This window comes from Lepidothrix coronata, unplaced genomic scaffold, assembly GCF_001604755.1.
Source record: "Lepidothrix coronata isolate B3197 unplaced genomic scaffold, Lepidothrix_coronata-1.0 Scaffold70, whole genome shotgun sequence".
NCBI classification, from domain to species: domain Eukaryota; kingdom Metazoa; phylum Chordata; class Aves; order Passeriformes; family Pipridae; genus Lepidothrix; species Lepidothrix coronata.
The window spans coordinates 1,504,784-1,576,872 of NW_016690250.1; the positions used below are offsets into that span (position 1 = coordinate 1,504,784).

Sequence of the window (72,089 nt, forward strand, 5' to 3'; positions counted from 1 at the left end):
GTGTTGCAGAGGTCATCTGTCCAGTGATGACTGACACAACAGGGAACCAAGTTCCAGGTTCCATCTGGAACCATGGAGTGGTGCTTATAGATGGGCAAGCTTTCAGCCACTACTGAAACTGGGAATGTGAGGGAGCCCCACTCTTGGTCCTGGTCTTACCACAGAATTACAGAACTCAGTTCTTGTAAAGGGAACAAACTGTGTCTTAATCTGTGCCCTGTGCCACAGATGGCAAGCCAGGGGAAACAAGCCAGGTAGCTTAAGTATTCAAGGATACGGACTCATCTCTAGGGAGCTCTTCCATGGGCAGTGACGTTGTCATACAAGATGAAAGGAAAAAATATGTGAACTCAGTTGTACAACAAACAGCTTATAAACAATGTAATTTTCCAAATGGCTGGATGTTTTATTCACGTTTGTCAAATACTATATAACAGAAGAAAAGACAAAATTAATAGATGACAAATGGCAGCTTTACTCTGAGAAACTTGTTAAAGCACCTCGGATAGACTGGAAAACTGATCAGACTTGTGTTTGTTTTTTAAATACAGTCTGTAAGACCCTGTTTACTTAGTAATATTTGGAATTAGAAATCTACATATAAAATGCATCATGTATCAGTACTGTAGTAGAATTCTAAAAATACTATTTGTTACTTAAATACCTGCAGAGAAGAGACAGACTATTGGTTCAAACATATGAGAAAAAGGAAATGAATGAAAACAAAATGAAACTTTTTATTGCTCACAAGTATTTTGGACTTAGCAACAGGGTTTTTGATTAATTGGATTGTCTTTTGTATAAGTACAGCCACACATGAACATATCAGGGATTATCCCTATGCATAAATGACAGTAGAATCAGAACTCAACTTTGTGGAATGGCTAAATAGGGAATGGCAGCCATTGACATGGTGGTTTCATTACAGTTCACTGCAATGATCCCTAGGTTACACAGCTGAAAACCAAAAAACCCCCTAAGCTAGCAAAGAAATGAGGCAATTGTTAAGAACTCATAAGCCTACTCAAAACAAGTGCTTTTCTGTTTTCTTTTAAAAGCAGCACTAGAAAAATACTGGAAACTGCCATAGATTTAAGAAACATTCTTGACACTTAAAAAGTTAGTTTTTCTACTGCTATCCATGAAGACAAAAGTATTTATAACTTTATATAAGTGAAATGTATATCAAGTAGCCTTGAAGTAATTGCAATGCATTGCAAATGTTGTAACATAAAAATTCACTTAGACTTTTTATATAATCTTGTGCAAGGGAAGTGCTTTGACTTGCACTAACAAACATCCAGCTGAAAATACATTTTATAATCTCCCTTTACAAAAAAATAGATTATGAATCACTTTGAATAATCAGTTTACCTCCATTTCTGCTGTTTGTTTATACACCAACGGGAAAGGTACAAACAGGTAGAACAGCTGGCAAAATGACAGCCTAAGACATGATAAATAGATACAGAAGAAACAATAATCCATTCTAAAATAATTAGAATGAAATAGTTCTACAGAAAATCGGTGGCATTTCTTTCACATGGATATGTAAATCCTTGTACAGATGCAAAAGAGTGTCCAGCTGTTGAAAACTGAGGAATATCAGATCTTTGTTTAATCAAGGCTGCTGTAAAGCTCTTTTCTCAGGTGTGCTATTTTCATTAAAATTGGATTTGTTAATTTTTCCTAACAGAAGAGTTGTATTCAAATGCTTTGTTCCTATTTTAATACATCTTAGTTTCTCCTCAAGAAAATATTCCTTTCCAAATCTTAGTTTGTTACCAGTATGTTCAAATAAGATTTTTATAGTGGGTTGAGAATGTAGATGCATTAATTTCATGTCCCCTTCTGATTCAGTTTCTGTTGGTATAAAAAAGAAGTCCAAAGAGAAGCAAATGGTGAAGCTAAGACATTTCAGCCTTTTAATGAATTTATAAACCACTCTCACCTGCTACCACTCGAAATCCGTAAGCAAGAGCACTTCACTGATACACACAGAGGGTGCAGATGGGGAAGGGGAGGAAGGTTTGGCAGACTGCGTGGATTTCATTTTCTAAACCAAGGCAATTACAGTGTGTACATTTTGGGCAGGAAAGTTCAGGGTTTGTTTTGTTTTTCCTTCACCACTATTTGTAGCCCTCTCTTAGGAGAATAGACTTATGCAAACGTGATGTCTGTACATGTACTGGTGTAGGTGGGTTACTATAATTAAATTTCCCATCACGTTTTGCCACATTTGGCATAAATTATGTATAAATCCAAAGATAATAAAGTTCTTTCTGAGGAAAAAGGATTTATAATCTGTACTAACTCCTTAGTTGATGCAGCAGACTTTGTTGATGCCTCTGTTTTGGATAAACTTTTGTAGGGGGTTTCAATTGTCCATATGCAAATCAAGTACTTCCCATAAATGAGGTTTACTTAGTGAGGAGTGAGGAAATACTTAATTTGCATTCTTCTTCATTGTTTTAAAGGTGCTGTCTTGTGACTGGTCAGCAGAGAGTTGCTCAGGTCTCACAGCTTTTCTCAATTACCTGTATTGCAGTCTGTAGGCAGAGCCAGTGTGGTGGTAGGGACAGGCCAGATTTCAGCTACAGTAGCTCTTCCTGTAAGAGCTTTGTGAGTTCACAGAAAACAAGAGATGGGACTGGGAACCACTATATAATGGCTGAGGATCAATGAAAGGAAAAACATTGACACAGAGGCTTACGGAGACCCTGAAAAAAAAAAGAACAGATGAGGCTGATGAAGAAAACATCATTGCCCTTGTGAGAAGGGTAGTACAAAGAGAAAGCCATTTTGAAGCTATTCCACCTGAAGATGCAGGCTACTGCACTTTCTCAGGGTGGGTGGCTACGAAAGTATGGTGTAGCTCTGTAGAGACTGTAGGCCTAAAAATATTTTTGGTTGGTAAAATGAGATATTTTAAGTAGGCTTAAACTTTCAAGCCCTTCACTTAAATTCTGAAAACATGTAGCTTTTCAATAGCATGTACACAGCTGGCAGTTGAAGGAAACTGCAAGTTCCTAGACTATAGAATTCTAGCACACAAACGGTGTACACCCCTGTTTTCCCAGAATGCTATGAGCTTCTCTTGCAGTTCCTGATAAGGAACTATAACAAGTCTTCAGTATACACATTTATATGTGTACAATCAGTTGCTTTGGAGCCAAATTTTACATACACACACCCCCACACACACCCCCAAACCTGTGTTTTAAAGGACACTGTGACTTGCATCTAAAATCCTATACGACATCTTGCATTAGTCGTAATTTTTTTCATTTTGAAGGCATAACTTCACCTGTTGCCCTCATTTTTAGAGAATATTTACATCTATAATATTTTCATACCTGTTCCTGACTTTTACTAGAGTTCCTGCTAATATTTCAACTCAAAAAGCTTCATTCAGGAGCAACAGTGATGGCTATCTTGGATAAAGGCGTTGGGTTTTTTTCGTGCCACTTTCTCTCCATGTTCTATAAAATACCTTAATACAAGGAAACATTCCCTGGCTGTTAATGAGATAATCCTGCCAGCATCTTTTATGGCATCCTAGTCAGTATGTCCACTTGGGAAAATTTCAGCTGCTCAAACAGTTTGTAAACTCCAGTTAAAAAGAAGTGAAGACCACCCCAAGAATTTCCTGAAAATAGCATTAAAAATAAGAAGTAACAGGTCAAGAACCTTGTTCTGTTTCTCTCCTGGTTTTGCAGTCTAGGGAGATAGATCTAGGCTAAAAAGTAGGAGACTGATACAGTTACTTAGGTTCAGTAGTTTTACGCAAGTCAGAAAAATGAGGAATACTCGGTCTGTCTGCTTTAAAGTGGAGGAAATAAACTCATCTGTGTTCCCCTAGCAAGATTATATCACAGAAGTGAAACTTAGTTGCTAGTTACTGTGACTGTTACCCAGAATTAGAAGTTTCAATCAGTTACATACAACGAGGAGGAAGGTGTGTATAGGTAGATGCAGGGTATGGGACGATAAGGAGCTAAAAGAGAATTAAGGTACTTGAACCAACTCTAATCTAAACATTATTTTTCTTTCTTTCATTCTTTCTTTCTTACTTGCTTACTTACTTAGTGCAGATGCAGGTTAAGATGTGGTTAGGAATACTGATGGCTAAAGCTGACTGCTTGGTTTCTCTGAGTTTTATTACTTTTGTGTGCACTGAAACAATTTTAATTTGTGAAAGGAAAAAATTATCATTTCAGCCAAACCGCATAGCCTAATTTTGACCTAAACAGAGGAGTTTTCCTTTGGAAAATAAAATCCTGTGCAACTGGGGGTTCACTCTGTTATGACAATCAGTTGTATGGCCTAACAATCCTTAGTGCCTGCACAGGAATGTGCAAGTAATGTGACTGTAAAATATACCTCAGCAGTTTGAGCAAATGTGGCTATTGCAGATTGTGCCATTTTCTTATGCAAAAGAGTGAATGCAGGTGGGATGAAGCTCTGAAACAGAACTAGAGAACAGGAGAGTCAGGCAGGTAGGTACGGCAACATGTAGTAGAGATAGTAATAGGGATGGCATGGGGGTTTTTGTGGGTTTGGTTTTTTTTTCCCCACAAAAAACCCCCAAACCCACCCACAAAAAACGCCACATTTCCATAAATGAAAACAGTAAGCAGAAATAAACATTTTTTTTCTCTACCAAAGAGCAAGTCAGACAGAATGGAAATGTTAAAGAAGTAATTTGTATTTAAGTAAGTGCTTATTAAATAAGTTAATTACCACATAACTTCACAGTAGTTATCAGTTCTTTACCTTAAAATGCATCTATTACTCACTGGGATGGAAATGAGAAATTACCAAAAGAAGTAACAACTCAAACCAGGGCAATAAAACACTCTACAGAAACCAGTTGCCACTAGGACACCTGCTGTCCTCCACAGCTGACAAAAGGAAGTCCAGAGAGCAAAAATCATAATTTACTGTCCAACTCACACACACAGTGCAAAAAGAATTTACAGTTTATTCCTCCTGTGAGAAAAGTATTCAGGAACAGATAAACAAATTCATGTTTGGAACCAAAAGTAACAGAATTTACCGAGTTATGCTTAAACTCTGTACATATACAAGCTTATATGCTGTACATTGTCATAATTATGAAGTTGAAAAATTACTAAATACAGAAGTATTTGCAAATCACTTTCCTACTAGGTAGAATGAGAATATATAGTGATGGATTTTGGTGTGTGTATATATCTCAGAGGATATACGTATGCACACCAAGTATATATTTATATTGAAACAGGAGTACGTTGCTATACCAGTACCAGTTGGAGACAGCTGACAGGGTACTGGGTATCTGAGGATTCACTGTCACTTTGTAGAAGCCACGTTTTCCCAATCTATTCCCAGGTCTTATCAGGAAAGTTCACTGAAGTATTACCCAGACAGCAGTTGTTACTCCATTCTGGAAGGACACTGCTTTCCAATTACTAAACATGGAAGAGACATGATTTGACAGGTTCTTGTTTGCAGAAAACTTAACAAGCTGACATCCAACCCAGTGATGGGAAGGATCTGGACTAGATCACAGAAAGCTGAAATACTTTGTATTGTTACTGTACACCAGCAAATCCAGGCACTTAACACTATCAGCATTTCTATTCTCAGCTGTTCCAGAACTATGGGTGAAAGCTTATCTTTTTCATAATCAAAAACAAACTTTCCCTAGACCTCAGTAGGATAGGACATAATCTTACATTCTAATGGTACTGCATTTTAATGAACTCAGGAATTTTAAATGTTTGGCAAAGTGCTTACTTTAAGAGATATTTATAATAGCTTGACTAAACTTCAGAGCCAACAGATGATAAATTCTCTACAAGATAAAGGCACAATATTTACAGGTACTCTTACCACTGCAGCTTTAAATAAGATAAACTAAGTACCCACTACCATCTTTAAAATTAAATTGTTAAGAATTATAGTAATAATCTTTCATAAAAAAGTAGATATGCTTGTGCATTGAGTACTCTCGATTCTGGAACCATCTGAACGTGGGCATCACTAACGTACACCCACTGTCCTCCTGAGGCTCCCATGGCTTCTTTTAAACCTGAAATGCAGAAGCAAAAGAAGTTGTTTCTTGTCTTTCAAGTCATCATCAAACACATACACTGGATTATTTCAAATAGCAAGAGAAGCTTCTAACCCCCAAGCATTCATTTTATTTCAAAAGCTGACCAGTGTGAAATTAAGAACACAAAAACATCTAATCTGTTCCAATAATCACTGCAAGACAAGCATAAGACTGAATGAAACTTTGGTTTGAAAAATAATGTAAAATATTGTCTTTCTAGGAAATGAGCTTCAAATGCAAAGTGATACCCCACAGGATAGACAGGATAATGCTTGGTTCTCACTCCTCCCCAAGAAGGGAAATAGTAAATATATTTACTTAACTTGGTCAGTTTAACATATTCCTGCCCCAACAAATCTTTCACTAACACATTCTATCTTGGAATCTTATTTCATTCTGCATATCCAAAAAATATTAGTAAGAACTAGTGTGCTGTTCTCAAAATACCAATAGAAACCCTACACCAAACCTTGTATCCTCCATGAAAAAGCTTCTTCCTGTTCACATTAAACCAGAGGATTCCAGAATTTTAAGCATTAAATATTTCCAATCCTAAAATACATAAAAAGCCCAAATATTTGGAAAATTTCATTTCATTTAATGTCATAGATTTGATTCTTGTACTAAAATATTTTCAAATACCAAATATGCCAAATAATTGCATTTTACCAGGCACAACTATTCATCTGGACATATTATTTTGACTAGGAAAGAGATGAGAGTGTTCTGTAAATTCTCTGTTTAATAACTGAATCAAAATTCCATTATTCACTCAGCTCTATATGGAATTAATAGCAGAAGTAGGTTATGTACTGGGTGCAACAAAAAAAGAATAATTTATAGAATCATAGGTTGGTTTGGATTGGAAGGGAACTTAAAGATCATCTAGTTCCAACACCCCTGCCAAGGGCAGGGACACCTTCCACTAGAACAGGTTGCTCAGAGCTCCACCCAACCTGGCCTTGAACACTTTCAGGGATGGGGTTTCTATGACTTCTCTAAAAATCACAGAATAGTCTGAGCTAAAAATTATTTGCTATAAATCCTTGTGGACAGTGGTTGCTTTTGGCTTTACAGAGAGGGAAAGGAGGCTCTGTTTGTACATACCCAAAACATTTTTAGTGGCAGAAATATGCTCTAGTAATTTCTTGGAGGATGGCCTGACTTTCACGTACGCCGCGTAGTGACCACCTCTCATTGACCCGCTGTGCTCCACTATTCCATAAAGACTATAGAGCACTCTTGCACCATCCGTAACATTCTGCATTCCCAGAGACACAGAAAACAAAGGTCAGTTATTTCACAATGAATTTTACAGGTATCTTAACTAGCTATCAACAGTATTACTTCAAAAGAAAAAAAAAGACATTTCCAGTGGTGAAATACATCTATTACAAATATGCAGTAATGTTATGAATTGAATTCTGTTATATTTTGCAATAATACTTGTCCTTAATGCTGTTAGATACACTAACACCATCAGAGCACCGTAGCTTAACTAATACTAGAGTTAACTAGTATTAGTTAACACTATCACATCTGTGATATTCTTGATATGAATGGAATTGCAAATAGTTACAATTTTGATCTCAAGACACTATGTGAAAAATGCACTCTGTAATGTCTCTAGGAAAGGAAGGAATTATAATCATCATCATCAATCCAGTTTCACTTGTGGTCAGACAACTCCTGAAGCACAATAAAAATAAAGATTTGAAATGGGTACCTTGCAAGATGCAGCACAAAATGGTGCTAAATCTAAAATCAGTGGGAAATCCACGTGCCTGTTTACTTTCCGTAGACTCAAACCAGCCTTCAAAGGAAAAGAAAAAAAAAGACTGTAAAATATATATTTTTACTAGGAAGCTTTTTAAAGCTAAGGTGCAGCACATTATTAAAATGAACCAAATCCAAGAATAAGACTGTAACTGATTTAAACATTCTTTGTTACCTTTTCAATACAGTGTCTGCTTGTGTTGAACCCACCACACTACTATATATAAGCATGATGGACACGTTTCCCTGGAGGTGTAACAATAATCACAAAAACACCAGCATGTTTCAAATAGTGGTTCTACCAGGTCTCCTTATAAAAAGCCAGTATGCACAACACTTAAAGGACTGCTTGTCCACCGGGGGCAGAGGAATGTACAAGAGGGTTTTAGCCTCTTACCTGGTGGAATCTTTTCAGGTGGAGAATAAGAATAGCAGGAACCGAAGAAATCAGAAGCTGTTTCCGAGCATTTGTGTAGACACCTTCCATTTTCTTTTCTGTATTTATGAGTATCAAAATAATTTGTAAAGTGAAGGCAGACGCATGGAATTTTTAAAGTATTTTTTAAACATCTGACAGAATAGATCTATGTAGCAATGATTTTGTACTTGTTATATAAAAGACAAGGGAAATTTTGTAGAGTAACAGAAAAATGTTTTCTCATTTTTCTAGTTATTAATAACCATAATCTGCCAAATCTGAGCATTATTTTAGCCAGTCTTGTGCAAATCAGATCAAAAGTTGGAAGCCTGTACACTATCTAGGTCAGCTTGCACAACTACACTGTCTGTTACTATAGCATCCAGCTTTTCTATTAAAACCTGACATAAACAGACAATCCCTGGACAAAAACTGGAAGACATGGGTGTCTTTATCTATGCTAATGTCCTAATCACTAAGAGTTTAATTTTCCATTATTCAGTTTTTTCTGAATGACTACATACTTCATACATATTTAAGAGAAAGATCTAAGGAGGGCTGTCTGCCTCAGGATGCCTCATAACCTGCTGGCTTGAGCACACAGGATTGGGATATGTGGACTTCAGTCCCCCTATGGTGGAAAGGACACTGAACACAGGGCTCTTACCAAAAGTAGCTCAGGATTAGCTACTCAGTAAAAGGGAACATGCTATCAGCATTTATTTTTGCTGAAAAGATTAATTAATTTACTAGTTTTATGCATGTTCAAAGGAAAATATTTCATTTGAGGTAAAATGGAGCATTTAAGGTAAAAGTGACTTCTTACATCTTTAGTTTTAGAAGGAAAAAATAAATAATGATTAATTGTAAATTGATGTTCCTTTTCCATTTTTCATGGTGCCCATGGAACCAAGTCCAATCATGATAAAGAAATTATTGTAAAATACTATGTTTAGATCAATTTTCTGAATTTACTCATGCTTAACTTTTATCTCTCCATGTATCTATAAATGCAGAGCAAAGATGCAAATTTTTGTTACCTCCCTTTATATTTTATTTATAAATAATCACAAGAGCTTAATTTTTTAACCTTCTGAATGTCTATACATAAACTTTTTCAAAAGACTGGAGGATTATTTTTTTTTATTTTTCATTAAATCTTACTCAGTGAACTGTAATGGTCTGCTTGTGCTACACAAACATCAAGGAAAACATTGTCACAAGAAGGTAGTTGTCTCTCATCTCCAGTCTTACAAATCTTTGGAAGTTTTTTTCCCCTCTTCACTGCAAGTGTCTTTTTTTGCCCCTTTTCCATACTTAATAACATTGCTTCCCTGAGTATATAAGCTACTGGGGCTGAATATTACAGCACTTATTTCAAAGCTTTGAGGACTGTAAGGAACAGAAACAGCGGTAAAGATTAGTATGAGGCAATGCACATATTCAGTTTATGGTCATCTTTAAGTTCCTTATCTTGGATAGAATAAAGATGCAAAATAAATTTTACATTACACCTATGATTATGTTCTAATACAAAATTTAGTCTTGTTGCCATTGCCTGATGAAGTTTTGAGTTGTTACAAGCAAGTTCTGCTTGGGGAGACATTTTCTATTTAGCCACAATGTGGGGAGGCCTGTGCTGGAGCAATGGAACAGCAGCCAGCGCACAGATTTTGGGAGGAAATGCTGAAAATTGTCCAGAGAGGTACAAGCACTTTACCTGTGGAGTTGGTTTTCTTCTGATACTTCTGTTTCCTTTCTGTGCAGTTCTCACATAAAAGCTTGTTGTTCCCCATTAAGAGCTCTACAGAGGTGAATTGGTAAAGGCAGGACTGAACAGAACATTCCTTCGAGCTAGTTATGTAGCTTTGGGAAAGCGTCTGGAAAGCATTTTGAGGGGTTTGGGATAGTGAAGATTTATCTACTGAGAACACAGAATTATTTGATAAACCTAACGCTGGATCTCCACGGCTCGATTTTTTATCTTCATTTACTGGATCACAGAAGCCAAGTTTGGATATGGCACTGGAAATCACCTCTTCATTACTGCCATTTGGCATTTTGTGGGGCATTTTAACATTTACGTGGTTGACGTGCAAACCAGATGTGTGGCTGGACGGGCTCAAAGTTGTTTGCTTAGAAGCACTTTCGCTTTCTGAGGCTTCACTGTCGGCATCAAAGCTGCTTTCAGAGCGGCTGGCTTCCTTCTCACTGCCCTCTGTCTGACTACCATTGACAGCTGAGTCAGCAGTTGTGTCTTTGGAGTACAGGACGCCAGAGCTACCTTCCAGCTCAAGCTTTTTGGTTTTTTCCTGCATGATAACAGGACTTCTTTCTTCTTCCTTCAAGGAAGCTTTTCTGGCAAGCCGTCTCTCATGGTTCAATTGGTTCTGTAAATTATGGCATTATTATTTCAGTAATAAAAGTAATGCATTCAGAAAATAGATTTGTAATCTAACATACCTTTTGAAACATGACAAATTCAAAGCAAATTATTGGGGGGTTATATTGTTTTATATTCTCCATCTCTCACATGTTTAAGGTAGTCAATTTCCCTAAGATCTTTTTAAACTGATTTAGGATTAGAAACCTACACCCCAGTCAGCTAAGAGCATTATACTTACTGTGAGATCAATACTTCCCACAACTACTAACTTTCACTTTGTGACAGCTGTGGATGGCACGTTTGAAGTGGTATTCACTTAATCTAATTTAAAAAAGGGTCTCAGGTTTAAGCTACCCCTGGCCTCCCATCAGAGGCCTTAGTCGATGAGAGGTTCCAGAAGAAAATTCAACTCACCTTGTAGGCCCTTGTTGTAGAATTAACTAAAGCATCCCTTGTAGGATGTTTGCTAATTTGTATATTACCTGAAGTTGATTTTTTTTAAATCAAGATTGCAAGAAGAAAGAAAAGGGTTGCTGCCACAGAAAACTACTCCTTTAGATAAAAAGTGATTTAGATAAAAAGCGTTCATGATTCTTTTTTTTCCTTCTTTTGTTTGGCTACTTTCCAACAGAAATTAGCAACTTTCCTTCCCCTTTGTTTTTTCCGTTATTTCAATTGGATCAAAATTCCAGTGATGCTAGTGGGAATCCTTCCATTCACCTCAGTAGTTTCTCCTACAACAATCAGTTTCTGCACTACTTCTTTCCACCCTGTCCTTTGTTTGTACCACATGTCCTTTTTCTACTTCTGTCTCATTCTCTCTTATAATGCTTTTATATAGTCATTCTGTTGTATTTTTTCTTCACGTGTATTTAATGTGTTAGGAGCTGATTCAGAAGAGTTTTTATGGTTCCCAACTGGGCACAGACCCTTGCAATAGTCCCAAAATCAACATGAATTGAAACTAGTTTGCAGATTTTCTTTTCCTGACAAAGGAAACCCTGTAACTGAAAAATAAATGGTTACCAATGACTGTCATTTCTCACGCTTCTAATAATGACCTAAATATTTTAAAACAAGTTTATGTCAGCAACACATATACAAAAAACCCCCCATTAATAGGTATCAAAATTCCCTAGAAATTCCCAGTTCCCCTAGAAACTTCAGAATAAGCTCAAGATGACTGGTAAGTATGTTTAAGTTCTTACCTTATCTTTTGTTAAAGTGTGTTTCTTGACAGTTTTGGGTTGATTATTCAGTGTACTGATAGAAGAACAGTTATACTGACCAAGATCTGCCTCCTGTACACTTTTACCTTTACCTGTTCTTCCCAAAGGCATGGGTTTTGCAACCTAAGAAATTAAACAGGAAATTAGGAAAGGCATTATGTCAATTTTGTATTCCTTTGCAACCTACAGAAAGATGAATGTAGGTGGGGGTTTTTTGCCTTTACTTCAGAAAACAGTGACCTACATAAAACCAATTAACTAGCCTTCAAAATTTTTTTACCATAAACTCACTGTCAAACTCTTTGAAGGATCAACTGAAAGGCAGAAGGAATAGGAATGATACAAAATTCCTGTACATAATACAATACAAAATCATCTATTACTTTATAAGGACATGCGTAGCTGTATGAGATGTGACGTAATCAAAGGTGACACAGCTCCCGTAAGTCAGTCTCTGGTGTAGCCAACCACCTTATGCCATGGTGAAGGAGCTGCCACACGCCCCCCATCACATTACTGGCAGCAGTGTGTCTGAACTGTTGAGGAAAGCAAAAACCATAAAAGTGATGCCCATCCTCAAGTAAGTGCAGCAACTGCCAAACGCCCACAAAAACGGCTCCCAAAGAAAGCCCACAGAGCTCCCGTGTTACACGTGGGAACCAGGAAGCACAAGAGCCCAGATACACGAAACGTTCTTAAAGCTTTAACTCCCGCAGGCATCTGCACTCAATGCACCAACAAAGATGGCGAATTTGTTACAAGCAAAACTGGTGTTTGGAGAAGAATACATTTTATACAGGAATAAATGCTACATTAAATACTCTCCCTTAAATATAGATGAATATATGCAGGATGGCGGAAGAACCACTCCCAACCCACCCCCACTTTATCAAATGAAAACCCCAAGTCCTGCAAAACCATAGTATATGCCTTCAAAGGAACACAGTTCCTCCACAGCTAATGGAAGTATTCTGTGAAATGCTGAAAATACCAGAATAAATACATTCCAATATCCATTTTTACAGTGTCTCATCCTGTAGGTAAACTCCAACCCAAGAGACTCCAGTTCTCTACGTGCAAACCAACAGATGAGAATCTAACTTGCTGAACCTCCAAAAAAATGTTTATAATCATTCTATTCATAGGAGTATATTCTACTAAATTAAGCTAATCTCAGACCTATATATTCTATACATTACTAAGATCATTTGGTCCAAGTTTGGACTAATTTAAAAATATATGCACTTAAGACATTTTATGTCTATTCATACAAAGAAAATCCTATAATGAACAGATGTATGACAGTACACATATTTATGGACAAGGTTACATTTTTAGGCTTGAAATCAAAACTCTGTGTAAATACATAAATATCTTCATAAAGGTATGTAGAAACAATCCACTAGGAGCAATAGTTACTTATTACATATTCTGTTTCTTACCCTCTCCTCTATTATAGGAAGTGAAAGATCAATGAAAGGTTCTTTTACTGTTGAAATCTTGAAGAAAAAGAGAAAATGCATTTAAACACAAAGAACATTGTACAGGTTTAGTACACAGCTCCCTTTATTTAAACAATTTATTATCAGAAACTATACAGGAATTTAATTAGTTTCAAGATATATCAAACTACAATGAAGAACTTCCCACTTTTTAAAAAATTTTTTACATTAGCTTTTATTTTCTTTCTAACACTGCACAAAATTTCAGCATACAGTCACAAAGGGCAAGGCCATTCACTTGGGCACGAACTGGACAAAGATGCAGTTTGGTGCTCAGTTTCTCTGAGCTTCAGACAGATTTTCAAATTATACCTTTGTGGTATAATTTTGCAGAAAGCTACCTTTTAGAGTTTCCTGATTCTGGACTCTTCTGCACAGGCGTTTGATCTTGTACGCTGTTATGCAGCAGGGACTGGTTAATGACAGGTGACAGGTTCTAACCTCATGTCTCAGCTAAGATTAAGTCAGTATTACTGGTTACAGCTAAAAGCTTTGTTAGATTTTGTTAAAATAGATCCAATTACTGGGGAAAAGGGAGTTAAAAAATAAATCAGCCTTCTTTTTTGTATTGCGGTTTTATTTTGCCATGTACAAGCTGGAAATATCTTTCAAAGCATACCTAAAGACATACCTAAAGATATCTCTTCCAGCACTTTCCATCTGCCTTTATCACTAAGTTCCTTAAGCTCTCTCCCTTGCTGTCCTCAATCCTTCCAAAACTGACTTATCTTATCTCTGGAAAGACTGTGAAAAACAAAACCTTAAAAATAAAACAGTAAAAATCATGTTGTACATTTAAGTCATTGAATACAGTCATGCCCTCAATTGCTGTCACTGTGTCCCTTCTCTTGTATTTGTGACCCAGTCTTCCACCTGTGACATTTGATATGGACTGCAGGCTTATTTTTACCTGTTGTGTGAGGGAATCAGGATGGTCTAGGTTCCAGTAAAGCAATTAATGAGATCAAAAGCATTGCAACTATGGAGGCTGACTGCCTGAGGGGTGACGTTCAAACAGGGGTTCCTCTAAAGTGTCAGTTTGCATGAACAAACATGAATCAAAAATATCTTGCCAATGCAGGCAAAGGAAAATGAATGCTAAACTCTTCCTCAAAGAGCTACAGCTAGCAAATTCCCAAGTCCTGTGCAGGCAGAATATAAGAATCCAGCAAAAATAAATGAGACATGCAAAATACATACAACCTCTATTTTTTTATATAGTCAAAGTTCTTCATTGATACTAGCAGCACACTGAAGTGTAAGCTGCACATCACAGTTTACCTGGCACTGCAGGACTGTGCTTAATTTTTCAGATTGATTAATTTACTTAATCTCTATAATATGAAATAGAACGTTTTAAACCAAACACAAATATAACATTCAATTAGAAAAGTCATGCAAGTAAGATTTTTCTCTTTCAAACTTGAAGAAAATTATAAGGATCATGGAAAGCATTTATGATGAAATGTCAGTAATATTAATTATGAAAGGAATATGCTGTTCATTGGGGTTATTATGTTAATTATAAAACATACTTCAAGGAAAAAGAAATAATTTTAGCATTTCCCCACTCATACTACTTCAAATTAAGTAATTCCCAATTTTCAGGTATATCCCAGAAGAGCAGGCAGGAGGATTTATGTGTTAAGACAGGCAGGTGTTTTAAAAATATCAATTAACATTGGGGTATAACACATATGATTATGGAATTTGGAACCTCCAGCCTTAAGTCAAATGTAAAATCAAGCCCAGGACTTGAATCCTTTTTCAATTCAAAGGACCCCTCTTCTTAGGTTTGGGAGGATAATGCTTTTAAGAAGGAATAAATAATTTCAAATTAAAAACTTTCAATAAAATCTTGTTTTTACAAACAAACAAACAAGTATAAAATTGGCAACACAATTTTATACTTCCAAGACAACATAATCAAACCAGTATGTGATCTATTCCACATCAAACCAAATTCCAGAATACCTACATTTTCACATTCCTCACACATGACAGTGCTAGTCAATTCACCAACAAAGATCCTATCTATGAAGTTCATCTTCACACCCTCTCTTCCATATGCTGAAAAAACATTGCCTTTTTTAAATGTGAAAAATAACAGATCCAATGCCACACTATAAGTACAAAAAAAATTCTTTCCAAGATATATTATGAAAGCACAATTTTTAAACATATTTAAAATGTTTAGAACACAATACAATAACTAGTTCATCATATACTGTTATCTCAACATTTAAAAATACTGTAGTGAGAAGGTTCCCTTTTATCCTTCCCTTCCCAACCTAATGTAACAGAATAATAAAACTGTATCTCTCAAGAAGAAGCCTTTTAAATAAAATCTGTTTCCCTTTGCATACATACTATTGTATTGCCTTGATATAGAGACTGGGGTAGCAGACAGACAGACCCTTTCTAAATGTTTTTTTCAACTATAAAACTCTAAAAAATTAACCAAAGCCTGTTCTAATACATCTCTGTGCCTTATCTTTTGCAGATTTGGGAAGGGTGACTTTCAAAACATCTTAATCACTGAGACTTTAATTAAAAAAAAGTCCCCCAAATTAGAACTACTGAATAAGCAAACACACACACAAAAAGATTAAAAACTGGTTTTGAACAAAAACATGCCTTTTCTTTGTAGTTGTATTTAGAGTGCTCAAAGTAACAGTCAAGTGACAGAAATCGGTTTGTTTATGGGAAGTGGCCTCTCTGAGTGACACAGTAATTACGACTGTATAACAAATATGAAGCAGGCTATTTTAGAAAAGAAAATTAAGTTCTATCTATCATTAAAAGATGCATTATTAATACCATGGAAGCCTTTATCCTGGATACAAAGATCCAAGTCAGCACATACTAAGCTGTCTATACTTTAGGTACACACTAGGCGGCACTAAAGTAACACAGAATAGAAGTCCGGTAACTACAGCACTTCGGGACTGCTGTTTGCAATAAGCAGTTCTAAAGAAAATGGTATTTAAAGACTTGTGCGGTTTTAAAAGTTTTCAGTAAAGAGTTGCATACCTTTGACTTTTCTTCTAGTTTCTTCATCTGCCGTCTTAGTAGTTGGGTTATTAAAGGCTTTTAAGATACCAGTTTGTATACGCTATAAGTAAAAAAAAGAATTAAGTATTCTAAGTGTAAGCATTCTAAAAACTAGTCAGATATTATTAGATATTATCTTGTATTATTTGCATAAAATAAGCATAATTTAATGTTGTAAAATTACTGTTGTTATTCACTAACAATGTCAAAATGACATGAGCTTAACTTTAGTAGGTAACCATTCAAAAAACTTCCTTCCCTTAAAAAGGGAACCATTGTAGGGCCCTTGATAGGTTATCAAGAAACCATGAAATTTTCAGTATACAAATACTGTCCATTTCTTCCACCACTGGAGAGAAAAAATATATGGAAGACTGGACTATTACTGATGACTAGGGCACAAAACACTTGAAGGCAGCTAAAGAACTTTTAATAGTCAGACTTCAATGACTGTGTTTGGGCAGTATTTTCATTACTTCTCTTTATTTTCTAACACTGCACATTCCAGAGTTATGTTAGAAAACCTTACAAGAGACAGAAAACTTCCAATGAATCCATGTAAATGTTATCAATATTTGCTCCAAAAATATCCTAAAAACTACATTTTTGAAAGAAGGATCAGAAAGAAGCAACTTCATAAACGATGGGCTGTAGCTGCCCCTCCAGATGGGCGGTACTTGCCCCTGCTCTTTCTCAGCTGCCCTGGGGTGGGGAGATGCTGTACTCCTGTGAGGTGTACCCTCGCAGCAGAACAGCACGTGCTGGTAAAAAAGCCCAATCTGACATGCTGCAGAGAGGAAAGCAGAAGGATGAATCAGGTCCCCTGACAGGGAACATTGTAGCATGCATGACCCATGCTTCCCCTTTTTCTGGCAAATGTACTGGCTATCTGATCCACAAACTCTAGGAACATGTACGAGTCTCCCGCATTGGTGTGCAAATGACATTTATAATTAAACATGTCACTGAAGTCACACTTAGAGCAAAGTACCGTTCTAAGAGACAAATGGTGATACCAAACTGTCTGCAAGCAACTCAAAAACTGTGTCCTAACAGGAAAGGATTAATAAATGGCTCTTGTTTCCAGGCAGCAAAGTACACTTTCAGGCCACAATGTTACAAAAGTGTGAGGATGACAGACAGCGTTGGAGGTTTGGTTTGCAGTTCAGGCACCCATCAGACCAGTCATACTCCGACCTTATGAGTATGTGACCTGGCTTGTGAATTAACTCCCGCTGCCCCAAGCTCAGCTTTGTTCATCTTAAAGCCAACAATATACTAAAAGGATTAATCAATAGGTAATTCATGAAGTTGAGCACCATAAATGGGTTTAGGGCCATAAGCAACCCTTTTGTTGGGATTAGCTCGTTGAACCATTTATTTAGGTCAAAGAAAGACATAGTCTTTGAATGGGCAGGGTGCTGTGGACAATGGCAGCAGACATTAATCAATTAGCAGCAGGGTTCAGCCACTTCAGGCCCTGGTGTGAAACCATCTCCAGCCCACATTGCTGGAAACGGCAGACGCTATGTCATCTTTATTGTCGTATTGCCAAGCTTTTAGCTTAAAAATCCACTTGTGTACATACACACTTTCTAACTAAACTTTCTAACTAAAAGTTCAGCACTGGTATCAGATACAAGACACAAAACCACACAGAAGAGGCAAAAGTATAATGTCATTTTTGGTTAGGTCCCATAACTACTGCCATGTTATGTATCACATGTATTTCTCATAAAAACACTTAGGGTTTAAAAACAATCCTGGCAGGTGTAGGGAAGCAAGGATGGCCACGTTCAGCTCTCACAGGTGGATGGCAAAGCAGTCAGTCACCTTTCAACAGCATTGTTCCCTCTTCCAAGAATGAGGTTTAAAAGTGGCTTGAAAGAGGAAGGTCAGTGTCTGTAAGCCGTTGCTGCAGCCAGAGCCCACGTGGTGGGCAGGCCATAGGGGCAGCTGCAAGGCTCCTGCCTATGTCCGGCCAGCACGGTGGCCAGTGCTCACCATGGGCCTTATATTTGCTGTTTTTGTGCCATCTACAGACCTGAAACACGGGATACTTTAAAGAAAAAGAGAGAGAGAGAAAGGGGGAGAGAGCTTTTCCTACTACTGTCTGTGGCAGAGCACCCCGAGTGCTTGCAGTAATGCATCATTAGGGCAGCTGTGGGGTTTAATTGCAGGGCAGGGTGGGACCCACCTCTCCCTGCCTGGTAATGGGGCAGCAGAAATACTGCCCAGAAGGTCACCATGAATTCTCACCATCTTCCATCACTCTTTTGAGGTAGCTACTGTAGCTGTCACTGCTCTCTAATAATAAATGGCAAAATTCAAAAGGCAAATATGACTGCAGGTTATCATAATGATGGCATGTCCACTGGTGAAGCAGGAGACTGACTTGAGGGGAAACACAAGCACCTACTGGAGAAGAAGCTTGGTTGTTGTAACAATCCTACTTTCTGTGAATCCTCTTTTGTCAAGTCAGTACAGTTTCCACCTTTTTTTATAAGAAAATCGAAAAATAAAACAATAAAGTTTCCTTCTGCTGCAAAAACGTGACAAGTGTTTTTTAACTGAAATTACCTGCTTCTGTTGTGTGCCCTGTTCAAGACATAATTTTCTAAAAATTTTCAGTGTCAAGGTTTAATTGTTTCTCCTTGCAGTTCAGTTCTGTTTATGATCAAGTATGCTCCTCACAAAATCACAAAATATGCTGAGTTGGAAGGGACACACAAGGATCATCGAGTCCAACCCTTAGCCTTGCACAGGATCACCCCCAAGAGTCACACTATGTGCCCAAGGGTATTGTCCAAACACTTCCCGAACTCTGTCAGGCTTTGTGCTGTGACCACTTCCCTGGGAAGCCTGTTCCAGTACCCAATCACCCTCTGGGTGAAGAACCTTCTTTTCTAATATCCAACCGAAACCTCCCCTGACACAACATCAGGCCATTCCCTTGGGTCCTGTCACTGGTCACCACAGAGAAGAGATCAGTGCCTGCCCCTCCTCTTCAACTCACGAGGAAGTTGTAACTGCAATGAGGTCTCCCCTCAGTCTCGTCTTCTCCAGGCTGAACAGACCAAGTGACTTCAGCCGCTCATCACACGGCTTCCCCTCAAGGCCCTTCACCATCTTCATTGCCCTCCTTTGGACACTCCCTAATTAAGCTTAATATCTTTCTTATATTGTGGTGCCCAAAACTGCACACAATATTCCAGGTGAGGCCTCACCAGTGCAGAGCAGAGCAGGACAATCCCCTCCCTCGATCGGCTGGCGATGCTTTGCCTGATGCCCCCCAGGATGCGGTTGGCCCATATATATTAGTATTCTGGTTGGACGGGGATTTGTTCAGTTCTACTCTAGTGCCCAAAATTGGGCTCAGACACAACTTTACATCTTATCTGTGAGATAATTCAACTCAGGATCATGACATTCATCAGGTTACTAATGAGAAGGAAGAGGAAGTATGCTGGTCAGTATGAGATTTAAGGCCTTCCCTCAGAGAAGGCTTAGAAAAGCCTATTTACCAAAATATCATCTGAAAAGAAGGGTCCAAGACTAAGTCAGGCAGATTAAATCTGATATGGTCCAAGACAGTTCAAACAAGCAAACACACACTTTCTTTCAACAATACAGGAGGCACAAGTAATGAAGGAAAAGAAACAACAAAACACACAAGGACATTTTCAATACAACAAACTGCTTCTATACTTAGCATACTTAGATGTAGATTTAAAGCAATGAAAAGCAGCACTTTATTTATAAAGCAAGGAGCTCTTCACACTTCCAAGAGATACAAGAAACTTTGCAAGATTTTTCTTTTTTTCTTTTCACAATTTGCAGTTAAAATTGTGAGCAGGCCCACAGCTAGGAGCTGCTAATTTTTGTTCCAAAGCTTTAAAATTCTGTCAGCTAAATCAGAGGTCCTATATATTTACTTTCTTGACTCCTCAGATGTCCTTTTTTTCATACTTTTCTTTTTTAAAATAAAGGCAAACAACTCAGATTCCTAAAAACTCAGATGCCTAAAGTTTTCACGTTCTACTTACCATACCCTTTCTACTGCTAACTGAAACTTCCATTCCAATCAACAATTTTAACAAATCACCATGAACATAATTAAATCATCCTTCAAAAAAAGTAATCATTTTTCTCAAGATAACAGAAATAGCCACTCTTATTTCATTAACTACATCTTTAAAACATTGGGAACATGAAGAACATTGAAGCAATGACTAGTAGTTCACCATAAAGTCAATTAAGTTCTTTAAAAGACACATGAAGACACTACCTTTGTCTCCTCAATCCTGATTGCATCCAACAGATAGTGCAGAAGCTCCTGGCTGTCCTGCTGCTGGAACCCCTTAAATCGAGGAGCCCTATGAAAGAAAGAGTAAAGAACTTAAAGTGGTCTTAGGAGGCAGAGAATCACAGAACATACTGAGTTGGAAGGGACCCACAAGGATCATCAAAGTCCAACTCCTGGCCTGGCACAGGACACCCCAAAAATCACACCATGTGCTTGAGAGCATTATCCAAAATGCTTCTTGAACTCTATCAAGCTTGGCACTGTGGCCACTTCCCTAGGGAGCCAGTTCCAGTGCCAAGACAATGTCTACATCAGTCTTGTTGGATGCCAGGGGCACAAATAGGTGCAATCCCTGCTAGACCTCATGGGACTTTAGGAAGCTCCTGGTGTGGCAGGCAGCAATTACACCAACAAGGCTGCACTGTAACCTGGGTCACATTTTGATCCTATTGGGTATGGCTTGACTAAAATACAGCTTTGCCAGTAGAGCCTCATCCATGCTAGCAGTCAGTCCTGACTGACTCTACACCAGAACTTCTGTACCACTAAACATTCCCAATGTCATGAAAGAGACAGAAAGACTGTCAAAGTGCTTAGCCTCCCTTGCTATCTCACCCTTTTCTCAATTGAGCAGAAATCTCAAATGTGCATAAAACAGTCCATGTACAGTAAACCATAAACAGCACAATAATCTCAACTGGGAAAAGATGATCTTGAAATGGAAGTCACAAGGCTATATGTCAAACAAACAAACAAAAACTGTGTGTCAGAATCCAAATGAGAATTTCTCAACTTAAACAAATATACAACCATCTCTTCTAAATGGTTCCACAGGCCATTAATGCAGTAAGCTGCAGCTTAGCAAACTGAGTGAATGGTCAGTGTGTTAAGATGGTAAATATCATCACACTATATATGGATTTCAAATACTATTAAGGAAACTTAAGAGAAAATTATAACAGTATGATATCCTGATATACATATCCTGATACATGTAATTTACACTGTATTCAATTACTCTTTTATTTATGCTAAATTTTTTCAACTAATGTTATATATATTAGCGATAAATGCTCTAAACCAAGGATCTCCATTTTAAGAACATTTCTGATTAGAAAAAACAGGGTTTGGTGTTGGGGTTTTTTTTAGGGTAGGAAGAGTTAAGCACTCCTATGCTATCAGGTAAGAGTTACTCTTACAGTTCTTTCACAGAACTTTTATAAGGACCTTTTAGCATCATAAGTTATCAATTCACACAATATCACACAAACTCCTATCCTAACAAACCGCAATACTTCACACATCTGAAATTCATATTAAAACATGCAATATTACCAGAAGCAAACAAAACACAGTTTCATACCTAAAATGAAAAAAGCCCAAAAATAATGAGTTGTTTTGATTGAGACAATAAATTTGAATCCAGATTCCAAAACTATCAGGTTTGTGAAGACAGGTAATAAATTGGCTACACATTGTCTGAACTCTACTCAAAGCTGCTTTGGGGAATTGTATACCCATCTGGTTTTAACAGCAAAAAACCCTGAGATGACAGATGTTCAAATTTCATAAATATTCAGCACTAATTTAAAGGAACCTTCTTTACTCACCCATCAAAACAATCAAGTATATCAAGTATTTTGCTCCCACTGTACATTGAATAGAAAAACATTACAAATTTTAGCTTCTTTGCAATGCCTGAGTGCACCAAAAAAACCAAGTTATCTGGACAACTCATGCAATCGTAGACTCATAGAATGGTTTGGGTTGAAAGGGACCGTGAAAGATCATGAACAATCCATGCTGTTACTGTGATGTAATATCACTACATTCATTTACTGGCTACTCATGTTAAACAGAAATCTGAATCTGGAAGATACAGAGGATTCAACAGCTGCAACAGCTTCTTTCAGAAAAAAAATAGTGTACTTCCTAACTTTTCATCTCTAGAAATCAAAAGTCACAAAGAAAAGGGTCTACACGCCTTAGAAAATACATACCTGGTGTCACCCTTGTCCTCTCCGACTACACTGTCCTCCCAGCTGCCATCCTCTGTGGTGTCTGGCACCAGCAGAGATGAGCCAACTTAGGAGTCAGCCCAAGGACACAGAAGGGACACTGGCACCAGCCAAGTTTGTACCATTGCACTTTACTATCCAGAACAAACAAAAACTGAAGGCTCCATAGAAAGGAGATTCTTTTCTAGCCTTTTGGATCACCAGCAGCATCCACACAATCCTCATAAGCCAAAAAAGGAAAAACATCTGTTTCAGACTACACTCCCATTTACACTGGTGATCTTTTAGCCAACTGCAACAGTTGCATCTGTTCATGAGACAGCCATTCAGTAGTATCAATCACTGCTATTCAAAAACTGTTGATTCCTTTTTTTATAGGAATCTAACTATACTCTAAATATAATATTTTCCAGGCATAGATTTATGAGTACATGGATAGATCCTTAAGGCGTTGTCCTTACTAAGATAACCACCGCTAGAAGGCTCCTGATAAACAATTTTCATCTCCAGCTTCTTGCAACCCCAAATGAAACTGTATAAATATCCACTATTAACATATCTCTATTCACATTAACTACAGCATGTTACTCAGGATTGTAATGGGTGGGTTTGTGCATTTCCAGTAAGGCCATCAAATGGCAGCTGTGACTCTTGTTGCAGACTGAGAGGAGCATATGCAGGCATAACCACATGCACCCCTTACAAAACTTAGCACAGGAGACAACTGGCTTAGTAGAGCTCAAACAGCAATTTTATCAAACTGGCAGAGCAGCCAGAAAAAACAACCACTTACTTCAATTTTATTAAACAAACTTTGAGCCAGTTTTCATTTTCATTGTGTGCTCCAGCTAACCAGTACATCAAGCTGTAAACACGTATCTGCATTTTCCCCTGGCACAATGATCTCACTTGCCCAGCCATGCTCTTCAACTGTTCTAGGGTTCTTGAAGATGAGGCTTCTGTCTCACTCATACCTAAAACTCCTTGGGTTTGCCTTGGAAGTTTGTGCTTATGGACAGGAGAAATTAAAGGAGATCAGAGAACGCGTCAGATGTGCAACGTGCCTACAACAGTAAAATGTGAAGATGTGCAAGATGTCAGGATGCCAAGTTAGGACACAGCAGACTTGGGCTACAGGCAGGATAGTGATACAATGCTCTCAGTTTTTAACTGCTCGCTGGAGGACCTTTGGGGTGTAACTGGAGAAGGACTCAAGGTGACAAGGCAGATCTCTAAGGTCAGTACCTAAAATTAAATGGAATAAATCTGGACCTGCATATGCAAAACAATATGTTCACATTTACAAATAGGATACTTTCACATTTGTACTTTCTGTCTACTTTTTGACACGAGGTTGACAATACTCCTAGTTAAAAATTATTTAATGATGCTGCCGTACTGTGAGGCTTACTATAAAATCTGGAATCAGCAGAGTGGGTGATTTTTTTAAGCATTCTTTTCAAAGTGAATTTTTTTCAATGAGCAGGGCAACCTAAAAAATAATTTCAAATTTTAAAAATTTCAACACTCTTTTTAAAAATATTTTGTTTAATATAATTAAAATGCAATATCTTCTTCTATTAAAATCAAATATTTCCAATCAATTTTATTATAAATCCCAAATACTTTTTGAAAAGCACTGAACCTTTATTTTGGCTCCAATAAAACAGTCAATATACATTAAAAAAAATTACATACATAGCTGCATGCATGTTTCCATGTATGCACAGTTTCACTTTTCAATTTCCTAAAACAGTTTTCTCTCACTGAATGTCCAGAAACCTGAAATAAGCTTATTTTTTTAACCCAGATGCCAAAATCAGTTCGATTCTGAGAAATCTAGTTAGTTAGCCTTTTGGGTAAGGTGGCGCAGGTCAGTGTAAAATTTATCTTTTTCGGCAGGGTCAGCTTGGAGAGTTGGGGCATATATACGAAAGACAACAACGTGTTGCTTGTTGTGTAGTGGAAGGTGTAGGGAGATAATGCAGTCAGAGTGACCTGTCGGCAGATTTTCAAGTTTAGGAACAATAGAGTTTTTGATCATGAAGCCGACTCCTGAGAGATGTTTTTCGGTTCTGGGCTTACCTGACCAAAAGAGTGTGTAACCGGCACCATGTTCTCTGAGGCTGCCTTCCTCGTGAAGTCACAAGTATTGAGGCCATGTTGCTGAGAACACAGCTGCGTTGGGCAGGACACATCTCAAGGATGAAGGACCACCGCCTCCCTAAGATCTTGATTTATGGTGAACTTGACACCGGCTGCGGCAAGAGAGGAGCCCCAAAGAGAAGACACAAGGACTCCCTGAAACAACATCTCAGCCTTGGCCATATTGATCAACATAACTGGTCTACTCTGGCCTCAAATCGGGAGGCCTGGAGACACACCATCTATAACGCTGCTGATGCCTTTGAGAAAGCACACAGGATCACCCTTGAGGAGAAAACAAAATGCAGAAAGAATCGTGCCTTGCAGAATATACCACCTAAGGAGTCTTTCTGCTGTGCCTTTTGCAACCGGACGTGCCTGTCTCGTATTGGCCTTTTTAGCCACCAACGCGCTTGCAACAAACGTGGGTAGAGCCCTTCCCAAATCTTCATTCGCGAAGCCTGGCCATGATGATGAGTTAGTTAGCCAAAGTATTACCATTAATTTATCAGGAATGTCTTGTTTTCTTGAGGCAGTGAGAATCAATGAGTATATTCAGCCTATCTCCTCCAGTACAGATACATTAATAGCTTCAGTATATAGCAAGAAAACCTTGCACATACACATCCTGGATCCTGGTTCAAATAGGGATTTTTATTATTTTTTGGCCACAAAAGCAGGACCTCTGCAAGAAGCACTATAGTAAAAAGGAACAAAAATTAATAATTACTTGACAAAGAAGCAAACAAAAACTCCATCACTGTTACAAGAGGTTTCTTTTCACTGTAAACACACCTCAAAGCTAAATCTTCAATGTAAATCAGGAGGAAGTGCCACAGATACTTTTTGTTACTGCTTACAGTTTGCAGTGTAGCCTCCCACTGATGAGCATACAATAATCACTTCAGATGAAAACTAATTTACTAATTTATATTTCAGAGTAAAATAGTTTACCTGCAGTTTTAATAGCTTAAACTAAGAGGGGAGAAAATTAACTCAGCATCTATGAGTACAAGATTATTTAGGCTTCTCTGTGTCTGTATTAAATCTATGTGCCTAAATTTTAATGGAAACAAAGATGATGGGAATGTAACAGCTACCACTTTAAAAGTGCAGTGGCAAGGAAAGTGACTTGTAAAGACTCTACATAAGGTTTGAGTCATTTACTTGAACTGACAAACGATGTTATTGTTAACACTGCTTAACATATAGTGAATCTGTCATTCATGTACATAGCATGCTATGTAATGTTCCATATAATTCCATCTCATGTTCTGTAGAAAAATATTTGAGATTAGTGCATTTGTTTTGGGGGGGGAAGCCACAAAAGGAAACCAAAAAACAATAAAAAAGAGGGAATTTCACAGCTCACAATGCATTTACTGGAAGCTTCCTACATTTATAAACCAGTATTAGAGAAAAAAAAAGGAATTAATCCATGCTGATACACAGAAATCTGACAACTAAAAGATGTGTGCTCTCGTCTCCTTGAAAATATGCTTCAAGCAAGATCCTTGGCAAAAGTGGGGGACTTGGAGATGGTTGGTTGAGTTGACCGCTCACAGATGTGCTGACATATGGAAGCCAGTGCCAATGCGATACAACCTGTTGTACAGTGTCAGCAGGATAATGACAGAACAGGTTGAACTCCTGCTAATGGCCATAAGTGGTGAAGGACAACTGTGACATCTACATGCATACTACTTATCTAGCCTCTCGTTGCTCATCTGGAGACCAGTTGTAATTGCTTGACTGTCAGTTAAAGAAATACTTTTCCTGATAATTCCTAGAATGCTGTAATAACAAAAACTACATAATAACATAATTTTTCAAAGAAAAAAAACTCAATAGTTTTAATTCGTATATTATATTAATTTGAAGGAAATTAAGCTGTGCTTCAAAAGCAGAACCAGGATACAATTACAGTCATTCAGTCATACTGCACAGAGCTGACACACTTTCACTGTCTCTAATATCATCCAAAATCATCCTTTCAAGAATTACTATCTCTGTGTAGAAGATAGCCTAATACCTTGGAAAATTTTAGAAAAAACACTAAGTGCTTGGACTCAGAAACAGAGCATACTATTTGATTTTTTTCCAGTAGTGCAACACACAGAAGAACCCTTTAATAATGCAGTACATACACTACAGAGTTCTGCGTGGTAGGAGGTGCTTAGCAGGAAAAACTCCAAGCAAACATGGGCTTGTCCCCACATGTAAGTAACAGATAACACCAGGCACAACTGTACCATCTGGAGGGCATGGATAGACAGCTCTTAGCTCTCCTTTGGACATGCTGGCCAATTTATTTAATCTTTTTTGTCTCACCTTCCCCCAAAACAGAAAATGAGGCACCATCACTTCCTTGCAATGCACCAGATCTCTGGTACCAGAGCAAAAAGCACTTGTTAGAAGGAGCTCTGAATGGACATAACAGCTCACATGTTACCGTGAGCTATTTCCAACTTAACCATCAGAAGGAAAACACATCTCTTTTTAGGAAGTAATGGAAATACCTGTCTGGGGAAACTTCTTCCTACTAGCTGGTAGGCAAGTGAAGGACTTTATGCACAAGATCATCCTTATAAAAAAAAAAAAAAAGTTTTCTCTTTATATGGATGTCTTAATTCTTCTTTCTTCCTTTAAGTCCTGCTAAGATTTTCAGCAACATTCTGTGATAGCAAGTTCCACAGATCAGCCCTATGAAATGTTAAAAAAAAACAAACCTTTTTTAATCTCAGGCTCTAAGTCTGTTGCCTTTCAGTTTCACAGACAGCTACTTGAACTCTAATGAGGTCAGTTAAAGAAGCACAGCTAATTTATTTTCTACCATTTACTGTCTTCTCTTGCTGTCATGCCTTGTTTTCATGTTCTCTCCTCCCAGTATTCAAGTCCCTAGTGACATCAAGGCTTCCTATTTTTCTTACCTCTCCCTAAATTCTGGTTAATATGAACATTGCACTGAGAATACACCTCCAATGTACCTAATGAAATCATTCGTTTTCTCCTTCATTTGATCTACAAGCTTTGCTTACGTAGCTCACCAATACCACACACATTGCAAATACTTGTGTTCTCCACAATGCTGCACAGGTCTTCCCCCTGAGTAGAGGAAGTGAACACAAAACTCAGGAACATGTGCAGATGATTTCTGCCAATGCATACTCTTACATGCAATTCGTCTACTTTGCGCTCAAAAACTTCATCCACCCAGCTTTGTTAACTTGTTCCTAATATCATGAAAACTCTGATGAAGTTTTCTGAAAAAAAAAAGACATGCAGTCTCTCAACTGCTGCTGCACAGAGAAGAAGATGTAATCTCCTCTGTCAGAGCTCCTGAACATGCCGCAGCATTGTCAGCAAGGGACAAGGAGGGCTTGACAGGGACACAAAATAATTCTTAACAATTGGTCAAGGAAACATCAACTGTGTGTTCTGCTGTTATTATTTTTCAATGGTAAAAGTCAAATGGGAAAAATAAGCAAGCTGAAAATCTTTTCTAAAAAGATATTTTCCCTACAGCAATATTATTTTAAAAGAAAAGGCTCAAAGACTTGTAATTAATGAGAAAAATCCTGCCTCCTTCACCCCTTATATCTTGTACATTACCTTAGTTTTCCTTAGCATTTCCTCTCAGAAGCAATATATGTGGAATACTCAAAGCACTGTTTAGGTTTCCCTTGAAAACTATAGTTCTACTAATATCAACACTCCTCACCGTGCATGACCTCCATTCTGTCAGTCCCACCTCTGGCTCGAGTTCTACTTTCTGCACCTGAGAAGGAAGGATGAACACTCCTTGGGGAAGTAAGATCTATGTAGATTCTGTGACCACCAATACACTCTTTGTTAGGGAAGTATTTTTTCCTTCATGGTAATTATCTACCTATATAGATAATTATTTGGTGGAGGTTTGAAGCAGCTAAATTCTGTAACACTTTTCTGGACTCCTCACCTATATGCCGCAACCTTTACTTGATCCACAAAACTAAGCTTTCTTCCACCAATGAAATTATTCAGTCATAACAAATAAAGGAAATAAAATTTATATCCTCTTAATATATCAGTGTTGCATTAGTTACTAAGTCTCCAGATAAGTCAGAAGTCTGCAGTCCTGATATTCAGCATAGTGGAAAACCAACAGAAGGGCCCCGTAGCTATGCTCACAATCTGTCCTAGCAAAACATCTGACAGCTGCAACACTAACAAAATTAACAGTGGATGAATTAGTACCAGACGCTAAACAGTTGCTATAGAAAGACTCATCCATTTCTTTTCTTCTTCTCCCCTTCTTCAACCTGGCTACCCCACCACTTGATAAAATTAACACTCGGGATCATTTTTTTCTTTTGCTATTAAATAAAAAAAGCACCACAGATCCCCTTTCATACACAAGACTATGAACTTCATGCCATGATCTCCTCAGACTCTTAAAGAAGCAGTCTGCAGTTGAAAAGGACTGTTCCAGTTCCCTTACTGCTTTTGAGTAGTGAACATGTATCCACTTGGAGATTTGGGATCCCACAAAATGACATGCCAGAGCTGCAGCTGAACAAGGCCTTTCTTTACAGGCTCTCTGCCCACACCTAATCTCACTCCTATGTGCCTTTGCCTGCTCCTTTTAAGCCCTCCCTTCCTTCCTGCTTTCCTTCCTGCCTGCCTTCTTAGGTCTTCTTTCACTGAGCACTTTTCAATTTTTGAGTAAGGATGCCCAGTTCAAATGTTAGCATTCAAACTCTTGCATACTGCAACATCTGAAGCAGGTTGAGTCCTGATGTCTTACAGCGACATCTAAAAAAAGCAACTCCAGACATTAAATTCAGAAGTATTATTCCAGCACTGAACTGGAAATGAGGGCAAGTGTCAGGCATTAAATTATACAGCTACCTTTACTGTATCTTGAACCAACTGATCCAACATGAAAATATGTCACCATCTAGCTAGGAGATTAAAAAACAAAAATCCATCACAACTCATCAATACCAATTTATCAAAATTTATATTTTTATATATAGAATCCAACTGTGTCATTAGAGAAAAGTAAGCATTTTTACAGGATCAGCTTTGTGCTACACATGAGGAAAACATTAATAAGAAATTGCTGTTACTTTTTCACTAGATAGCATACTGTAACAACCCTAACAAGTAGATCTAAGCATATAAAGAACAGCAGCATACCATCACCTGCTGACAGCTTCAGCATTTCAACCATTCACATCTGTAAGAAACCTAGTAGTATTTGGAAGTGACTGTGCTAAGTACTAAGCAAAACATCTTATATTCTGAATGACTACTCAGTGTGTGCATCCTTGCCATGTTTTGCAAGCTATAAGCAACTATTGAAAATAATGTTATGGCAAAAGCTGGGACTGGGAAGACAATTCCTGGGTCACTGAGTCCAACTCCTGATATCACAGACAAGTTTATCCTATACTATCTGCACAATCTGCTTCATAAATTCTGTACTGAAGAAAGGTATGGTCATATACTGTAGACTTGAATCTGTGATGGGGAAAGAATAAATTAAAAAATAACAAACCCCAAACCAAACAACCAAACAAAACCAACAAAAGACCAAAAATGAGATTGCAACCGGAATCAGCAAACTTTATGTAAAATATATAAACCCAACCCACTGCTATTAAAAGTCCTTCCCCATGCCATCCTCCCCAGTAGTTAACGGACCTGTCTTTCTCTGACATCTCTCTCTGAAATATAAACATTTTGTTTCAGTGTAGTTCTTCCTTTTACATTTCACTCTGTCATCTCTGTAGGAAACTTGCTTGAACTTTACTTGTTGAATAGAAGGAGTTTGTGCTAATTCAATATGAAAAACACAAGTAGTGCATGCCTCTAAGATGACTTTATTAACACAACTTTCTGGCAGGATTCAAGAAGCAGTTTTTACAGAGAATGCTGCAGTACCACAGACTTCTTCCTAGCTGGGACTCTTGTAATCACTCTCTTTTCCATTTCAGCTTTGCTGAAGAGCAGAAAGCCAACTTTAAAAGATGAAAAAAGGCTTTGTAAACATGGCATAACAGAACACTGCATTCTCCTTCTTCTACCACTGCAGACTGCTGAATTTGCTTAAACTCCCCTTCTTCTTTCTTGTTTATCTCACCACCAATAAGAAAACAATAAAAAAAAAAACCTTCTCTCATACCTGTCCAGCCCCTTATCTGACCCTCAACACCTAACTTCCTGCTAACAGGATGCAGCTGACACTTTTCATATTGACAGTAGAGCTAGAGAAGGATTTATATCTATGTTGTGTTCTGCAAGGATAACAAAAGTAAGAAGTAGGAATGAAGGCAAGAGATGGTAGAAGTGGGCAGATACATGTCTAAACAGCAAAATTCTGCTGCCCACATTAAAATGTTTCAGTTTTAGCTGGTAGTTAAAGTATATGCCCATCTTAAAAATAAAAAAAACAACAATAAAAGAACAACTAGATAGCTGAAATTTAATACTGCTACACATCACTTGATGACTACACAAACAGACACAGAGCAGATACAAAATAAATACCACTTTAAAAATACAATGCAGTGCAGTGCATCTGAAGTGCAGTGCCTCATGATTATTTCACAATGAATTTGTTAAGGTGGGCTTCAAAACATGTTTTATATCATCCTTTCCCTTCTATCCTTAATACTTACTGGGAAAAAACTACTATTGTTATTTAATCATTTCCCTTCCATTTCTCAGCCAAATTTTCTGCTTATAATCACATTTTTTTGAGACAGCCTCAAAACAGGAGGAGGAGTGAGAAAACAATGTATTTTTCTTCCCTATATATTTTCTTCCAGGTAGATAATGCTAAAGAGAGAACACTGCTGTTTGATCCAAAATTGCTGTAAGGTCACTTTATACACATTTTCTTTTATAGCTCAAAAGAATCAAAAGGAAGACAAATACAGTAAAAAAATATAATGTTAAGTTTCTGAAGTTGAGTTTTGAGAATAAAGAAAAGTTAATTAGTTATTTCTTTACTGAATTCAATTGTCCCTGCTCTAATCTAAAAGCTTTTGTTTCTTTATACCATATTTTAAATCCATTGCCCAATAGGATTGTCCTGGAAAGCCATGGTAGGAGGCTGCAACTTTCCTAATTCTCTTGCTGCAGAACGCTTACAGTTCCATAAATAATACCATAGCAAATAAATAACACGCAATATTATTCTTTTTCAAATGTGAGATTCAGATATACCATCCTCCACTTACTCTGATTCTACAGCTTCTTTTGCTTGTAAGTCAATATTTAAATATTTGTATCAACTTTTAAATAGGTCTTCTACAGGTGTTTTAAAAAGCAAGACTGTTTGCATCATAATTGAAAGCACCTACAAGGCACCACTGTAAACATTTTCCACACCAAGAAACAGGACTTTCTTTAGGGCTTGTAAGCTCTCTGCAATCTGGAACCATATGCCATTTCAGTACTGCTTCAAGTCCTTACTTGTTACACTCTTTTTAATTTTGAATTGACGCCAAGGTTAGACATCATTGCAGAGGTTTCCCATTTAAAATCTTACTCTTTTTTACACAATACCTACATACACTTTGCAGTATTAGCACAGCTTTATGCTAATATGCTAATACACAACAAAACCTGAAAGGTAATCCTATTTTCTTCAGTTTTATCATGCCCTCTTCTGCCCCCTCACATTTAGTTCAAAGCCCATTAAACATTAGTGGTTATGAACTGGACCATACATTACATGAAGGGCAGGTACAACCCTGGAGTGCAACAAGGAGTCCCACAACTTTAAAATATGAAGAAAATATTTTCTGGACTGCCCAGTAAAAATCCAACGGCACCTTAGAAAGTACAAGACATAGTACACTTAGAAACACACCAGTAAAAATTAAAATTAAATGAATAAGTAAAAGATACCGACAATACATACTTTTGACAAAGCTGGCTGAACAGCACTTTGGGAGAAAGAGGACCTTTTCCAGCCTCCCTCATACTGTGAAGGAACAAGAACATCGCTGAAGTCAAAGGTCCAGGGCTGGAAAGGTTTACCACCAAAGGATCCTTCAAAACAAAGGTAAAATGCACATCAGATTTCAAAGACTTCTTTCAAGTTACTACATTCATGATAAAGAGCAATGTAACTTTGGTCTTAAGAGTGTTCTGGGGTGGGGTTTTTTAAATGTTGATGTCACCTACATGATTGAAATTACTGAAGAGAAAGCTTATTGTTTAAGCTGTAACAGTTGCAAAACCAAACAATTCTTGTTGAGAAAACTGGTGGTAACCAATAGTTTTGGAAACAGGTATGTCATTGAGCCAGCCTGTTTCTCACAAAAACAGACTACCTTCCTGTATTACCTGCTTTACTCTTACTCCCACGTGGCACTGAAACTCAGTTGGAGAGACAGCCCAAGTGACCATCTCTGTGGGCCAGTGTAAGATGGTGCTCAGTGGCTCCCTGTTACTCAACCTTAGGAACGGGGTGGCCAGCTTCTCTGACCTGTGAGCCACACACTGAGATTTCCACACATCCAACAGACACAGAAACACACCCTGTTCCTCCAAGAACCAGGTGCCATGAAGGCACCAGCAGTGGTTCACAGCGATCACAGACCACCAGCTCTCCCTAACACGCTCCAAGGTTCATACATGACCACAGTGCTCCCTACTAGGTGCCCTGACTCTCAGAAAAACAGATTACAACAGCCAGACAAACAATTAGAGAGAGTGCCTCATCCAGAAAGCAGATCCACACAAAACGTAAGCGCTATGGATACACACAAATATAAAGTATTTGCTTTATATACACTATCGAAAAGTGGAAAAATGCCCCTTACCAAGCGGGAAGCTGCAGATTTCTACATTACTATTAGTTACTGCAGCCCTCTAATTTTGAGTTGACAAACAAAAACAAAGACCAGAAAACACAATCTTTGTTCCAAAGACCTTATTTACATTGTAAGCATTGTCATTAAACAAAAAATTAATCTTTCAACCTTATGGCTGTGCAAGTTTCGCATCAACCATAAGCCAACATCTCACTGGCTTTCTAAGCCTTTGGGCAAAAACAAGCTCCAGACCTCCATTGTGGCTCAGGATAACTTAGTGAAACATGTGGCTGCTGAGAACTACCACTGGAGGAAATAAAGACAGCAATGCAGTGAATTTCACACTGTTCTTGCCTATACAGGCTATGAACATCACCTACAGCAATGCCAAGAAATCTTCATCATTTCAGAGGTATCTGAAACAGAATACCACCACTCCACCCTCACTGCCACCAAAAAGCTCCCAGCAAAGAGCAGGAAAAAAAGAAACAAAAATCTTCTGTAAACTGTTTGCTTTAACCAGCTGAGGGAAAAGGGTATTATCTTTATTGCCAACAACATGTGAAAATCCAAGTCTCTAAGACATGACAGGAACAGCAGAATATTCTTTGGATAATAGCCACAGGAGTCTCTTTCCCATATGCCTGCAATGAGCTCGAGGACAAGAAATTTTTGTCCTCAGTGAAATTTTGCCTCTCTCATTTTAATCCTCTAGCCTGTGAAGTACATAATAAATTTTACAAGCCTTATCAATGGCTGGGACAGACTGGAATAAAATATTTTATTAACACTTTCTAGAGCCGAATAGACTATTTCCTGTATCATACATTCATATTGAAGAAATTCAATGACAAACAAAAATAAGCCAGCCTCTCTTACTTAAGGTCAGGCATTATTTGATACTTCATGTGAAAGCAAGTCATTATTCCTCCTCCTCCAGGGCTGAATAATGATTTTTGTAAAAGAAATGAGTTCACAGATAACATAAAACAGCTAAACAATTAAAAGGCAAAAGAAACGGGAAAGTAACAGTGTGCCTTTAACAGAGATGTGACTCCCTGTCCTCCAGCTTCTTCCCACAGCTTCCCAGATTTGTATTTCTCAATACATACTTACCAATTGGGAGTCTGAAGCATGACAGATTTTTAACTTTGTTCCTTTCTCCTTCATCTCATATATCAGTTCATTTAGTACATGAGTCTGTGCCAAGTTCTTAAAGAAAAAAAAGAAACATGCTGATCTTTCAATTACACAGTTTTCTTTAGTTACATATTCTAGCTTCAGGCATAGACAAAACCAGATCTATTTCATAATGTATAACTGAGGTTTAGGTCAGACCACTAGAAAAAGCACTAGAAAAATCACTGATCCGACTTGTTTCTAAAATTGCATCTATTTCTTTTTCTGTAATTTCAAAATAGTTTCCTAGTAATAACTTTGTTATTTTTGTTGAACAACAAGATTCATTAATTTAATTTTTTATGGTGAGGACATTAGTATCAGAAATCATTTGTCTCTTCTTAAACTCCGCAGTCCCTCTCATCATGCCTCATAAAGCACAAAGACTTTGGCACACTGAAAAGCATTACCTCCCTGAATTGAGGAGAGAAACCAACACATTGTTTCTTTATTTTTTATTACCTTTGACTGCAGATAACAGTAACAGTAACAATCTCCAGTAAATCTACTCCTTACAATTTTACTATTTGTTTACTGAATTTTGTAATCAACACTGTAAACACAAGGTAAAGTGTGCCAGTGCAGAACACCTTTATAGCAGTTTTCCCTCATTTGTTCACTCCCGTCTGCAGACATACAGATGTCTCTGCTCAGCTGACAAGCAATGGGACAGTCCAACATAAAACCTGCGAAGGCTGCTGCCTTTTTTGAGGATGTTGGATTAGTTGTATACTCAACATCAATAGAAGTGTATTAGTATAGCTCATTCCTCTTATTCTATTATGAAAAAATCATAATCAATAAAAGTAATTTTATAACTGCATCCATTGTAGGGGCTTAAAACTGTCACAATTCAGTGTGCAGACATTTACATTACACACAAAGTACCACTACTCACACCACCAGTACGGTAAATACCTTGCATTACTCATAACTGCTAATGCTGAACTACAATTAAAACTACATGCTAGAGTACAACCCACACACATATGCAGTGTGTAAAACACTTGACCTTTTCACTTGTCTCATTACGTACAAAATGCTACTGACCCAAGAATTCTTTTTTGCTATAACAGGAAATAATCCTGGGATAGCAAGGAGTAAAAAGAATTTGTAAAGGACCTTGAGACAGCAAAATGAAGACTGGCAACTCAGAACCTTTTCTGAAGCCCACTGATTATACAGATATAGTATTTTTGAAATCTGTGAAAAGAAAGTGGTATGATCTTTCCATCTTACCTGCATGACAGCATTAAAAAAGCAAGTATTTCCTAAGTTATTTATTCCTTTAACCGGAATTGAGGCACCATTGCCAGAATTTTTTCCTTTTAGTATTTCACTTGTTTCACTGTTTTCTTCACGAAGACGTAAGATTTTTGATGAACCTATAATTAAACTATAGATTAATATGACTATGTAATTGCATAGTTTTATCAATGTAATCCTTCCATGATTATGTTTATCAATTTTAACATATGTGGAAAGATACCTTGATGATACTCTAAGATGCTGCTTTATGCAATCTCACCAGTTAAAGCCCTGGGGGGAAAAAATCCCCAAATCCCCCCCCAACAACTACGTACATCCAACAAAACCTTCCACAATAATCATACTGTCCCATAAGGCTGTAACTTCTAAAATTATGCAAGCAATAAATAAAATAAAATGAGCTCTGTTAGCTTGTTAACAATAGGCAGTTGAGATATACATTCATCAGACACATTAGAAACGCCACACAAAGGCTGCTTTTTGGTGCATTTGAAGAGAGGTAACCAAAAGTTACCACCTGAATGCTGCAAGTCTTTATCAATTATTGCACTCCATTCGAATTGCCTTGTCAACAGTCCAGTTAGAGTCATTATCAGTTTGCTCAAATACTACATTTGCTCTTCAACCCACCTCCCTTTGTCACAGCCTGAGAACTTGCTAGTACAGCCCACATACATACAATGCTAGTGTTTTAATTTCAAGTAACAAAAATTTTTAAAACTATGCTACCAGTATAACACCCATATAATTCCCTACTTCCCTTATTATTTAAATAGATAAGGGGCAGTAAAGTTAGACAGTCATTAACTTGTAGCCTAGAGGTAATGGAAAGACTTGAGATAACAACATTTAGTCTTGAATTCTACTAGCAACTTTCATATTGTCATGGTTGCAGGACTAAATATGAACATTACTGACATCTGCAGTGTCTTAAATATTGATTAACAATGCACGTCAATGTAAACGAGTTATGGACTTAATAGATGCCAAGAACTGTGATGCTACAATCTCTGTCTTGACATATGAATTCATATATTTGTTCTAATGAGTTTCACATTGAAGTCTCATTAAAGTGTTCTTGAGAAATAACAGACCTATTTACGTTAATGAAATTCTCATGCAAAAAGATTCTTTTACGTACACTCCTAGGTAGCTTCTTGCTTAGAAGATGAAAAAATATAATTATATAAAAAAGAAGTCATTAAAATAGCTGTTGTATCTGGCAACAAGCTTCTAAAGCAGTCTCCCTGCACCCTACAGTGCCATCAAGGCGTAACTATTCTTACAAATTGTATCAGAGTTTGTCAAAACACAGTTAGAGGTGCTTTGCTGTTTAAAAACATTTTTAAATGTTCTTGTTAATACTGCTTACACAGCTTTAAATTACTCCACTTGGATGGAAAATTTAAGACAGTACAAGGGCAAAGTAAAAGACTGAGTTCTTGAAAAAGAAAGTGTTTTTGAATGCAACGATTGACAAACGAGCTGCTCACACCCTGAAATACTCACTGTTTCATGGGCTACAAGCAGCAACACCTTTTAATTGCCATGCTTAGAAGGGGCATGCTCATCCACCCACACAGAGCATCAGAACGACCACAGCAGGGGAATAGGGGCTCCAAATATTGCAACTCAAAAGCGTTGCTCACTCTCAAAAGTTTAATAACATAAGTGGAGATGTTCTCCCCTCAGAGAAGTGGGCCATGCAGAGTAGTGCTGGGGAGAAGAGATGGTTAAAAAGGAAAAAAAAAAAGAGGGGGGATAAAACCAAAATTGTGTAAATAATTTGTGTATTAGTATACCAGAGTTGTTGCATTTATCCATCGGCATTCAAAAACATCTGGGACAGCATCTTAAAGTAAACAATGTTCACAAGGCCATCTGGACAAAACTGCAGGCAAAAATTAAAGCATAAGCATATGGAAAAGCAGATTTTTCTCTTCCCTTTAGCAGTACAGGATGACAAATGTCAAACCTAGATCTGTCCACGCTTCACTGTGCTATGCTTTGCAGCACCACCTGGCTCTCCTTGCACAGCCACCAAATATGGACAGCACTGCCACAGCGGACCATATCTGCAGGGCAAACTCGATAAAAGCATTTCCCTTCATGGTTAAATGGCAGCTTCACACAAGTAGCAAGGTTCCATTTGCTGAACCTTACATATAAATTATTTAAGGGAGGGAAAACAGAGCCAAAGCATCCAGCTTTGAGATAAGAGCTGGATGAATACGCAATTATAAAACACAATAAATGAGAACCAGACATCCGATTACCACAAAGCTGGATAATTAGCATAGGGATAAGAAGAAGTAGCAGTAAATTGGGAAAAGGCCTGGATGTTGTTATCAAAGTCTAGGAACATCCTTTACTCAGAAGGTTTTAATTACTGCTTCTTCATTTTTTAATAATTTTACAAAAACAATCCACATGACATTGTACTAGGCTTTTTTCTATCTGTGAAAAAGCCTTGAAAGAAAAGGTTTGCTTTGACATTACAAACATTATCTGCTACCTTGCTTATAAGACAGGTATTTTTAAGGACATAGACAGAGCCAGAGGAGGGACAGCAGTTTTTAATTTAGCTCTGCTCAGTGTCCCCAGCTCAGTGATAAATGACAGACAGGCCTAAAGCTGAATGTTTACTTGACATGTGAAGAGTTGGTCAGTCTTAATAGGACATGCTGGTAATGACTGTGATAGCTAATACTTCTACAGATTGGGGCTGGAGGGTCCTTCTGCAAGATTAACCCACGGCTACAAGCATGTTATTAATCAAAAGGCTAATATGTAATTTTTTAAAGTGACTTTCCACTGAACAGCTGTTTCATGGACTCTTGCCGGCTCAGTCTTGCAATCCTATAATATTTTAACAGGCATACTTTTGAATATGAAAAGTGACTTTTAAGCCAGTACAGACACAAGAAGGATCCCAGCAAAAGGATTCCATCAAAATGGCTGTCATCTGCTGCTGCCCACAAAGACCTTCGGCTCCTCGCCAAACAGGAGAAAAGAAGTAGTCCAAGCCATCCATCCACATGCAATAATACTTCTTATAAAGGACCTTATTAACATTAATGAGAGCAAGGTGGGTGAAAAGCACAGAAGTAATTAAAGTCATAGACCAGATTCTGTTCATAGTTCATTATAAGATCTTTCAGAGAGTTGACATGGTAACCCTCAACCTCTCCACCCTTCTCAGGTAGTGTGGCCATCAGCCACAGGCAGGCCTGTCCCTCCACAGCAGGAACAGAACTATGCCTGGGGCTCACACATTCATTCTACCCTCTGTTGGGCTCTTTCTGCTGTTTTGCTGCAGAGGGGGCCTTCCATATCCAGTCACATAAGGAAAACTCTCACCCAAGTCGTGCCTTGACCACCACAACCTCTTTTTCCCTTGACAAAGTGTATCTGGCTGCAGAGACACCCTACCTGAGCACTCTGCCAAGACCCACTGCCCAGCTCTCCATACAATTCATCACACCCTACTGACCAACTCTTCATAGGCCTCTGGTCCCACCATGACATCCATCTCCAGCACTCACTCCTTCAGCCCTCAGACAGCCTCATTTGTACATAGACACAGCCAACACCCTGCTCTCCCCCATGTTAGAAAACTCCCTTCCCACCAGACCCATGAGAAAGAGGACAGCAGTCAGAGACTGATCCTCTGCTACAGCTTTTGCCTGCAAACCACCTTTTTCTTGCCATTCTTTTCTTTTGCCTACTTCTGCTCACTTGTATTCTTATCTCATAAGCTCTCAGGAGGCAGGGAACATGATTTTGTCCCACAGCTGCACAGCACCAGTCCCTTAACTGAGATTCCTAAACCCTGCGTTAACACAGACAATGATTCATTCCACGAAGCAAAGCAAGTTACTGGACCAGGTGTACAAACACACATAGTGCTGACACATCCACTTGCAAAAGATGTCCAGAAAATTTATCATGTGTTCCCTATCCATTTGCTTTGCCAGTATTTCAAACACTTGTAGTGCACATGGACTTCTGTACCGCCCTTGCTGAAACTGAGCTGTGCCTGGGGGTGCAGATGGTATGCAAGCAAGAAGATAAATGACATCAAATTTTTCTTTCAGCTACGAGAGTAAGCACTTTTGCTCATCTTTTCAATGCAACTTTTTTTTAATTAAAAATGAGGGTTCCAGGAATACACACTTTTATTCCAAGGTCAAGCCTTTTCTATTGAATACAACTCTGGTACTTCAGCTGAAGGTCTTCACAGTAAAAGCAAGGTTAATAGACTGCCTTTCTTTTACCAAGTTCTCATCATGCTGTATTATGAAATGCTACTAAATTGTCTGGCACTCCTTTTTTATTTAAAAAATTTAGATTTTTTTTTTTGTTCAACACTGTACAACAATGAGACTCTAACCCTTAGACAAACAGCACAGTTTTCTTCTAAAATGGTCACTAGCTTTACATTTTAAAAGCCCAACTTCTCTTATAGTGTTACAATCATACGAAATTAATGATCAAAAAACTGAATCTGCCACAATGTTATAAACTAAAGACATCTGCACAGTGAAAGAGCAACCTATTCAAGCACACGTTTTGATCCTCTGCACTCAGATGATTTGCGCTACACTTTACAAGGAAGTAGGTACATCGACAGGGAAGGAAAGACTTTGTAAATAAAAATTACAGAATGTCTAAAAAAAGTTTTTACCAGTGATTCAGTTTTCATCCCTTTGCAAGGTGTATAATTAACCACAGCCCCTAACAAGTATGCACATTAGAAAGAAACAGGATAACAGAAAAGAAAGAAACCGATAACAGAAATGTCTTTTTGCTGAAGTGTATTTCAGATTTGGAGACTCAATATATTCTGCTTTACTTTGCTAGTTAATTTTAAATATACAGAATGGTCTTACGTGATTCCAATGTACATGTAGTAAAAATCACTTATGAAATAATGCAATTTTTTTCAATGTGATCCTTTGTCAACTGCTAATACCCACAGATGAATGCATATCTGAAAAATTATTCATCACACTGTTTGTTTTTCCATACAAGTCAACAACTATTACTTGTACTGTAAAATTATATATATTTTTATACATCTGTTATTAGATGTATAAAAATAGAAATAGATATATTAAAATAGAAATCAAGTTTCTAACTTTCATTTATTGGCAAATCTGGGCAGCTAAACTTACTAGTGAAATCTCATTCCTCTGCTTGATCTTCCCAATAACAAATTTAACTAAGAAATTTGAGAATATATATTCTTTCTTCCCATTCTATTGCCACACAAACCAATTTAATTAACTGCTCTACAAAAACTATGCAATCTTATGTCTTCACCGACATCTAATTTGGCTTTTGTAAAGAAAAATACACATAATATTCACTTTGAAGACTGCAAAACAATTTGTTTTCTCCAGCAAATGAGCAGACACACAGATTGCAATGTCTCAGCATGGTTCCTGTGTACTACATGTGCATTATGTCCATGTGAAGCTCACAAGTGTGCCACACGGACAATACTGCACCTGCCTTTCTGTGGAAATCATCATGGCCTGCTAACCTTTTCCACAAAACAAATTTCTGGGTGGTATACCCTGGAAAGCAATCTTGCTTTATTCTTCCATCTTGTGTCCAACATGACCTCTTAACCAAACAGACTCCTTTAAAAAAAAAAAAGGGGGGGAGGGGGGGAAAAAGCAGGCATTGCTGGGTACAACAAACCATAGGATCAGATGCGAAAATCACACAGCTGCAAGCATTCTTTTGGGAACCCAGCACTGGGATTTATCTCAATCGCTTAATGTAATTACAAAAGTCAGTCATGTAGTAGTAATGTAATTTGCACATTTTTACAGCTGAAGTGAAGTTGAATCTTTATGAGAGGCCGAGCGAAAAGCAGGGATCCTGCTGCCACACTATTCCACCACATTAGTACCAAATGACAAGCATTTTGCTTTTGTTTATTTTCCAAGATGCATTAATTAGGAAATCTATATAACCCTCCCTTACATGTTTAAACTGATCATTTTATCTTTAAATGAATCCTGCACTTTTGAGAACCCAAAAAAAACCCCAGCAACCTTCATCTGCTACTTATATCCATGTTCATACTGCATCTCTACAGAAATTTCTACACAATATTATTTGAATTTTAATGATGCACCCTGCCAACCAGTCGTTACGACAAAAAGAAATTCAGACATAAGACAAATTGTTGTTACAGTGCCACATTCTGATATGAAAACTGTCTTCATTTTGACTGCTTTTTTAGGAAGAAATGGAAAAGCAATGGGAAAAAAAAGCACAAGACTGATTTTTAAACGAGAAATATGAATCGAATTGGTAATTGTCAGTTTTACACTGCTTGTTTCTCTCCAGTTATTTTTCATATTTTTAAAATTATTTTATGTTTGCAATGGCTGAATATACAAAATAAATTTTAAAAATCTATGCCAACTAATAATTTCAAGGATGACAGTTACACTGAAAATATCAATAGAACATGAAATAAAATGCTAAACTAAATAAAAATTAAACAAAACAGAAGTAGAGTTAATTCTCACAGTTATTCGTTGTGTCCTTTGTGTTCTGGACAACAGCAAGAATTACATTTCAATTTCAGATTCTGTTTTTTAAAAATCCTTAAAGGTAGTCTAATTTAAATAAAAGAAAAAACCTTACATAGATTTCTGTAGGGGAAGTAGCAAGTGTGTCATTTATCAAAATGAACCAAGAATGCCAACTCTGGTTGAGAGTTCCCTGTTACGCATTTCTTTTACAAATACATGACTGTTTTCCAGCCTCTTCCAGCAAGGAGCCTGGTCAAAGCAACAGAGTGTCCCAGGCAGAAGCTTTTTCCTCTTTTCCTTGCCACTTAAAAAACCCATCAAATCATCTTTGTGCCAATGGTCCCAGACCTTTTACAAACGCAATCCAAACTTCTCAGCACAGCCACAGTTTAGAGGGTTACAGACTTCCATTTTTAAAACATCACTGGAAGTCCACAGACACACTTTTTGCACAAATACATTACATTAACTGAAAGAAACACTACAACATTTTCATTTGCAGGAAAGTTGCAACAACCACTTATTACACATGAACTTGAAACTGAAGAGAAACTGAAGTGAACAAAAGTAAAATCACATACTGTATTTTCATGTCTCCAAGAAAAAAAGATGCAAAAAGTAGCAATTTATCAATTTATTACAATTGAATAATTTAACATATAACTTGTGATTTGATCAAAATATAATATTTCTAAGTTGCCCTTCATTTTCTCCACTCAAAAAATACGTAACAACTCTTAAAACCAGTAGAATTTATGCACATGGAGCTAGAATACCTAGTCTAATTCAGTAAGGCAGTCCTTCTCCACTCTTACTTCTAACCAGTTGATTATTTCAGCTAAAAAATGCAACCAATTGTTTTAAAAGTTTACTCAAGCTGGTTTTTGAGAAGAAAATCTGAAATTCAATGCACTCTCTAAGTAACAAGCCAGAAATGCTGCCAAGTATGTTACAGCAGAGATGAGTAATGTCAATGTTATCAAGAGCAGACAGCTGAGGGCCACATATACAAAGTTCTATCGACAATCACACAAGAAGGTCTATTAGGCTCCTAATATAAGAAAATAATTTAATACTATCTTCTACTAATAGAAATAAGCACTTTATCAATTAAAACCAAATAGCAGAAATTAACATTACATACAACAATAGAGTACTAGAAAATCCACTCAAAAAAAAAAATTTAACTGTGTAGAATGAATTTAAATCAGAAAAATTGTAGCTTTGATACATCCATAATAGAGAAATTAAATTCCTTTATAGTAAATGTATAGTGTATGCTTCAACATACTTTTTGTGCATTACTTTATATTGCATTATATTTAAGGTAACAACTTCTCTATTATAAACCTTTTTCATTACAGACAAAATTTGGAAAAACTATCCTATAGTGCCCAAAATATTTTTCAAATATAATCAAACTGTACAAAAAAGTGACATTATGTTTTGACAGGCATTACTTGCCCAAGTAGTTGTGCAATTACAAATTACATTATAGTCATACATATCTTTTTAGTTGTATTTTTAACATGACTCAAAATCTGAAACGTTCAGTCAGTACATTACAGATATCTCCAGATAAAGTTTTTTGTGCAAACTTACTTGGTTCAGCCCTGGCACCATGTTTTTGAAGAAAATCAACTATCTGAGCCAGAACCTTTTTGTTGCAATGTGTTGACAGCTCTTCATCACATTCATAACACCTAAACAAAAGAAGAAACAAACCGGAATTCAGAGTATCTGCATCCACCTCCCAGCTCTAACAAGCCTCTCAAGCAACCTTACAAAAATTACTTAAGATGTAGGTTTCAATTTTTCACACTAAAAAGAGAGATAGAATTGAATTCCCTCATCTTGTATATGCTCATCTATGGATCAGTCCCAATTCACTTAGAGATTTAAATATTATCAGACAATTCAAATTAATTTTCTCTCCAGAAAGCCTCCCTTTCCTCTATAGAAAGTATTAATTTTATCTGTCAGAATCATTCTTTATCATGAGAAGACACTCCTTTAAGTTATCTGTATCCTTATACACAAGCTTACACAAACCCCTGCATACCCATTCTCACCATATGATCCATGTGCTGAGGTTGATAACGATGCAATGAGGTTCTGCACGTGCTGTTTGGAAGTGTTTCAGAGAATGCTGGCCTTCCGAATTCTTACTACATCCCTAAAAATGGAAACATCAACACAGGAAGGGGGAAAAAAGGGAAGAAGGAAAAAACTATATTATTAGTAAATAAATGACAAAAACTTCACTTTTCAAAATTAGACAAGAAGCTATTCTGCCCTACCCATTTAGCATTCCCAAGGATTGAAAGGATTTAACATCTATTATAATCCAGTGTTATAAAGATACCAATTAACTTTTTTTACTAATAAAGGAAAATCAATGACAACACAAAACCAAAACCTCATCTTTTCTACTTGGAAAAATCAGATAAAAGCATAGAGATTCATTAAGGTTTCTTTTAACTGAATAGAAATAATTCCTAGCTTTTGGAAAAGTATTAAATAATTATCAATAGAAAATGATGCCATTCACAAAAGTAAGAATGCTCTAAAAGTTGTGAATGAAACAATTATGTAGCATATTTGGCCCACAGAATATCAAGGAAAGGACAGCATAGGTAACCCTCACTGCTCAAGAATGCCAAATACATTCCAGACAGCAAATGAAAAAGGTAGATAAAGTGTTTTGCACTAAAAAGCTACTCAGAACACACTACTTATATACAGCAATTTTGAGAGAAAGCATTTGCAATTTTTCAAGTATCTACAGAGTGGGACTTCCAAGATTGGTCTCTGAACGAGACATGAGTTTTGGAAGCTTTTAACAGCATGAACATGAAGAATCACACAGAATTAACTCTTTTTAAAAACCCTCCTTAACTAGAAATTTTCAAACAAGATACAGGAGTCCTCCTCAGATCTAGTTAACTATCTTCTGAATCCTGTGAATAGCATGTTTCTTTGCAAAATTAAATCTGTTCAGATTATACTGGGAGGAGCTGGCTTCTGTCCTTACTATAGCAAAACCTACTGAAAGTCTAAGAAAATTGTGAAATGCTTTGTTCAGGTAACTATTGGCTGAACCGAACCTGACATTGCCCATAAACTGAATTTTTCTGTATCAGGCTTTACTTCAGTCACAGGAAAGAAACCTGTGCAAGCCCCTGGGGTCAGGACCTGCTGTTTTAAACTCTGAGGCCAAGATTTGACATTATAATTGATCCAATCTAATGACTAGCTGCCATGGAAGCAACATTCTCACTCTGGCACTGTCCTTTCTCCCTGGTTTCAATCAAATCTAGCAATTGAGTGTCCACAGTACAAGCTGATTCAGCAATATACACATTTGGTTTTTCTTTCATTTGTATTCGTGGGAACTTCTCCCAGATGAGCCATCTGAATGGATGCATTTTGCAGCCACACAGTTCCTGGTGCCAATTCTCTGTAAATGGCAAGAGCATGCAGATGAAGAACAGAGAAAAGGCAGGACTGTCACTTACTAATCATGATGACAAATCACACCGTAACACACAAAGCTAACCCAAAACTGCCAAAAAACAAAACAAGAACATAAGGTCACATCCCACTTCCCTGAAGAAGCTGAAGCATGGACTCTCACAACTAAACACTTATGTCACACTATTTCACTGAAGGTAATGGGAAGACAAACAGACAAGGGCTCACACCAGTCATATCTTTTAGAAAATCCACCTAAATTTAGCGCATGTGCTCACCTGAGAGCCACACTTGAGACACAGCCATATGTCTGAAGGTGCTGTGGGTTCACCATCACTCATCCGCCTCTCCTTCAGACATTCTGCACATATGGACCAGACACTCTGAGCCACTGCTCTCTTCACATGATGCACATCCACTGCTTGGCTCACGTGCTGGCAGGTTAAGCCTGGAGAAAACAACAGATACTCACCTTAAACATTAAAAATAATAGCTATGAAAGGGAGCATGTGTATATTACAAGAGCATAATCTCTGACGAATTCAACATTAGGAAAAAAAAATAGCAAAGAACTAGCATAGGAAAGATCAGCCAGCTGCTCCCCATATACTGAATTTTATGAAGGACCTATTTCCGTCTTTCTGTAATGAAAATTCTTTTCAAGTCATGAAACGCCATCTCTTAAAACCAGAAAACTACTTCGTACAAAAGTACAAGCACTACTTCTGTACAAAACTAATTTCCCCGGGTTTTGACAGTAAAACACTATATAAATCTATTTTTGTACACAATAACACAGGCAATTGACCTTCTTTTCAACCCATAAAGAAAGATTTGGAAATACCCATACATCTCTAGTACGACTGCTCATTCTGAACACAAATATCAACCATTCTTCTCTCTCATATTTTTTGCACAAATTCCACTATAATATCACAGCATAAGGTAGGTTTGCAGTAACCTCTGAAGGCTATCTTATCCAAACCCTCATTCAAAGCAGAGCCAAATACTAATTAGATCTGTTTGTTCATGGCTTTGTTCAGCTGAGTGTTGAATATCTTCAAGGACAGAGGTTTTACCAACTCACTAGAAAATCAGTTTTCTGTCTCACCACCCTCAGAGTGAAAATAAAATAAATTTCCTCACACCTAGTCAAATTTTCCATAGCCTAACGTTTGTCTGTTGCCTTTAGTCTTCTCACTGTGGACCTCCTAGAAGAATCTAGTTCTGCCTTCTCTGTAACTACCATCAGGCAGTCAAAGAAAGAAATTATACTTTCACTCCATTGGCTAAACAAAGACATTCCTTTTAGCCTCTCTTCCCACATCATGTTCTCAATTTCCTTAACAATGCAGAGGGGGGTGATCCACTGGCCTCATTCTGACAAGTAAGTGTCTTTCTTGTAACAGGAAGCCCACAGCTGGACACAGTACTCCAGCTGAAGTCTCACCCATGCTGAAAAGATGGAAAGAATCATGTACCTTGCCTGCCCTGTACTCTAATTAATATAGTCCTGCATACAGTCAGCATGAACAGCACAGCTTGGTTTTATTCAGCATCAGCATTCAGCAAAGGACCCCCAGGACCTTTTCGGTAAAGCTGCTTTCAAGCCATTAATTCCCACCCTGTAACTGCATGTGGTTATGCCCAGGTGCCAAACTCTCCACTTGCCTTTGTTGAACTTGTTAAAGTTTCTGCCAGCCCATTTCTCCAGCCAGTCTAAGTCACTCTGAATGGCAGACCTGCCCTCCTGCATATCAACTGCTATGAAGGATGCAAAGTGTAACCTTATAATAGCATTATGCAGCTCTCTCAGCACCTTGAGGTGCATCCCATCTGATCCCATGGACTTGTGGACATCCACTTTGTTTAACAGTTCTCCATCTTCTTCTCTAGACAACGTTGAGTCTGCCATTGGGCTCAGGGGTCAGAGAGGATGTGAAGACAGAGGCGAAGTAAAAATTGATTTCCTCAGCCTTTTCCCATGTCCTGTGTCCCTAGGTCCTCTGAACCCTCATGCAGCAGGTTTGCACTCACCTTAGCTATCATTTTACTGTCATGGTATCCATACAGGCCCATCTTACTCTTCATACCTCTCATCAGGTCCAACTCTAACTGAGGTTGGTCTACGTAATTCCTAATCCTGCACACTCTGAACCTCTGCAAGGGCAGCCCAAACATGTCATCACCCTCTCTGCCCTTCTTTTTTTTCCTCTGAGTTCATCTGGAAACTCCCCACTCAGCCAAGCAGCCTCCTGCCACATGTGCATGACCTTACAGGGAGAGGAAAGGACTGTTCTGCTTTGAAGAGGTTGTCATCGAAGATCAACCAACTCTCCAGCCCTTCAGGGTAGGCATGTAGCACAAGAAATGATCATGTCATAAACAACTGAGTGGGGATATTTTGTTACACATTCAAACAAGGAAAGTATTTCACGGTAGGTTTTTTTTGTGGTTTTCATCAGTCAATATGGAATTTATTAGCCCTAACCTGAGGGACAAAAATCACCTAATGTACTTACCCGAAATATCATCTGAAGAGTCCTCATCCTGTGGCCTGTTAGGCCTTTTGCTTCTCTTCGGCTTCTCGGAGTTCGTTCTTGATGGATCTTTCACCCGCATCTGTTACTTCCTAGGAAAGAGAGACAGATGTTGCTTTATTGTTATTGCTATGTAAATGCTTCACCAAATGTAACGAGTTTGAACTCTAAAAGCACAAGATCAAATCACACATTCAAACCTCACTAACACAAGTTTTAGGCTTGGACTAATGTCAGCTACTGTGTAACAAGGACTATGAATGTGTCAGGAATGAACTAGTAGGAATGTCGAAAGATCAGTTACACTACAGGACATTATGAATTGTATCTGTGCAATAGAGGATACACACACACACACACACACACACACACACTTCTAGACAGTGCTGTTAAATATCTGAGATACCAAGATTTCCTTTATTTTTGTTTTTGTAAAGCAAATTATTACAGAGCTCCAACCATACCTTACCAGAAAAGCATCATCAAAATAAAAGCTTCTCTTCCTTAAAATATATCCCTTAGGAAAGGTTACAATCGTCCCTTACCCTTGGCAAATTCCCTAGAAGCTTTTGAACAATGTCAAACACTCTAAGTAAATACAAAAAGTCTTCCAAATCTGATTAAAGTGTCCTATCCTATGAGGGATGAAAAACTGGAATGCAAGCTGACCCCTCTATTAAACATCAGAGAATCCATAAGGATGAGGTTTCTCATAGGAAATTTGGGTCATTAATCAAGACAGAGCCCTATAAGGAAGAGAATTAAAGCATAGATATTTGCCATTAAACATAAAAAAATACAGAGATTTCAGCACACCAGTCATTTCATCAAAATCCAAATGTGAATTCACTAAAGAAGTGTAGCTGTGCATCACACAAAACAGCTGCTGGGGCTTAGTTTACAGTTTGTCTTTTAACAGTGTGCTTCATAAAAACAAATTTTTGTTTTCATATGTGAAGCATATGAATGTAAGATAGTCAAATATTCATACACTGCAAACTGTGAACCATTCTGTTTAGAAAAAAAAAAAGATGTCTTATTGTGTACCACAAACAGGCTAGTAATGTCACCTGAGCCACCAGTACCAAACATTTTCAACTGTGCTACTGCATTTATGTGTAGGAAAACTCTAAAATGCCCTACATTTGGGAATAGCAAAAGATATATTATTACTACACATCAATTAGTTAAGTTTGCCAAAGTTTAGAAAGTTAGCCTACTTAAGTCTTTTTAATCTTCTCTGTATATGCATTTAAACCTTTGTATTACCGAAGCTCTGAGAGACATAGTGTATTGAACTCAATATTCCCTCTCCTTTCTTATCCATTAAGCCAATCAGCACAACAGTCATCAATATTGATAGTAGAGCGCCACCATCAGCGGTATCTGAACAGCCTGCACTGAAGCGAAGCAGGCAATCTGTACCTCAGAGGTCCTGTTCCAGGTTCCTATGGATCTGGACAGACATCTCTGCACCTGCTGCCCATACTATTAGTGCTGGAGGTTTTCTGCATGAAGGTATAGGTTACAGATTTGCATTGGACAAGTCAAATTTTTGTAGAGTACAAAAGAAGCCTTTACTCTCTGCTTCTTTGCATCAACGGCTTCATGGCTCCTCAACCTTTCAAAATACAATGCATTTTTTGCAGAATGCTACATTTACACAGAGATTAATTTATACTATATTAAATATCATGATGTTTTTAAATTACAGCTTTAAAATTTTCCTATACTTACAGTTATAAAGCTTCAAATGCTTAGACATGCAAGTGAACAAGGCTACTGAATTCAGCTTTGCTGCTTTCACAGGTTCACAATTCCTGCTCATACAGTAACAAAGATCTAAATCTTCCAGCCCTTGGCTATTTATGTTGAACAAATGTTAGCACACCTAACATCCATCAACAGCCATGCATATGGCATCCCTAGAACACAAAAAGATTCCAACAACTTCAACTGTGTATTTCTGCCTTGGCACCTCATCATACATATCCAAGCTTCATGTGAAACTACCCATCACCACTTGTCGCACTGCCGCCTAACTGAGCACAAGATTCATCGAGACATATATCAAACAGTAAGGCCAACACAGCTGCTGTTAGAAACCCTGATATTTTGCACTAAATTATGTAAAGAGTCAATAGGAAAGGCAGCAAAAATGTCCTCCCTAAAGGAACATAGTTGTGTTTAGGTTATTCAACACTGACATAAACAACCTACAAGTTCATTTCAGCATAACAATTTTGATCTCTTTGGACAGATTATGTAAGACTGTCCAAACCACAGACTTCACCCCAATGAAAGTCATGTTCATATCACTACATTTTCAGAGCTCAGATAAATAATTACAGGCCCAACCAGCTGAAATACAAGCAAGTTTTTAACACCTGTGAAGCCTGTGGCAAGCAGAGCAGGTGACACAATCCGGATTGAGGCACACACGGCCCAATGCTGAACCCACACTCTAGGGACCTTCAGGACACGTGGAAAAGAGAGTGTCAGTTGATACCACGATGACTGAAAACACGGCATTTCAAGCCCGGCATAATCAACACGGCACTAGAAATGAACACTGGCATAAGAAGCTGGCATTCACACTGCAGGTCTGGGAACCCACTGCACAGCCCAGACACTTTTCAGTCTCCTTTCACTAAGAGCAGGCAGAGCTAAAGACAACATGGACCATTAGATTAATTACTTTTCATGAACACACATATAGAGGGGCATCCATCAGACAATGTTTACTGACCTGTGAGCTCTTGGAAAAGCCAGAGCATATCAAGGACTTAGACAGACAGGGTTTGTGCCTGACTGAAAAGCATGTAAGTGTGCTGGAAGGGTAAGAGCAATGAGCTACTCCATATGATCTATGATGGAAGTAGCACGGTATATATGCAATACTATCTGCCCTTTTCCAGTACATTTAGGGACAGAAAACATCACAGATAAAACATCTTTCTTAAGAATTTTAACATGATCAACATTTCAAAATCAAAAAGTTTTTACATACATAAAATCAAGTCACGGTGCACAAGATACCTGACTAATGAATCTGACAACTAAAATGACATTCAATTTTTGTGGTAGAAAAAGCTGAGTTCAGAGGGTATGCTAGCTCCATCCAGATGTCTATTTGGCACACAGTAAAAATCTTAAGTAGAAATTATGCAGTTCCATGGGGAAAAGTTGAAAAATAGAAAAAGTCACATTAGGAAAAGCTAAATCTCTTCCTTTTTAAAATCATTTAATACAAAACCAAGAACTAGTCCTTGATAAACATGTTAAGATTCTTTGAGGTCAGCATACAAAAGTTTGAAGTGTAATCATCATCACTAGCTATTCTCTGTTATTAACTTTTTACTTCTTAAAAGACTCCTACTAATGTCAGTCAGCCTACAGAAAGCTGATTAAGATCAAAACCTCCTCACTACAACTGCTCATTTCCACCATTCTAGAAAGGACAAACCATTTCAAAAGCAGCAGACTGATCTGCCCTATCTAATTTTAAAAGTTTCAAATTTGACAAAGTGCCAAAAATCAATGTGCTGAATTTGTTAAATTAAATCTAAGGTATGCCTAGACTATTTTAAATGTAAGGTATGCCTGAAAAAGTCTATATTTAACAGCATTAATATTCCTACACTTAGAAATCGACTCTCTTTATAAAGTATACATTTAGATACTTGCAAGAGTAAGTACTGAATGTACTTCCTAAAATAACTATTTTTTTTAAAAATTACATTTTACTGTAACTCAGTAGAGCTAGGACCAATAAAAGATACAAGGCTAGTATGAACTAAAAATCACTTTTCTTTGGGAAACAAAACCAAACCAAACAAAAACCAACCAACCAATCAAATCATTCCTCTTCACAACATCTTTTCCCATCTTACCATCTTGCACTTCTTACTTGGAAGCTGAGTCCCTCCTAGAATGCCTACATAGTTCACTTACTAAATTTTGAAATGTATCACCTTAATGAGTTTTCACATGCTGTACTTTCACCATGATGCTTAGAAGAAACATGAACCAGACCACTCCTATGTTAGAGAAATAACCTGCTCTACTGGCTAATACTATATCACTGCTTCTATCTGCCAAGATCCACTTTTTCCCTCCTCTCATAATTAGGGAGCCAGCTCTTTCAAGTGAGTGCCACATTTTTGTTCTTATCTGTGTAATACCTGTTCCAATACTTTTCCTGATTCTGGATTAACTAGGAGGATTACAGTTGCATTGCTAGAATGCAAACAAGATAAAAACGACAAAAAACACACCAGCTTATTTAAGCATACTTAACCTGTGAAATACAGCCAAGTGAGTCTACAGATAGTCTCCAGATACTATTTTGGATATGGGTAATACTCTCCCAGTAGGACTGTCCATTAACTGTGAAACCAATATTGTTAATTATTTCATCAGTGAGCACCTGAATTTAAGGAAGATGGGGCAAATACATTTACCTCAATCCTTCACTTCATCTGAGGTATTCTGAATTCCAGCTGTCTCACCACTTGTAGTCAAAGTATCAAGTTTAATTATACCATTTTCTGTTGCTAATGCAAAGAAAAACCTATGTCACACTGAAAGGACATAGCGCTCACTGAATACAAGGAAAAATTAGCACTTCCAGCTCAACAGCAGCCTTGCTCCAAGGTAAGGGGGTGAGGAACAGCACAGGTGTGCAGATTAAGTCCAAAGATGCTCCACAGCACATGTGAGACAGGTCTTTATGATCTTCCACGTAACTGTGACAGCACAGAAAGAAGAGCCTTGTATGGGTCAGCAATGCCAGACCCCCCCACTACTACATGTAGAACTGCTACATGTTTTGATGTAAGCTGCAAGTTGATATATTTTGGACATCTGTTCCAAGCATTACCTATGGCATTTTGGATTGCTCACCACTAGACCAAATGTCACCCAATCAAAGCAGGAACCACATCCATCACAGTTAGCAACTGGGAAGTGTCACCCATCAGCGGACCAGGAGGCTCAGCACTCTGACAGCCACCAAAACCTTTGCAGCAAACAAGCCCCCACTGCCTGCTAGAGCAGTAAAAGGACCAGAATTGCTGACTGGTAGTGGCAGCAAAGCTTCTCCCCCTGGAAAATGTCATCTGAAATTCTGGAAGTGTCATCTCCAAGATTTCCTAGCCCAAAGGCACATCACACATCCTACACCGTCACTGGAGCTCAAATGCCAATCCTGACATTATAGTACAGTCCTAAAAGGGTGAGACACTGATGTACTTTCTCAGCAAGGAGTGAGACGGAGCCTTTGGACTACTAGATACAACTTCCTGAGTTGTATCTATCCCATAGCATTTCTCACTTTCATTAATCTATTTTATCAGCTGCCCATGGTAAACACGGGCTGTCAACGTTTATGTTTGTATCCTGCACAATCCCCCTCAGATTTCCTATTGAAACCCACTTGCCACAAAAAAATTACTTCTAAGGATGAACAGAAACCAAATATGTCCAGAAGAAAGAATGAGAAAACTCTGTAACTGGATTGATAACTAGAGTATATTAAAGGACTGAATGGGTAAAAAGAGTAGTATTTTGATAACATAGTATCTTATAGTATCTTATAATATCTTATAGTATCTTGCTAGTATCTTATAGCAAAGGTCTTGAGGAAAATTTCAGGGATATGTATATCAATATTCAGCTCCATAGAGCAAATTGCAACTTTTGTTTATGTTCTCTATCCCACATTAAATGCATTTTTTTAAAAAATATGAACACACCAAGAGGGAAAAACACCTGAGTAGATGTGTTGATGGTCCAATGTGGATTTTCCAAGAAAATTCACGCTTTAAAAAGCAAAACACAGTATCAGAAGAAGAGCCAGAGCTTATAACTAATAATGCTGGCTTGCAAGTGAAAACTTTTATGTGAAAAGGAAGTCAAATGATAGAGCTGACAGACTGTACACTCCTGTGATATGAACATCGATCTAACAGTGCCATCACCACAGAAAGTTCGAGAGTATGACAACTGAAACAGCTGGAGAGTAACCAGTGAACTCACAGTACCTTTGCAGGATAACCATGTGGCCAAAAACTGGGGAAAAGCTGGTCAGAGAACATGAAGGACAAAATGAGCAAAGGATGAACTTTAGAGAAATGCTAATTCTGTGAATTCAGAAAAGTAAAAAAGGAGCTGTGGTTGCAGCATGTGTGTGAGACAGAAGGCTGAAACCCACACAAGACCATACGTTAAGCTAAGACTCCCGCTGTACCTCTGCCTAAACGGCTGAGTTGGAGCAGATAAATGAAGATAATGGCTGTACATAACTTCCCATATACTCTGAAAGAGTGTTGAGAGATCAGTTAAGTAATGAGGGTAGAATACATAAAACCGTAAATTTGAAAACTAGTTTGAGCTCTTCGAAAGCCTAAGTCCTGCCACCAAAACCAAAAAATTTCATTCCATTTTCTTCCTCCACACAAACTGCCCCAGTTTGCTTTGATGACATGTCTGAAGTGGAACAACTTGTCCTCAACCTACAATTGATGCTCAAAACAGAACCCCTGAAACGCTAGCGGCAGTTCTGTGAATCTCTCAGAAATGAAACTACAGAGCATCAGTTCTTCAATATTTCATGAACAAATCTGACAAAATATTTACAAATGTAGTAAACACCAAAACAATTTCACAAAGGCATATTCTGCTTCAATCTGGCACATGTTCGTGCCACTACTATGTTCCCGCTTAAAAGTTAGAAAATGAGAGCAGAAAGAATACTTTAAATACAAATAAATACAAATCCTTTAACTACAGCTCTGCTCTATATGCTCGTATGAGAGGACTATTTCATGGAATTGGGAAATACTTGTAAAGATGAGATGCAACTAGAATATAGTGCTACACCTGCAGCTATTGTCATCTGCTTCCATGTTCTTGACGTCTTCATTCTATTGCTCCCTTGTTTTAATACACCGTCACATATATCGTTTAATAGGGTGAGTAGCACCATATCTATAGCAAGGGCAGAATGAAATCCTAAAGGACATCATAGCAAAAGAAAAACAGAAAAAAAAAAAAAGGCCAGGAATCAGAGAATCCCAACATCAAATCAAATACAACGTGCAGAGTTGCAGCTATGGGTCTAAAATACCACGTCTCTCTCCGATTAATCGCGAGGGCCGTCCCCGGGCTGTCATTTGACCACCGGACACGGGCTCGCTCGCTCGCTGGGCACCGACCCCGAGGCCGCGGCAGCTCCAGGCCGACACAGCGGGGCCGCAGCAGCCGCGCTGCCGCACGACACGGAGCCGAGGCACCATCGTACCCCCGGGCCCAGCGCCAAGTGACCGGAGCGTATGTTCAGCGCTGCCACAGGCGCTGCTACCGCCTCTCCTCAATGTAACACACGGAGAAACGCGCTGCGGGTCCCGGACATATCCCGGCAGGGTCAACCCGCTTCACACCGACAGCGGGCGGTCGCCACCAGCAGCTCGTCGCCGGCGACCCAACAAGAGCGGCGCTCGGTCCCCAGCCCGGCGCCCTGCGGGAGAAGCGCGGGCAGCGCAGCCCCGGGTACCCCCAGCAGCGACGGGGGCGGCTCGCCCGGCCCGGGGCCACGGCGGGGCAGAGCCCCCTCCGCCCGCTCCCAGCCCGGCGCCCCCGGGACGCGGCTCCGCAGGCCGCGGGCCCGGCCGCCGCCATGGCGAGGCGGATTGGCCCGGCCCGGCCGGACCCGGCGCTCCGGCCGCGGCCCCGCGATCCCCCCCGGCTGCGCAGGGTGGGCCCGGCACGGACGCGGCGCCCCCGCGCTGTGCCGGCGGCCCCCCCTCCCCGCGCCCCGCACTCACAGAGCGCCGGGCGGCGGCGGCGGGCGCGGCGGCAGCAGGAAGCGGCGAAGGAAGCTCCGCTGCGCTCCGCTCCGCCCCCGGCCGCGCCGCTCCCCCCCCCCGGCCGCTGCCCGGGCCGCTCCCGCAGGGGTTGGTGCTGGTTCGAGGGCAGAACGCGTGCCCCGGCTGGGAAGGGCCGTGGGGAAGCGGGGCCACCCGAGGGTGGGCAGGAGCGCACCACGGGCCCGCTGAGAGGCGACGGGTAGCGGTGGGTTTGGTTGCAGGGCACCTTAGAAACTCGGGGCAAAGGGCGTGCAAAAGAAGGGAGACGTGGTGGGGTGACCTTCACGTCGGAGTTTTGCTGAAAGAGCTGGAGATGCTGCGCTGGGTTTGTGCCCGCGCAGGGGTGTGGACGGTCGTGCCCAGAGGTTACACAGCAAGGGGCTGGGCCCTGCGTGTATTTTCAGGGCAGCCACCGTGGGAGGGACTGAAGGGAGATCAGAATCAAAGGTGCATATCCCCGCTGAGGGACAGGCAGAGTAAAGGGTGTCCAGCGCTCGAGGAACTAGTTGAAACTGGGATTGGGATTAAACTCAGCAAGTGGCTTGAAAACACGGGCGGCTTTACTGGACAGAAGGCAAATCTGAATTAAGGACTGAGAAATAGCAGTTTTACTGGAGTAAGATCACCCAATAATAAGGCATAGAGTAAAAAGGGAGAAAGGGTGAGGTCACTGTGGCACCCCTCTAGAACCAAGGATGGGGAACCTGTAGTGGATCTGCTGACAAGTAAGCTGAAACAATGGTTAGAGAAGCAGGTAGAAGTCATTGGACCAAGCAAACACAAGATGTCAAGAAGAGTATTGCTGAAAGAGGTTGACAAATTAAGTAGAATTTGATTTTAGGTAGGAGAAATTCTTTAGGCACATCAGTGACCGTGGTAACAACTGAGTGCAAAGATCTGCAGGCAGACTGCAGACCGTGTGAAGGAGGTGGTTCAGACATGTATTGTGCACACCATGTTAATGGAGTCTATATGTGAGAGGGAGAAACGGTGTGGGACAATAATCTGAAACAAATTGGATCAAGAAGTGGGTCCTTCCTACTCCACACAGGAGAATAATATTAGAGAATTATTGGACTGCAAGAGTAATAACTACTTTCAAAGGTTAAAGAGAAGGAAGGAAAAGTGAACATGTGTGAAATGGGGATAGTGGGATATGAAGGGGAATATGTTCGTTTATCTCAAGAGAGGAGAACAGAAATATCTGGAAGAGATAGAATGTCTGTGCACTGGCAGAAGGGGAAGTTTGGGGGTTAGTAACAAGAGAAAATGGCAAAGGAGCAAGAAGAAGCGCTAAAATCACCAGCAAATGGAGGCATGAAAGAAAGGAGAGAGCAGAGAGAGAAGGCCAAAAGCAAATAGTAAAGCATGGTGAAGAATATGGTGTGAAGGCTGAAAAGTTTGTGGGGAGAAAAAAAATCAGATGATAGAAAAAGAAGATGTGGTAACAAAAAAATCAGAAAGGCAGTAAGACGATGAAACCCTAGGTTAGCGAACCATTTCTTTGATCAACAAAATCTTCGGTCAAATGATAAGATGGGGATAAAGAATGTGCAAGGGTAAATGCAGCTGGGTAAGGGTCTGGGAAATTATGCCACTGGGGATGAGTGTGGGAGGCTGTGCAGAACTGGAAAGTGAAGTGGAGGTGAAATGAGAGAGTCCCAAGAGATGAAATGAAGAAAGCTGCTGAGGAAGGGTTGAGTGAGTGCAGAATGACAGTGCCATGAAGGCAAAAGCAGAATTGAACGTGCTGCTTCCCACTTTTTCATCAAACCACAGGAGTTCACCAAGCTTGATCTCTTTCGACTTCAAACTCTCAGTCTTTCACAAGATGAATAGTGGATGATTCCTATTTCTGCAAGCAAGCGTGTTCTCGCTTTGTGTACATAGCATGATCCAGGGTCAAATTAAAACCACAGAAATGCAGTTTCATGTGAACATGCATTTCATATGACAAGTATCCTAGTGCTTCACATTGAATGCTTTATGGTCCTTACAGTGAAACATACAGTGAGTGGAGATTAACCGTGGACATTATTTTACTACAGATAAAATATACAGTAGATTATATTTCAAAATATAATTTCTAGAAGTAGTGTATTCTACCCAGATCTTGTGGAAAATGGGAAATGCATGAAACCTCAACTCATATATAGATATACTGCTTCAGAGAGACAATTTGCAAATGCCTGTCAAGGAGGCCATATGGAGAGGCTGGCAGAAGGGCAGCTAGTGAACCAGTTATATGTGCCAAGTTCAATTTGTCACACTTTACAGTACCAAGAAGTATTTTGTTCTCATTTTGAGAAGGAAAACTCTTATTAGTAAAGATTCAACGACATACTCCTCAAAATGCATCTTTTACAAAAAGACCCAGCATGCCTGCTTTTAAAGACTAGAACTGCTGCTATGTAATATATTTGCAAAAGTATGTAGTAAGTACGGAGTATTGATTTAAAGTGTGTGGAACGGAAGGACCCTCGTTCCTCTAGTTACATATCTTGGTCATCAGTCCTTGTTGCTGGGAGACTGACAGCTTTCAAAATCAAGGGGTATTGAAAGTAGGGATCATGGGATCATAGAATCATAGAATATCCCGAGTTAGAAGGGACACACAAAGTTCATTTAGTCCAACTCCTGGCCCAGCACAGCACACCCACAAGAATCACACAATATGCCTGAGAGTGCTGTCCAAACGCTTCTTGGACTCTGATGGGTCTGGTGCAGTGACCACTTCCCTGGAGAGGGTGTTCCAGTGCCTGACTACCCTCTGGGTGAAGAACCTTTTCCTAATGTCTAACCTAAACATCCTCTGATGCAGCTTCAGGCCATTCCCTCAAATCCTCTCACTGGTCACCAGAGAGGAGATTGGTGCCTGGACCACACTCCTGTGGCTGTAGGGGGACAGTGACTGTGGTGAAAGGGGTGCAGGCCATTGCTAAAATCACATTTTCTCCTCGGACATAACACTCAGAAGTCTGGGGTTTATTGGGTTTTTTTGTTGGTTTTTTTTTGGTTGTTTGTTTGTTTTTTAAATCACTTTGAGTAGATTTGGCATCAAAATTCCTCATCCATGTTCAGACTCCCAGCCTTTGATACTTTAAGGCTTCTCGACAGCTTGGCTCAGTGGTAGAAATCACCCTGCCCAGGCAAGGCGGCGGTACCTGGATGTACCGAAAGGGAGGCGGCGGCTGCCTAACCCGGGTGCCTCCGGTGCGGGCAGGTGCCACGCGTGGCTTCCCCCGTGGTGCTTCCCAAATTTCTAAGCGGGCCGGCAGCGATCAAACCTCCGAGCCCCCGCCCCCGAGGAGAAGGCAGTGTCTCCTCCCCGCCGGCGGGGGCGGGTTCTGGCGGCCGGTGGGAAGCGGCGGGGCCGGGCCCGCGGCCCGGGATGGTGCTCGGGGGCTGGTGGCGGGCGGCGCGGGCCCTGCGGGCGGCAGCGCCCGGTGAGGCAGGGGCGGGATGGCGGCCGTGTCTCTCGGGGGGCGGGCGGGGGTGAGGTTTGCCGGAGCCCCGTGTGGATGGATGTCTTTAGCGGCGGTGTCCTTGCCCGGGCAGGCGGCCGCGGCGCGGGGCCTCCGGCGGCTGACGGGCTGTACCTCCCCGCCAGGTCGCAGCTGCCGCAGCCTGTGCGCCGGCGGGGCGCCCAGTCTCTCCTACCGGGAGCTCAAAGACTTGAAGAAGACCACCGTGCTCCATATTGACGTGCGGGAGAGGTGGGAGATCGACAGGTTTGGAAAAATCCCCGAGTCCATCAACATCCCGCGTAAGTTATGAACGCCGCTGAGTGCGAGGGTCAGGTGTTCCCTGTTCCCCTTGGCTTGATGGTCAAGGCTGTGACTGAACAAAGAGCAGCGGTGCTAGATAGCTGCTAGTATGTTGTGAGGTTGAACTTTTCCTCTAGAGGAATTAGAAGCCTTGAAGTGTAAGCCTGTCCGTGAATGGAAAATAAATATTACTTTGTTTTCTGTATTTCCCAGTGGGTGAATTAGTGGAAGCTCTACAAATGGACCCAGTGGAGTTCAAGAAGCAGTACAATCAAAAGATGCCATCCAAGTCGGACCCCGTGGTTTTCTCCTGTTTGGCAGGAACAAGAAGTAAACAAGCACTTGGTTTTGCCATGTCCTTAGGTTTCAGCAGGTATGACTTGTGTATGTAAGGATGGGATTAACGCTGCCACTCTTCATGAAGCAGAATGCCTTGTGGGCAAGGGTAAAAATTTACATGTGGAATACGAAAACAATTGATATTTGAGTTAGACGCTTCCTCATGTCTCTGTGGAGCCTTAAAAGATGCCATTGGGTATTCCAGCAAAGTGAGTTGTATTGTCCTTTGAACACAACCACTCAGCAGCTCTGTGCATGTGCTGCAGGTGATGCAAACTGCTCCAAGACCACACTGCCACTGAACAGCTCCCTTGCCGAGACATTGCCTCCTTATACAGCTTCATAAGTATTAGTCCTGAGATGCAGGATGATTAGAAAGGTGGAGAACTGCTTGCTTTGGTAGAAGTACAATCTTAAATATTTTATGAAACCACACCCTTTGTTGAATTACGGTTCTACCTGTACAGTTCACTGTTGACAAAGTACGCCTTCACTTTCAGTAAAGCTTTGGAGTGTTTGCCAGGAGTAAAGCAGTCAAGGCAATAGCTAAAAATAAGAGATTATGATAGAGTGAAATCAAAAGCAGCATTTGGTTGGCAGAATTGTTGCACCCACATTGGAAGGTGCCTCGCTGGTTCGAAGAGTGCAGGTAAAATTTAAGACATTGGTTGTTTACTCATGCTTTCATGAACTGCAGTGCACGAACTGGAATATTCCTACTAATTCTAGTCAAAAGTATGGAACCACATTCTTGTTTCAAAGTGCAAAATATCCTCCATTACCTGTTTTTCATAATGCCTAATTGAAGGAGTCAGTATTGTTTTGCATGGTGGGTTTTTTTTCCCAGAATTAAGTTTTGTGCAGGTTTATGTCAGATTTATAGAGCGTGTAGGTTTGCAAGGAAATAAAGATCATTGTGCTGTGTTTATTTGATGACATCTGAAGTATTAGACATAATAGCAAATGAATCTTCCACTGCAGTGAGTCTGTTCTCACTTTTTTAAAAAACTGTTTCATTGATACAGCTGCTATTTCTTGCTTGACATTTGTCTCCAGCATTGTGTCATTTGGAAAAAAAGAGGAACAGAACACACTGCATGGAAAGAGGCAGTATTAGAGTACAAGGGATGCCCATCTGCTCATCACAGCTGGGTACAAGTGTATTTCATTGCAGAGAATTTTTGTATGTTTATTTTTTCCCCTCTTTTTTTTTGGTGTGGTTTTGGGTTTTTTTTTGTTTGGTTGGTTGGTTTTGGTTTGTTGTTTTTTTTTTTCTTGGTTTGGTTTGGTTTAGGTTTTTTTACCATGTCCTCTTAAGATACAATGTTAAGAAGGACTCTTGAAAAAGGTATCTTCTGCATATTTCCAGAGTTCAGCAGTATGCTGGTGGCTTTGAGGACTGGGTAAAACATGAACCGCCAGAAAGGAAATGAAGATGACTGCCCCAACCCTTACTCCATCAAGGCTTCAGGATGGTTTGTAGGTTTTAGCATTTAACTGTGTGCATTCCACTTCCAGAATAAAGCTCACTCCTGTCTTCTTGTGTAAATGGACATTCACCTTCAGATGGCCATGCATATCAACTGCTTGGTTTAAATTATATCTAAAGACTAGGACATGAACAGCCTTTACTTTGGCCTCTGGTTTTGGTGAGTGCATGTGAAGAGAATCTAAGTGCTTATTATGTTTACTTTTCTTTTGTATGATGGAGTTTGTGACCTTTAAACTAATGATGATAGGACAAATAAAATTATTTCCCAAATATTTGTGTTGGGTAGTTTGTGTAGAATTCTAATCGAACTGGGGTGACTGCCCTGAGCACAGATTTATTATACTTCACGTGTAGATGAAGTTTTAAAATAGTGGCTGTGTTATCAAAGAGTAAAGTAGAGCACAAATGTTTATGTTTATACTATGTGATTGTAAGGCCAAAACATCGCTACTGGTCAGAAAATACATATGCAAACTGACTTGATGCTAGAATACTCACTGTTCAAAATGCTGTATGACTCCTTATTTTAAAAGTGTATCCACTTTTATAAGCAGATCTGCTTCTGAGCCCACAGTGCTGTAACGTTAAGTCAACACTTCTGTTCTCTCAGCAGCTCACTATCAAGTGAGAACTTGCCTATATTTGAAGTTACTGTTACAGAAATGTAATAATTTTAGGCTGGAAAATTAGAGGTGTCCAAGGAAGATACTAAACTACCTTCCTTCTTCTATATACAGTAATTTGCATGTCTTAACTTTAAAAAACATACCAACCCATCATCCCCTAAAAATGTGCATAGTCATAATTTTAAGGAATTTTTAAAATTTATTTAATGCTGTAGCAGTTCAGGGGAACTTGCAAAGGTGAATTGCTTTGGCCTCTAGAAAATAAAGTCCTAACACAGAAGTTTAGGGCTCCATAGGATGTCTGGAAAAAGGAACTGAAATTTGTGGTATTGCAAGCAATGTGCACTCATCCTACAGCTGTTCCAGTTCTGGCAGTGCAACCTGCATGGTTAGAAGAGGACCTAAAAAATATGCCCTCTCAAGTTCAGAGAACTGAGAAGATAAAATAACAAACATTACTAGAATTTTATTTCTGCAGCCTCTGCAGTCATTGGTTTCTAAAGGAGAACCACTGGTTTCTAAAGGAGTCATTGGTTTCTAAAGGAGTTGGCACAGCCAGCTGTGTTGGCTGTGCTGCTCTGATGGTGTCTCTTACAGGGGTTTCTGTGCTCTCATCTTTGCTAGTAAGTAGCTGTCAGAATAGTGAGTAATAAGTGCATTTTTCTTCAAAGTATTATTGACTTTTTAGTGGTCTTATTGCTATACTGTATTTCCAATCCATAAAAGAATCCCAAACAACTTTAGAACCAGAATTTAGACTATTTTCCAAAATATTGGTTTGGTCTAACTGATGAATTAATGGGAGTAAAATGAAATTAAAATGCCAGGATGAGCATGGGCGTTACCTTGTTGCAATTCTTACTATCTCACTCCTGAAGGTCTTTTTCAGACTGGATCAGGAAGAGTAATGGATACCAACACTTCCCCTGGAGTTAGCCAAATCCTATGATCCCTTAATTTTGCCTGTTTAACATGACCTAGACTGTCGGTTTCACAATGCTATGGGCATGTGGGCAAGGGGGCAACACAAACCCACTGTTGGCTGTGTTGTGCCAGGCCTCAGCAGGTTGTTTGAAGGTCGTTAAGGACAGACTGTATAGAGAGGATTTGAGAGAGATTGAAAACATTTATCTGAATGTATATCATGCTTAGCTGTATTGATCAAGCTGCCAAACTTCAGTATACAAATGAACAAAGCAAGGCAATCTAATCAGCTAAACAGTCAGTGTAAGCAGCCAATGCTTCCTTTTGTAGCTACATTAAAGTCTGTTGGGAACACCTAAAACTACATAGCCACAAAAAATAAACAGCAATTACACTGTGTCACACCAGATCTATCTAGCCCATTATTTTCTGTTTGGCAGCAACTGGTAAGAAACATCTGAGGAATAGCATAACACAGGATTAGTGTGTAGTGATACAATCCCCACATTACTCTCATTTACAATGCAGTGTTTTGATACTTCCTTCAGGCTTTGCATGTCTTGGTATATTTGGGTACTTTTAAACTTTCAGCACAAACTCCCAGCAGACACAGCAGGCTGCACTGGGTTTAACAACATAATAAATCTTTCTTTTTGTTGCTTCTCAACTTGCCATGTATTTTTTTCATCAGCTGCTCCAGCTTTTTCTGTCAGAAGTGTTGTCACCTCATCAGTCTTCACACCAGTCATGATTTTTCTAAACCTCTGCTGTCTTTTATGAGCTGAAGAGTTGTGGTTTTTTTTTTTTAATTGGAAAGCTACTATGTACCTCTTTTTTATTTTCATTTTTTATTATTCTGGGTAGTTTTTTGCAAGATGTTTCTCAAACTATTTGTAGCTTGTCAAATTAGACGATCCTTTCTGTGTCTTCCTCTGTATCTTCCTTAGGTAAATATAATTTGCGTTAACCAACTTGTCTGATCCACTTCAGTTTGTTTCCTTTGGAATTTTTCCTTCAGTCTTTTTGGCATAGATGGCCTGTGTTTGCTTTGACACTCCACTGTCACCTGTAGCCATATCATCTGTGAAGACTTTCAGCTACCTCCCTTTTAATGAGATACCACGTTTTTATGCACCTCTCCTTTGAAATGAAACACAAGAAAGGTGATTTTTTTTCTGTCTGCTTGGTAGCAAGGCTGTTGAATTCACATTGTGTTGCGTTTCCTGTTGTTCCAAATTACATCTTTCTTTTTAAAACTGTCATCACTGAATCCAGTTCCTTTGACTGCACTTTACTGCCTTTCACTTCAACACTGGAATCAGAGCTGGTAAAATTATACTCACCTCCCCAGCAAAGAATGCAGAGAAACTTCTAGTTACTGTAAAGAAGTGCCTGACATTTTAGCTCTGAGGTGTAGGTCACGTTGTGATTTAGGTGTGAAGTAAAGTCTGCAAAGGCTCTTGAGCAGCAAGAAAAAATTTAATCACTCCAGCCAGAATTCTTCATTAATAGTGTGAAATCCCTAATTCTTAAACATGAGCTTTCTTGGCAGATTATGTGGTATATGTGAGAAGACTGATGTTTACCTGAAGAACAGTTCCTGTTTAAGAACTCTACACAACAGAGGTCAAGTTGCTTTGATTTATTTCTATTCCCCAAGTCCACATTACAAATAGCACATTTTAGACTTCAAGAAATGAAAGCAAAACAGCCAAATTCCACTTCATCAATTGTCTATAGAAGGTATGGATCAAACAAAGTAGCAAAGACCAAACTGTATATATTTTCCATCTCACCAAAGTGTTTGGGGCTTGCTTACCTAATGATTTATGGAAATAACCTGAACAGAAATAAACGTTAGTAGCCTAATGGGCTAAATACAAACACACATCAGTTATATTTCACTGAATGACCAGCCAGTTACAAAGACAGGTATTTGCAAAAATAGGGGTGTTTTTTTTTTAAGGGGCCAGTTTTTTGAACCAAGATGCATCACAGAGCACAGGTTTTCAAGAATCTACCTCCAGTATTTCAGACCAGTGAAATGTGTTGTTTCAGGAGAAAAAAAAAAGAGAACAACGTTACTGCACTTTATTTTATCATTCAGTTGTTGTACTTGGGCAGGTTGGCATTATCATTCAAAATAAAGTTGTACAGAACTTAATTAAAAACAAAGTTATCTAAAAAAAAAAAAAAATCAAGAAATCAATTCCAATTCCTGACTTCAGTGGGATATCTGCCTGAGTAAGGAACACAGGATATGGCCTTCTATTTGAAGGAATCTCATTTTCTCCAGCTCAAAGTTAACCAAGGAATCCCATTTGTTATTCTAGAGTTGCTCGTAACATTCTGATTAAAATTTACCAGTATGAAGCTCACCGAATGCTTGATCCTCTTAAATAAACTCTCTAATGAACCACACAAATTCACACTAACAGTGAAGGCAGACTAACAGTGTATATCTTTTCTACAAAAAAAATCCACCATAAAAAATCATATCCAGATTGGTACTTGATTGTGAAATACTCCGATTGTACCATACAGTACATTTATTTGAAAAAGCAAAAATCCTCATATGTTGGGGTTTCTTAATTCCTAACACTTGAAATGTTTCAGAAAACTGCAGAATCACAATCACATACATATTGCACTTCTCTGGTAAGCTGGGCTTCTACACATCATGGCAAAAACATCCAAGTAGGTTTACTGAGGAAAACAGCTTTTTTAAATCCAAAAAAAAAGAAACGGACTTTCTTTCCTGCAGCTTTCATTAAAACTGTAACAATATTCTTTACAGGCTCTTCTAGGAATTTGTTTCTGAAGGATTGTGTGTTACTTGTTACAGAATCTGTATTTATTTTCTTAAAATCAACAAAACTCAAGGTAATGAATAGATTTAACATACAGTGCACTATCTTCCTTCAGTCACAAACAAAATGAAGACAACACAAGTCAATACAGTTACACTTAGGCTTCAGGTTACTGTCACTTTAAAAATAGTTCACTTCAATGCAAATAAAACCAATAATGAACTATTTGTTTTGAGTGAAAAGTGTTAATCTTTTGCAGCTTGGTTTAATGTTTGATTCCTTACACTGAAAAATCTTAGCACATTTGCTCCAGCGTCAGAGAAAATGTAATTTTAGAGAAAAAGCTTTCAAAATGCTCGACACAAACAAGCTATTTATTCTTCAAGTTCTTTGTCCAAGATGTTACTAAAACCTTCCATCCATTTCATGAACACAGGAAAGATCCCAGGATGTCTTGAGTCAAAGTGGTCCATAAAGAAATTCTTTGGAATGCCTTAAGATTGGCTATAACTAGAGTTCTGGCTACCATTTGGACCCTGTTCTCCTTCACTGTTTGAAGAAAACAAAAACATGTGTCTTCAATAAGAAGCATCGTATTACATTTTTATCCTTTTTTTTAATAAAAAAAAATACAGTATTCTGAAAATAATAAAAATCTTTTGATAGAAAATACTTCAACATATACACAAACAGATAAAGATATTCTACTCAGTTTCATAAAAAATGCAAAGGTTGTTTTCAGCATGCATAAATAGCTTCACCATATTTATCTGAATAATAATTTCAATATATGTCCATGCAGCTGCCTGCTGAATCTACTTCTGAAGTCAACATTGCAAAGTTCACATTACATAAGCATGTGCACGGGAATTTACATGTGCAGATTCCCAACAGTGATATTTAATCACAGTAATTAAATATGACATCAAGCAGGCCCAGTTCCATTGAATCTGGCCCAGCCATGGAGCCTCACACTGGGGTTCCTTACATTTGCTGAGCTGTATTGATCACATTCTAATCACATTAACACTCCTCATACAGGCAGTGGATGTTCTGCTTCTCACTAGCTCCTGAACAATCATACTGGTTTTGTAACAGAAACCTCTGCACTGTAAAAACATATGCTATACCTTGAATTAAACATTCACACATTCTTAAGATAGTAGTCTAGTTTTTCCATATGAAAGGTATATTAAACAAGTACAGTACCTGTTTGGAGGTGGTTTTGGTTTAGGCATTTTACTAAGAATAGTAGCCATCTCTTTCCTCTCATCAAAGTTCTTCCACTGCTCATACAGCTTCAGAATGACCCTGATTATTTCTAAAATCTGAATTAGAAGGAAAGGAGATCCTGAGGTGAGACACAACAGTGATTTTATCTTTTTCATAATCAGTTTAAGTGTGTAATTAATTAAATACGCCCAAGACTGAAATTAAACAGCACAATTTTCATATTATAAACAGCTGCCTCACACTTAATCTGGTGGCAATCAAGCATTTCTTTAATTAGTTTTTTGATTTTATTGTGAATGGAAGCCTGAACGGAATACTTTCAACTGTATATACCGCTTCTCTTCCCCAGCAAACTAAATAGCTTTTTATTTATATATTTATTTGCAACTTATGCCACAGCTTATAACTATGCTACTGGGAAAATAAGGAAAACTAGCAGCATGACTGCAGCTACATGACTATGGATATATTAATATAATAATTGATGATTATTAATGTTCTAGACATATTAGAGGCACAATGTTGGAAAATAAAAGCCCAAACCCATAAAATACTGATATAAATTCTTACCTTCTAAGAAACAATTCCAAAGAGTTATTAAATACTTATTATATTCTTACATACATATAATAAGAATTATTGACAATTCATATTCCACTTCTGGAAGCATAAGCATTCTCTGACAGTTTGAACATTTTCTATCTATTGCACCTCAACTACCTTATTTTCTATTAAATTTCTAGTGCAATATTCTATACAAATGGTTAATGTTTGGTCCATAATTTGCTTCATCATTCTCTAAATTAATAAAGTAGACTTCTTCTTTTTAATGCATGAGCTTTGATTAAGTGCTAGAGCAATATATGTCCCTGAAACAAAAGCCATAGTAGGCTAAGCGATTCATGGTGTTCATGTGAAAAAAATCAAGCTTAGATCGTATCACTGACATGAGAACCAAGACATGTAAACATTCAAACATGTTCAGTACCAAGCTTATGGTAACCTTATCGTCAAATATAGGTTGGTTCTCCTCTGCTGCCAGTTTATTATCACCCTGCTTTTGCATGCATGACAGTATAATTCACAGAGCTCTTGAGGCAGCATAGTATCCACACTGTGTTTACATTTGAAGACAAATCCTGGAATACAAATACAATGCCGGACAACATCAGTGGGATAAAGAGCAATACCAAGGGCACAGAGGGCAGTGGTACATCTCATGCATAACAGGCTATTTAATTCCAGACACTGTTGCAAAAAAAACAGACCGAAAAAAATATGTGCTAAGTGAAGCAGCGTGATAAGGAGTGTAAGTACTAGTTTGGCTTGCTTGCTGGAGCTAAACAAAGGTTAGCTGAAAGGTGAATCAGAAAATCACATGCACTTGAATTTAAAAGTCAAACTCATGCTGGCAATCTTGTATGATGGACAGATGTTGGGAATTATTTTTCTGGCAAAAAATGTAAAAGGTATTGTTTTTATACTTCTGTCTGAAAAACGGCAACACCAGCAACGCTTTTCTGTTATCAAATGGTTTTGTCTCAACTTTCAGAGCAGAGTGATAACCAAATAACCTTACATTGTCTCCCTCCCCAAGAGATCTACCTAATTTAATAGCATCTAACACGATCACTGAATGAAGTTCAAATCAGTATCGCAGATATGTAAGACGACCACAGTTACCATTTCTGGTCAGTCCATTACAAGTGGTGGGAATGAAAAGCAGAGTACCTTTTCCATATCAACAGACAGCTCAGCAAACCATTGCCTGGCATCCTTCTGCTGGACAACGCAGGCCACATGTAGGCAAGCTGCAAAGAACAGGTTACACGGATGTTGAACAAAGATCCACTCCTGATACAGTTAGAAACATTCTATTTTTATAAACTCTATACAGTTCAACAAAGAAAACTTGGGATTAATTACCTGATTTTTCTTTAAGGCCTCTTAAGTTGCAAGGCTACACTGTCAGTGCTATATGAAACACAACCTGAAGCACCTTATGAGTGCACTCTGAGGAATGCTTGTGATGGGACAGTGCAGAGAATACATCCATTTAAACATGACAAGAGACAGTACTTGTGTTACTTACCTAGAGCTATCATGAAAGGAGGGTACAGCAGACAAAGATCAGTTCTGTATGTGTCATTCACTATCCTCCTGTGCAAAAAAGAACTTATAAGGATCCTCCTATTCACCTTTATTATTCACCTTGTGACTTCAAAAACTGCTGTCAGTTTACAAATATTTTGTCAGTTTCCCAGATGGCAGAAGCAGTGAGGCTGAAGGGTTAAACATCAAGGGAAGAGATCTTTTCCCTTATAAAAATTCTCTTAATGTCTTTCTTTTTCTTCCTTCTAGTCACCACAGAAGTTTATTTGGAAACACTGTTTTAGTACCATAAGTGTCTTTCTGCAGAGGATGTTGATGTATACCATAAAAAAATAATCTGTTTCACAAAAAAGTAAGGTTGAGCATAAAAGTAGTACTTTTACTGTTTTTCTGTATGTGAAACAGTTCAAGAATAAGAGTTCTGCTAACACAGCTAAAACCCCCTATATATTGTTTCTAACTCCTACAACAAGATACAACAGAAAGACGATGTTGATAGAGGTTTCCTCTACTCATAATCACCATTCAGTAGTGTAAAAACTGTGCTATTAGAGCTAGTCTAAAAAATAAAAATTAGACCACTGCAAAGTAAAATTATTACAGTGTTAAAGACAGAATAATCTAAGTCAGGAACATACACCTGCACAGGTTAGCTAGGGCATCCTTTGTATTCAAATATGGTTAAGCCTGTTTGGTTAAACAAAAGCTTAATCAACTTTGAAGCATAACTGTTAAAGTTACATTCTTGATGAAAGAAGGAACTACTGCCATTGTCTTCATTACCATGCAAGAGGTAGCAGCATGTCTTCTTGGCCCATATCTTGTACATACTGGAGCAAAGGTCTATAAGGATGATATACTATCAAACAGCAGTCCTAGGAAAAATGTCAATGGGATAAAAGTTAGATTACAGTGCAGAGCACGTTGTCAGTTCGTATTAAAACATTTGGTTTACAAGTCAATTGCTGATTATTTTTTTAAGTAGCATTCTGACACCTAACCCTGCTCTAATGAGGGCAGTGCTCTCTCTAGAATACCATTACATAGCAGCATTGCCAATCTGTCAATGTCCTTCCCCTAAGAGACAAGGAAAGTCACATCTGCAGCATACTGAAACCTCATTTGCTTACGAACCCGTAATTCCCACTTGGAAATACAGAACACTGCCAGAAAACTGTCTGTTACTAAATACCATACATGGAAAGCATGCCAAAATAATTGACACTGGTTTGGAAAGAAAGAAAAATTGCACTGCTCTCAAATCCCCTCATTTCAGGTCCAGGTAAACAACAAAGAATAACTCTCTAGCTAAAAGAAGCCAACTGTATGGATTCTACAGGGAAAAGCCACATTAAGTTACATGTGCTGAACACTTAAGTGAAACGCTGTTATTGCACATACTACATATTGCACAGCATACTGGAAAAATACGTGAATCCCCAAAACATAATTTCTTGTAAATAAAGATAAAACTCTGTATTGTGATAAAACTCTGGTATACAAAACACAAGAGTTACTGCCATGTATACCAGAAGTATCAAGGACTAAATCTAAACAGGAATCTAAAAACTATACTAAAACAACTGTAGGCACAAACAAAAGTTTTGATCTGACCTCCTCTGTGTTCTGGTCCCAACACATATTCTTTCTCATTTGCTGACTAACTCACTAGGCTCCTCCCTGGTTTCTGTCTCCTTTTCTCTGCACTTGAGCAGAACTACTAACCCATCCAAGTCCAACCCATATACAGAAATTAGCCCCCTAAGAAGCCTGGGTTGAATCCTTTCAGCTGCCTGAACAGAGTGATGGGATAGCAACTCTTACAAAAAGCAGGTACAGTTCCTTTCTTTGAAAGTGTCTGGAAGAAAATGTCACACTGTGCTCCTTTCACCCAACAGCGTAATAGTTACAGCACCATCTCAGAAAATGGCAGGGCTGAATTCAGCTGGTTCTTCACAAGATTCAAACTCATCTCACTTCCTAAAAGTTACAGACTAGCCTGGGCGGGATAGTACCCACAACTTCTGCTGGAACATACATGTGTAGCTCCAGATTCTTCCAAGCAAGAAGAGGGCACAGAAAGGATACGAGTCTTTATGATCATGATTGGCCATTCATCTAGGGAAATAAGGACACTGACATCCCAGACTCT

The 72,089-nt window shown here is 38.7% G+C and overlaps 3 protein-coding genes across 6 annotated transcripts in view; 1 reads left to right on the top strand and 2 right to left on the bottom strand.

Moving 5' to 3' along the window:
• Positions 1-4,687: 4,687 nt before the first annotated feature.
• Positions 4,688-56,664, bottom strand: USP45 (ubiquitin specific peptidase 45). 2 transcript variants are annotated; one of them, XM_017818690.1, is made up of 19 exons: positions 56,593-56,664; positions 48,749-48,858; positions 46,505-46,674; positions 44,825-44,928; positions 44,355-44,455; positions 36,166-36,311; positions 34,864-34,959; positions 32,850-32,980; positions 32,656-32,760; positions 20,754-20,841; positions 16,445-16,526; positions 15,390-15,481; positions 13,352-13,408; positions 11,889-12,032; positions 10,015-10,684; positions 8,274-8,371; positions 7,827-7,913; positions 7,208-7,361; positions 4,688-6,076 (listed from the first exon to the last, which is right to left on the bottom strand). In XM_017818690.1, exons 2-19 carry the CDS (start codon positions 48,846-48,848, stop codon positions 5,943-5,945), a joined length of 2,559 nt encoding a protein of 852 aa, XP_017674179.1. In that variant the 5' UTR covers positions 48,849-48,858; positions 56,593-56,664; the 3' UTR covers positions 4,688-5,942. The 2 variants fall into 2 exon arrangements, with proteins under 2 accessions (XP_017674179.1, XP_017674180.1); XM_017818691.1 differs by lacking the exon at positions 32,656-32,760.
• A 3,361-nt stretch (positions 56,665-60,025) lies between these two features.
• TSTD3 (thiosulfate sulfurtransferase (rhodanese)-like domain containing 3) lies at positions 60,026-62,502 on the top strand. Its single transcript, XM_017818709.1, has 4 exons — positions 60,026-60,104; positions 60,230-60,400; positions 60,615-60,774; positions 62,110-62,502. The coding sequence occupies exons 1-4, from the start codon at positions 60,026-60,028 to the stop codon at positions 62,171-62,173; spliced, it is 474 nt and encodes a 157-aa protein (XP_017674198.1). The 3' UTR covers positions 62,174-62,502.
• A 2,907-nt stretch (positions 62,503-65,409) lies between these two features.
• The window catches only part of CCNC (cyclin C), a 17,310-nt gene continuing 10,630 nt past the window's right edge, over positions 65,410-72,089 (bottom strand). For all 3 annotated transcript variants that reach the window (XM_017818707.1, XM_017818706.1, XM_017818708.1), the window contains 5 exons: positions 70,721-70,812; positions 69,918-69,985; positions 69,557-69,636; positions 67,802-67,920; positions 65,410-67,141 (listed from right to left, as the gene is read on the bottom strand). In XM_017818707.1, coding sequence (XP_017674196.1) covers positions 67,087-67,141; positions 67,802-67,920; positions 69,557-69,636; positions 69,918-69,985; positions 70,721-70,812 — 414 coding nt within the window. In that variant the 3' untranslated portion in view covers positions 65,410-67,086. The remainder of the gene's footprint in view (positions 67,142-67,801; positions 67,921-69,556; positions 69,637-69,917; positions 69,986-70,720; positions 70,813-72,089) is intronic.

Coding starts and splice junctions, on each gene's coding strand:
- TSTD3 (XM_017818709.1), top strand. CDS start 60,026: ATGGTGCTCGGGGGCTGGTGGCGGGCGGCGCGGGCCCTGCGGGCGGCA. Junction 60,401..60,614: donor CGAGTCCATCAACATCCCGC/GTAAGTTATGAA, acceptor TGTATTTCCCAG/TGGGTGAATTAGTGGAAGCT. Junction 60,775..62,109: donor ATGTCCTTAGGTTTCAGCAG/GTATGACTTGTG, acceptor GCATATTTCCAG/AGTTCAGCAGTATGCTGGTG.
- USP45 (XM_017818690.1), bottom strand. CDS start 48,848: ATGCGGGTGAAAGATCCATCAAGAACGAACTCCGAGAAGCCGAAGAGA. Junction 44,929..46,504: donor GTCTCAAGTGTGGCTCTCAG/GTGAGCACATGC, acceptor TTCCATTTTTAG/GGATGTAGTAAGAATTCGGA. Junction 15,482..16,444: donor AACTAGAAGAAAAGTCAAAG/GTATGCAACTCT, acceptor ATGTTTTTTCAG/CATATGGAAGAGAGGGTGTG.